This window comes from Muscardinus avellanarius, assembly GCF_963383645.1.
Source record: "Muscardinus avellanarius genome assembly, chromosome: 1".
Classification (NCBI taxonomy): Eukaryota; Metazoa; Chordata; class Mammalia; order Rodentia; family Gliridae; genus Muscardinus; species Muscardinus avellanarius.
Window position 1 is genome coordinate 222,684,065 of NC_137786.1, and position 72,089 is coordinate 222,756,153.

The 72,089-nt window shown below is 34.4% G+C and overlaps 2 protein-coding genes across 2 annotated transcripts; one reads left to right on the forward strand and one right to left on the reverse strand.

The window, feature by feature from the left end:
* Positions 1-10,680: 10,680 nt before the first annotated feature.
* Positions 10,681-39,085, forward strand: LOC308259896 (uncharacterized protein; the record flags this gene model as incomplete). The annotated part of the gene is made up of 8 exons (XM_080691219.1): positions 10,681-11,598; positions 19,931-20,004; positions 23,490-24,231; positions 24,342-24,462; positions 33,210-34,051; positions 34,886-34,981; positions 37,043-37,085; positions 38,127-39,085. The coding sequence occupies 8 exons, from the start codon at positions 10,681-10,683 to the stop codon at positions 39,083-39,085; spliced, it is 3,795 nt and encodes a 1,264-aa protein (XP_080547345.1).
* Positions 39,086-46,905: 7,820 nt separating this feature from the next.
* Positions 46,906-47,898, reverse strand: LOC308259903 (olfactory receptor 5T9-like; the record flags this gene model as incomplete). The annotated part of the gene is made up of 1 exon (XM_080691232.1): positions 46,906-47,898. The coding sequence occupies one exon, from the start codon at positions 47,896-47,898 to the stop codon at positions 46,906-46,908; it is 993 nt and encodes a 330-aa protein (XP_080547358.1).
* Between the last annotated feature and the right edge of the window lie 24,191 nt (positions 47,899-72,089).

Genomic DNA, 72,089 nt, shown 5'->3' on the forward strand with positions numbered 1-72,089 from the left:
TTTGTTTGATAGCTTAAGAGTTTCATTTTAACAGAAGCTGAAAAATTCTTGTTTCTAAAAATTTGGTATGTCAACATCTGAAACGCCTTGGTGTTTCAGAGAAAAATAAAATGTTTCCTTGGCACACATGTCTTAGATCATACCACTATTTTTATTCTAGAAACATCATTATTCAATTAAAAGTAAATATTTTCCTTTGTATTAATGACCAAAAGAAAAAGCTCTCATAATTTATCAATTTTGTAGTTAACATTTTTAGTATCTTTTCTGTGCAAGTTACTTTGTATGATAAAAGTCTAAAATAATTTGACCTACAGAACCAATGTATTTAGACAAACAAGGAATAGAAGAATCTGATAAATGGGGACAACTATTTAAAGATAAAGTATATACTCACAAAGATTTTTAAAGCATTAGAAAATATGGAGAGCTAGTTATATAAGGCCTTATTATCAAGTTCCTTTAATGCTGACATAACATGTTTTAAGACTCTCATTGGTTAATAAATAGAGCCCTTAAAATGAAATGAAATGCTATGCTTTAAGAAATTTTCCATAATGTCATTGCTATCAAGATATCAGAAGGTAGAACAGTAAAAAATTAAGAAGAAATGACTCTGAACTTGTTGAAAATTAAAATTACTCTGAGACACATAAGAGACTTTTAAGGTAATTATTAGAGGAAAAAATGATATACTTAAATATTTTGTGAAAAGCATACACGAGACTCCCATTCTATAGGCTTTCTCTTTAGACTCTTGATTTTTTTTGATGAGCAGAAACTTTTTAGTTTGATGCCATCTTATTTATTAATATTTGTTGAAATTTTCTGAGCTTTAATGCCCTTTTTGAGGAAATATCTACCTGTGCCTATATGTTGGGGTATTGAACCTATGCTCTCCTCTAATGGCTTCAATTTCTGGTCTAACTTCCATGTTTTTGATCAATCTTAAGTTGATTTCTGTGCAGGCTGAGAAGTAAGGACTTAGCTTCATTTTTCTACAAATAGATAGCCAGTTCTCTCAGCACCATTTGTTGAAAAGGCTATATTTTCTCCAGCATATGTATTTGTCCCCTTTGTCAAAGATCAATTAATTATAAATGTGTGGATTAGTTTTTGTATATCTATTTTTTGTTTATCTCTTCTGTTCCATTGGTCTATGTGCCTTTTTGTGCCAGTACCATACTGCTTTAATTACTATAGCTCTCTAGTATCATTTGAAGGCAGAAATTGTGATTTGTACTGCATGATTCTTATTGTTGAGAATTTCTTTTGCTATTCTGGGTTCAGTCTGGAGCCTTCTGAGCAATCTTTGTGTCTTTGAAAGAAAATTCCAACCCTCTGTAGCTGGCTTATAGCAGGACAAAACTCTGGCTACTATTTGAAGGGGAAGACCTTATTTAATTATTGCTGGCTCTTCTCTCCAGCAAACCTTTGTCTTCTAGACACAGGTGGAGTGCAGATTTCAGTCAACCTTTGTGGCCCAAATAAGCATCTCACACTCCTCCCTGAAGCCTCATGGGAAAAGCCAGCTATATGTGTAAGCACCTGTATTGTCAAAGCCATCAGCACCATTTACATATCTGCTTAAAACTCCACTGTTTTAGTTTGCACCAGTGTAGCACAAGAGGAATGATCAGAACTAGTAGTTCAACTTTTTAGTGGGTCCCAATTTTTATTATTTGTATTATTTGGAACACTACTGAAAGCTCTTCTCTGACTTTCTGAAATTCGCTTGACTGTTTTCCTCTCCTTCTCTCTCTTCTTCCTTCTCCTTCTTTCCTTCCTCATTTTCTTCCTCCTTTTATCCCTCCCTCTCTTTTTCCTCCTCTTCTTCCTCCTCCTCCTCTTCCTCTTCTTCTCCTCCTCCTCCTCCTCCTCCTCTTCCTCCTTCTCTTTCTCCTTCTCCTTCTCCTTCTTCTTGTCATATTATCTATCTACATCTTTTTCTATCATTCTAACTTTCTTCTCTTTATTTATTTATTATCTCTATTTGTCTATATCTCTATCTTTTTATTGATTTAGGCTCCAGGCCATTCAGGGACAGCTTTAGCTGATGTTTAAAGAGAAAATTAAACCATATCGGTTTCAAACCTACTAAGTTATCTCCCAAAAGCCCAACTGACTCCTCTGAACTGCAGAGACCTTCATGAATAGCATTATTCAGTTTATTCAGTCAGTGTGATAAAATGTGATAAAGGTCCCTACATTAGCTTACTATACCCCATGTAATCTGATCCACATTTTTAAAAATATTTTTCTTTAACATGATTCTATTTGCTACATTTTTGGCCTGTTTGCTGCTTCTTATTTTTAAATAAACCAATATACTTATCAACCTTTGAGCTTTGTTTGTTCTTGGCTATATTCTTTTCCAAAGACCTCATTTTTTAGAAATTCTAATGACTTTAAATTTTATATCTCATTTTTATCTCTAGAAAATTTTATTAATACAGTAACCAAAATTTTTAAAATTTTTTGTGTGTGATACTGGGGTTTCTGGAAACCCTTCTACCTCCAGGCTATACTCCCAGACCTATTTTATATTTTTATTTGAAACAGGGTCTCTTAAGCCAGCGAGGCTGACTTCAAACCAGTGTGATCCTCCTGTCTCAGCCTCCTAAGCATCTGCCAACATACCCAGCAAAATTATTAAACTTTTAAAAAACATTTTCTGTAATAACAAAAGCAAGCCCCACAAATCTTATCAGTCTTTACTTAGTATTCCTCTGACAAAGGACTAATGTCTAGAATATACAATAGATTAAAATACTTTACACTAAGAAAATAACGCAGTCAAGAAATTGGCTACTGAATTGAATAGACACTTCACAAAAGAAGAGATACAAATGGACAATATATACATGAAAAATAGTCAACAGGTTAGCAATCAGGGTAATGCAAAACAAAACTACACCAAGATACATCTAACCCCAATCAGATTAGCAATTATAAAGAAGTCAAATAACAATAAATGCAATTAATGTTGTGGAGGAAGCCAAGCATGGTGGTGCATGCTTGTAATGCCAGTACTTGGGAGGCTGTGACATGAAGATTTCAGGTTTATGGCCAACCTCAGCTACTTAGTGAGGCCCTCGGGAACTTAGTGGGACCCTGTTTCAAAAAAAAAGAATAAAAAATTGGGCTGGGATGTATCTCCTGAGTGGAATAGCTCTGGATTCAATCCCCAGTAACACAAACACACACACACACACACACACACACACACACACACACACACACGTTGGCCAGGATGTGGGGAAATAGGAATTCTTATATAGCATTGGTGGGATTGCCAACTAGTTCAAGCCACTATGGAGGTTAGCGTGGAGATTCCTTAGAAAACATGCGATGATCCACCATATTATCTGGGTATCTTTCCAAAAAAGTTGGAACCAGAGAATTACAGTAACATATGCATATCCATGTTCAGAGCAGACCAATTCACAATAGCCAAATTATTAAACCAACCTAGGTGTCCATCAACAGATGAATGGGTTACATAATTATGGGAAATAACACAATGGAATTCTACCCAGGATAAAGAAGAACAAAATTAAGTCATTTGCAAGATAATGGAATGACCTGGAGAATGTTAAGTGAGATTAGCCAATCACAGAGAGTGAAATGTTTCTCATATGTGCAGGAGAGTGAGTAACTGGGATACAAGACAGATTCCAGATAATGGAGGAGAAACATCAGTGGAGCCAGGGAGTAGATCTAAGGGTAGGGGAGGAGGAAGACTGAGGTCCATTAATGGAAATACTACCATAGACTATGAGTATACATGTGAATATACCAATGTCAATCTGTGTAGCCTATATTGGGAGGGAGGTAAGAGGGGGTACCAAGTGTTGTGTGCCTGTATGTAATTGTCAACATGATTTACATTATAATGTGAGACTTAATGTGCCAATAACAACACAAAAATAAATGAATAAATAACTGAAGACATTGTGTGCAGCAAAGGAAACTATCAAGAATTTTAAAAAAGAACCAACAGAATGGGAGATCTTTGTCAGCTACTCCTCTGAGAGAGGACTAATATCCAGAATATACAAAGAACTCAAGAACAAATGCCATAAAACCAGTAACTCAATAAAAAATGGGTTAAAGAGCTAAATAACAACTTTACAAGAAAGAAATGCAAATAGCCAATAAATATATGAAAGATATTCACTATCATTAGCATTCAGAGACATGCAATTCAAAACTTCTCTGAGAATATCCCTCTTCCCCCCTCATTACTCCCCTTTATTTTCTCTAGAGTTCCTCCTATGATGCTTTTTCTCCCTAGCCTCTACATGTGAGGGAGAGATTCTGATTTCTTGCTTTTTTGTGACTGACAAATCTCATTTAGCATAATGTTCTCTGGTTTCATCCATTTTCCTATAAATGACATAATTTTGTTTTTCTTTATGACTGAGTAAAATTCCATTGTGTATATACCCCATAGTTTTGTAATCCATTCATCTGTTGATGGACATCTTGGCTGGCTCTATAGTTTGGCAAGTGTGAATTGTGCAGCTCTGAACATATATACCCACACATTAATTTGAAGGGAAGAAGAATATTTTCTAATGTACATTATGTACATTCACAAACTTATCAAAGTCGATCACTAAGCCACATATGAGGAGGGGAGGAAAGGAATGAAGGGGGATTGGGGAAGGGCTAAATGAGTGATGTGTGCATGTTTGCCTCTACCATCTTGTACTCTATTAAGATGTATGACTACAATGCACCAATAAAAAAATAGAATGGTAGTTACCTCGAGCTGGAAGGAAGGAGAGAAAGAGTTATTGTTTTATGTGTTTACCATTTTATGGAAATAAATTATGGTGGACTATTTATGAGCACATTTAAATTTAAATTTAATTAAGTTGAATGCTACAAGTAATTGTGGTGGACTATTTATGAGCACATTCAATTTAAGTTAAATTAAATTGAATGCTACACTTAAAAATAATTAAGATGCAAATTTATGTAATGTTATTTTTTACAATAAAATAATGTTATAAAAAAAACTACTCTGAGATTTCACCTAATCCCAATTAGACTGACAATCATTTAAATACAGTAATAAATGCTGGTGAAGACTTAGAGAAGTAGGAACTTTGATACATTGCTAATTGAATTGAAAATCAGTACAACCAACTTGAAAAACAGTGTGAAGGGTCTACAGAAGAGTGGATATTAACCTATCATGTATCCAGTTATATCACTTCTGCATGTCTACCCCAAAGAACTGAAATTAGGCTGCCATTGCAATGAAGGCATATCTGTTTTTATAGCAGCACAATGCTATAAATAGGCACACTATGGAACCAGCCTGGGTGCTCAGCGACAAATGAATGGATTACAAAAATACGGGATATATACAAAATGGAATTCTACCCAAACATAAAGAAGAGCAAAATTATGTTTTTGCAGGGAAATGGATGAACCTGGAGAACATTATTTTAAGTGAAATTAGCCAGTCACAGAAAGTAAAGATTTATATGTTTTACTTTCATATGTGCAAGCTAGAGAGTTATTGGGATATGAGTGAGATTTCAGATAACCAAGGGGAACCTGCTGTGGAGTTCGGGAGGTGGTCTAAGGGAAGACAGGAAGGGAGAGAGAATTACTGAGGAAATTACATCTACTGGTAATATGTACATATGTGAAAGTATGGGGAAGTGAAGGAGTGTGGAGGGAGCTGGAAAAAAACAAGTGCGTGCATGTATGTCATTATAACTCCGAACTACATTATGATGTATGACAATAATGCACCAATAAAAGTATTAAATCATTAATGGGATCCAAAAGTAGACATGATGTGATAGAAAAAATAGTTGACTTGAAAGTATATCAATAAAGCCAGGCAGTGTTGCACACCTGTAATTCCAGTACTTGGTAGACTGAGACAGGAGAATTGCAAACTGGAGATGAGTGTCAGTAATTCAGCAAGACTTTGTTTCAAAATAAAAGATAGAGTAAGACTGGGTTTGTAGCTTGTAATAGAATGCCCTTGGGTTCAATCCCTATTGCTCCATCAACTCAAAGCATATTAATAGAAATTATTTCATATGAAAAACAAAAATAAAGAAAAAATATTAGAATCTAAGAGCATGGATTTATTATAAAGCATAAAGTAAATATCATAGGATAGATAAATTTTTTTATTTGAAATTAGCATGGATATAACTTTCTTCACCTTTTGGAAAATTCTATTCAACATTTTACTGGATATTATTCTAATACTACATAAGGGAAGAAAAATAATTTCCATCTATAAATAGGCCTAAATATGAAAGAATGATAAAAAACTTGAAGAAATAACCAGTAAATAAGTAAGTGATAAGAGTAGAAACTAGAGGCAAGACATACACACTGAAAAAAAGTGCAACTCATGATTTACAGTGAGAATTACTTTTTAAAAGTAATTCTAACCAATTTGTACAAAATCAATATATAAAATTTAATAACATAAAATGTTAATGGATAAGACTTAATTTTAGATGTTTATCTAAAAGAATTAAGCAGTTAAATTCATATGAATATTTATTATAATATTTACAGTAGCTTTATTCATGACACCTGAATATGGCAAACAACTATAGATAGCCAGGTGCAGTAGCACACACTCATAATCCCAGTATTTGGGAGACTGAGATAAGAAGATCACGGTTCAGATAGCCTCAGCTACTTAGTGAAGCCCTTTGCAACTAGTGAGACCCTATTTTAAAATAAAGAATAAAAAATAAGGCTGGGGGTGCAGCCCAGAGGTAGAATGTCCTTGAGTTCCATCCCTAGTACTGCAAAAAAAAAAAAAAAAAAAAAAAAAAAAAGAGAGACAGAGAGAGAAAAGAAAAAGAAAGAGAAAGTCAGGTGTGGCACTGCACACCTATAATTCTAGTACTTGGGAGGCTGAAATTGGAGGAGAGTGAGTATAAGGCCAGCCTCAGCAAGTTAGTGTGACCTTGTTTCCAAATAAAAAGTAAAAAAGTGCTGGGGAGTAGCTCAGAGGCCCTTGGGCTAAATTCCCAGTACCACAAATGAAATAAAATACAAAAGTCTAAACAAAAATAAAATAAAAAATAGATGACTGTGTTTCTACGAAACATGTATTATTTCTTGCCATCATTCTCTTAAGGATACAGTACAACAATGATTTGCATATAATTTGCATTTCATTACCTATCATTAGCAACCTATCCATGATTGGAAGTACATGAGAGGATGTGAACGCTTTATGCAAATGTCCTACTATTGTAAACAAGGGACTTGAGCATCCACAGACTTGGTATCTATGGGGGATCCAGGAGTCAATCCTCCATACATAATGAGGAATATCTGAATTATACAATTTTACAAAACTCTACAAAGGGGAACATAAAACAGTTTGGCAGTCCTTGATGTTGAAGGTAAAAGGTAGGGGTTTCTAAAAAAAAATAAAAATGGAGTGGGGGTAGGGCTTACGTAATTGATCTACATTTTGACTGTGGCAGATTTCCCTGAAGTACATATTTGTCATGACTCATTAAAATTACTGTTAAATGACTACAGTTTATTGTACCATATTTGCTCCTCAATCATTGCTTAAAATATTATTTTTAAATATAACAGTTTACTATGTGGACATGATATCTTAATAATTTTATACAGACTTCTTTCATGATTAAATATTTATAATTCTAAGCTAAATACGTTTTAAATACGTTTTAAGTGATGTTAAAATTAATTTCTACATACAAAATTCAGCTACAGCTCAATAAATGCTCTTAATACCTATATTTTCAAACTTAAAATCAACTTTTCTTGCTAAAGAAAGCCACTAGATATTTATTTCCACACCCTTTTAATTATTAATAATTGGTATAGGGCAATTTTCCAGTGATACATAATTTTTAAACATAACATCACATATAACTTCAAGGGATTAATAGAAGATGAGGTAGAGAAACTGACTTAGACACCTTGAATGTGATTTTGTTGTTGGTGTTGTTTTATTTGTCAACTGAATATGTACAAAAGAATCATTTGTAGTATCTTTTCAGAAGCTTTTATCTTTAATCTATAATATCCTATGAGAAGAGGTAATAAGATGTGATAAATTTAACCTATTCTAAACATATATTCTAAAAATGAATGATTCCTTATAACAATAAAAAGTCAGAATGCATCACTTACTGAAACACTCTTGTCCTCCTAAATTAGTAGATCCTCTTCTGTTCTAGCTCAGCCTCAGAAAATCACTTCATCTCCGTTCTGTTCCAACTGTTCGTGAGCTAGTCACTTAAGAAATCAAAGCTGGGTGTGATGGCTCACCCTTGTAATTTCAGTACTTGGAAAGCTGAGACAGAAGGATCGCAGGTTCATGGCCAGCCTCAGCTACTTAGTGAGGCCATCTGTAACTTAGTGAGACGCTGTTGTAAAATAAAGAATAAAAAATTGAGTCGGGGTGTAGCTTGGAGGTAGAATGCCCATGGCTTCAATTCTGAGTACTGAAAGTCAAGAAATTTGCACTTAAGAAGAGAATTATTTTTGTATAAAATGTAAATGTCAATTCTTATTTAAATTCACATGTAAGAGAATAGTGTAAACTAATGCGGCCAAAGTCCTTCATGATGTCTGCTTAAGCTGAGAGTATAAAGTTAAGGAATTGTCTTCAGAAACACATCTTAGGAACAATAAGCATTCAGATGGTGGATTGTGGGATTTCTTTCAAGGAAGACTTGAAAGATGCAGTAGTTTTAACTTTGATGAAAATCATGTCATCCAAAAGAACCAAGGGATGGGATGGTTTTTATGAAGTCTTATTTTACCATCTTAAAAATCTATTGATGTTGGGGATTTTTTTTCTTCTGATACTTAGGCCCAAGGACATTTAGACCCAGATAGAGTCCAACATAATAAAACTGGAAGACTTCACCACACCTCTCACACCACTAGATTGGTCTTTCAGGCAAAAAAAATATTGAAGACACTTCAGACCCAAAGAACCCTATAAACCAATTGGACCTAAAAGATGTTTCTAGACTATTCCACCCAACAACAGTTGAATTCACACACTTCAAACAAACATGTTCTGAGAAGTTTGTTAATATGATTTTCATAAACATAACATCAGTACAGGAGGAATTAATATTGATTCTATTGTATCCTTTTTTCAGAAATAATCTATGTTTTTCACACATGCTCTGCATTTCCTTTTATTCAGTATAAAATTCAGTACATAAAATGCCCTAGGGATGCCATTAAGATTCTGAGAGTTTTCCAAATCCCTCAAGAAACTCGGAGAAACTTTTAATAATGTATGTATTATATCATTTTAATCAGAAGCTGACTCCAGGGAGTAAATTCCCATTTGAACTAAGGTAAATATAAAACTGAATGTTTTGTTTAAACTTACCTTCTAACACGCTTGTCTTTTAACCATCTTGATCTTTTATAGCAAGTATGTTGTGCCTTTGATTCTCCTATATTAAAGGATAAGTTTGAATTCCAGTTCTGCTACCAGTTACAACTATTACTCAATTTTTGAATCACTTTTAAAGTAAGATATATTTAGTTAATTTCTTTTAATGTTATGTTTTTTTTTTATTTTGTCTGGGGAAAATCTAGATAAATATACCATGAAAGTGGAAGGTTAAAAATTTTAAATCAGCTGAGATTCTGATATTTTCATTCCACTTGTAATTTAAGTTTACTTATTAAAATCATGCATGCATACTTTCTATACATCAGTTAAAATTTTTAATGAAGAAGATAAGATGTTTAGGTTTTAATCGGATGATAAATTCAAATTACATACACAAGATAAAGAGTAATTCAGCTATCTATTCTCATACCTTATTCTACATTCTTCTCTCTCTCTCTCTCTCTCTCTCTCGATTGAACCCAGAGGCAATTTACCTCTAATGTAATGTAAACACCAGATTTTTAAATACTTTATTTTGAAGTATCTCACTGAATTGCTGAGGCTGGCCTCAAACCTGCAACACTCTTGTCTTATAAGGTTTGCTTGATTTTTTAAAATTTATGTTACTATCTCTCGGAAAAATGAAAGAATGGTTTCCAGAGACTCAGTTAAGTATTTCTGTTGGATTCCAAAGCCCAACTATACGGAGCTTTTTTATCATGCCTCGTAGTCTAGCTCCAGATGTCCACTCACCCTCCCTAGTAGGTGCACTTCTCAGAAGCCAGTGCCTCTTGCAATTATTTAAGAGTGACTTCAGAAGTTATGGATACTAGGTCCTGCCTTTTGTCACATCTTTCTTTAAAAAAATATCTGAAGGGTTGGCTGTAATAGAGCACTTGCCTAGCTTGTACAGGCCCTGACTTCAAACCCAAGCTCTAAAAAATTAAATTAAAACACAAATAAAAGAAGGGGAAAGAAGAAGGAAGGATGAAGAGAGAGAAAGAAGAAAGGGAGAGAGAGAAGGAAGAAAGGAAGGACTAATCACGCAGGCATAAGTGTAGTATTTCAGGTTAAGAGGCCATAATATAGTTTCTTCATCCTTTTTTTCTTAGTGTTGGATATTGAGCTCACAGCTTCACTCATGCTTAATGCACACTTAGCCACTGAAGCTCACATAGCTATCACTTATCAGCCTCAACTTGTACTGATGTTGTACCACTGTGCTGTTTACTTCCGTTTCTCCATCATCAACAGGGACCAAGAAGCTCCAATACATGGCGGATGTCAACTTTACACTGGTTACCGAGTTCATCCTTTTGGGACTGACAGACCGTGCTGAGCTGAAGGTGGTCCTCTTCGTCTTGTTCCTGCTCATCTATGCCATTTCCTTGGTGGGCAATTTAGGGATGCTCTTTCTAATCCAGATCACTCCCAAACTCCACACGCCCATGTACCATTTCCTTAGCTGTCTGTCCTTTGTCGATGCCTGCTATTCATCGGTTTTTGCACCCAAAATGCTACTGAACTTCTTTGCTAAACGGGAGACCATCTCCTTCTCTGCGTGCATCGTGCAGTATTTTTTCTTTGTATCCCTCCTTACCACTGAGGGGTTTTTGCTTGCAGTGATGGCTTATGATCGCTATGTGGCCATTGCCAACCCTTTACTTTACACAGTGGCTATGACTAAAATGGTTTGCGTTGTGCTCGTGTGTGGGTCGTTTGTGGGAGGTTTAATCAACTCCCTGACGCACACCATCGGCTTGGTGCAACTGTCTTTCTGTGGACCGAATGTCATCAGTCACTTCTTCTGCGACCTTCCCCCCCTGTTAAAGCTGTCGTGTTCCGACACCTCCATGAACGAGCTGCTGCTTTTAATCTTCTCGGGAGTCATTGCAATGATGACCTGTATGGCCGTAATGGTTTCCTACATCTTCATCGTCGCCGCGATCCTGAGGATCCGCTCTGCAGCAGGTAGAAAGAAAGCCTTCTCCACCTGTGCCTCGCATTTAACAGCTGTGACCTTATTTTATGGCTCCATAAGCTTCAGCTACATTCAGCCAAGTTCTCAGTACTCCCTGGAACAGGAGAAGGTGGTGTCTGTGTTTTACACCCTGGTAATTCCCATGCTAAACCCGCTGATTTACAGTTTGAGGAACCAGGAAGTGAAGGACGCTGTGAAAAGAGCCATGGATGTGAGACATGTCCCTTGTTGACTGCACACCCGTGCCCTACACTGTACACAGTGGGAGGGCACAAACCAGTGCTTTGTATAATGATGTAAACTTTTTCTTATTGCTGAATATTAATTTTACAGAGTGGTAAGTTTCATTCTGACCCATTCATGCATGCATTTAACTTTTTTTTTTTTTTTTTTTCTTTTTCTTGCAGGTCTGGGGATGAAACCCAGGGGCTTTTGACCTACGAGCTACACTCTGCAGTATTTTTTTTTTTTTTTATTCTTTCTTTTGAAACAGGGTCTCACTGAGTTGCAGAGGGCCTCACTAAGTAGCTGAGGCTGTCGTGAACCGCTGTCCTCCAGTCTCAGCCTCCTAAAGCTGGGATTACAAGCGTGCCCACCACGCCTGGCTCCATATAACATAATTTGACCAGCTTCACTGCAGAGCTCTTCAGTCCCTCTGGAACCTTATGGCTTGTTCAGTTGTAGCCGTGTGTTTTACAGCTATAATCTGGGTGTGGGGGTGCACAACTGTAACCTCAGTATTTAGGAGCCTGAGATGGGAGATTTGCAGGTTTGAGGCTAATTTGGACAATTTAGTAAAGTCTTTAGCGACTTTGTGAGACCCTGTTTTAAAATAAAAAAGAAAATAGAGCTGGGGATGTAGCTCAGATGTACAATGCAACTGGATTCAATTACCCCCCCCCAAAAAAAAAAGAAAAAAGAAAGGTCTTAAAGAATAATGTGCTACAGGGAATATGGCAAGTAATTGTGTTAACTAGCCTCAAAACTAGATCAGAGTTAGGATAGTTGTCTTAGACAATTGATGACATTTTTATCCCTTTATAAGAATAAAAGTGAATGTAAGTATATCTATTTATATCTACATATAAATACATTTAGAAATGTGTACATTCAAATACATTACTAAAATTTATGAATAATAAAATATCTTTTATATTGACCCCTCTGTTGAGCATAAAATTAAAATATGTTCAAAGCAAAAAAAAGTATTGATACCTGTTTTACTCAGAAGTTGGACAAATATATCTTTCAAAATGTAGCCTGAATTATTTACAAAGAGTTATAATTTAAAATAAATGCACACATTTAACTGAGCATGGTGGTATACTCTTGTAATCCCAGTACTTGGGAGGCTGAGACAGGAGTAGTACAGGTTTATCTCCAGCCTCAGCTACTTAGAGAAACTCTCCACAACTGAGTGAGATTCTTTTTCAAAGTAAAGAATAAAAAACAAAAGCAAAAACAAAAACAGGATTGGGGGGGGGGAGCTCAGAGGTAGAATGCCCTTAGTATCCATACTCAGTACTGCAAAATAAGTAAACAAATAAATAATAAATAAATGCACACATTTAAAATGCTCAGGGAAATAATTTGGGGATCTTTTAGTAACTTTCTATTCCCAGTGGTTAGAAATCTCTCCATTTCTTGACTCAATTTCCAGTTCTATACATGAAATCAAATAATACAAGATACTTTTACTTATTAATAAAACACAATGATTTATTATTACTTTACAAAGAAATATTATTGACCTAAAATAAGCTTACTCTGAAAAAGTTTTCTTTATGTTTAGAAAAAAATAACTCTAAGAGAGAATCATTTGTGATGAGATTTAATCCTCCTTTTTCTTTAAAAATCTCCCAGCATCATTTTTAGATATTAAGCAAATATTACCTGAAAAGTATTCCAAACAGTAGAAACTTGAAAATCCATTTTTTTCTTTTCTTTGTGTCTAATACAAGTGTATCATCATAAAATCAACCCCACGAATTTTGATTATTCCATGATACTTATTTCAAACTGCTGTAATCTATATGAAAAAATATAATATCCTAGATAATATGTTTACATTTAAATAAAATGATATTAAATTTTTCAAGTTTGTTTTAAATATTAAAATAATGAGAAACAAGTAGACTAAACACCACAAAACCATTAAAGGCTCAATAAATATTAATTCATATTTTTTGAGAGTTAGCAAGATTAGACATATTTTTCCTTCTCAAAAACAGCCACAATTATGTAAGCAAACTTCACCAATATGTACATAAACAGAAGTGAATGTAGCACATTATAATGAATATTATATTAAAAATAATTCATAGAAATTAATATGAAATGATAATAGTATCACTTAACAACAGCATACAACTTGCATGTAGGCCTAAACAAATTTCAAGGAAATTGAATATATGATTAGAATGTTGACCCTAAAGGCTCATACATATTTTACATTTATGTATACAAGAAATTCATACAGAAGCGTTTATAACAAAGTGTTATTTATATGAAGATAAAAATAAATAGTAACAATAATAAAAACCTAATTTAATGTTAGTTCTTTTATTACTTTAAGATGATTTACTACATTTTACCATAGAATATGAAAACGTGGAATATTATACAGTCAAGATAATAAAAATTAGCACCATAATTTGGATTACTTAAAATTCCATTTTGAAGCTCTGTGTGATGGTGCATGCTTGTAATCCCCACCCTTGGGAGGTGGAGACAGGAGAATCATAGAGGTTCAAAGCCAGCCTTGCTGGCTTAAGAGACCCTGTTTCCAAATAAAAAAATATAAAATAGGTTTGGGAGTATAGGCTGGAGATAGAAGGGTTTCCAGGAACCCCAATACCACCCCCCAAAATTTTTCATTACATCCTAAAAAAGAAGGAAATATCAATACAAGATTAATAAAATAGCACTTTTCTAAGTATATATGTGTGAGAAGATATAGTATTTTGTAAGAAAAAAATTTATTTTTTCTCTAGTATTAACCTTTAACTCATGCTAAAAAACAGATAAAATTTTATACTATAAAAACCTTCTGTGTTTTTATGAGAAAAAATGTTTCCCTAAAATGCTGATGACAACTGGAAAGACTGATGGCAGATTTTAAAAAAAAGGGGAATTAGCAAACAAGATATTGCTGTTTTCAAAATGAAGCCAGAGTTGCTGAGAACAACTTTGGCTAATCTTGTTTTTTTGTTGTTCAAAAGGAACTTAAAGACTGCTTTTTCTATGTTTGTGCAGAATGACCTTGGTAATTTAATGGGTATTGAGTTGAATCTGTAAATCACTTTTGGAAGTATGGTCATTTTGATATTTATTTCTGCCTATTGATTAACACGAAAGCTCTTTCCATCCACCAAGGTCCTCTTCAATTTCTTTTTCATTGTTTTATAATTTTCTTTGTAGAGGTCTTTTACCTCCTTGGTTAAGTTCATTCCTAAGTAATTGTTTTTTTTTGTGGGGGGGATATCCTGAATGGAAGTATTTTCTGATTTCTTTCTCAGTAGATTTATATTTGGTATACAGAAAAGCTTCTGATTTTTTTAAGATTGATTTTGTATCCAGACATTATGATGAATTTGTTGATCAGTTCCATAAGCCTTTTGGTTGAATTTGTTGGGTCCTCTAAGTAAGAATCAAGTTATCTGGAAATAGTGAAATTTTGATTTCTTCTTTTCCTATTTTTACTCCTTTGATTTTCTTTTCTTGCCTTATTGCTATGGCTAGAGTCGCTAGTGCTATATTGAAAAGAAGTGGTGATAATGAACATCCTTGTCTTTTTTCTGTTTTTAGGGCTAATTCTCCCAATTTTTCCCCATTTATTATTATGTTGGCTGTGGGCCTATTGTAGATTGCCTTTATGATGTTGAGGTATGTTCCTTCTATTCTGATTTTCTGCAGTGCTTTTAACATAAATGAATGTTGGATTTTGTTTAATGATTTTTCAGCATCTATTGAAATGATAATTGATTTTTGTCTTTGGTTCTGTTTATGTTATGAATTACATGGGTTGATTTTTTTATGTTGAGAGACTTGTATCCCTAGGATAAATCCTACTTGGTCATGGTGTATGATTTTCTTGATGTGGTTTTGAATGCCTCTTGCTAGTATTTTGCCTAGCAGTTTTCCATCCAAGTTCATCAGTCATACTGGCTTGTAGATTTCCTTCCTTGAGCTGTCTTTATTTGGCTTTGGTATTAATGTGATGTTGGCTTCATAGAATGTATTTGGGAGAGACCTGTTTCTATTTCATAAAATAGATTAAGGAGTATTGGAATTATCTCCTCTATAAAAGTTTTATAAAATTCATTGGGGAAACCATCTGGTCCTGGGCTTTGTTTTTTATAGTGGGCCCTTTATTGCTATTTCAATTTCTTTGATTACTATTGGTTGGTTTAAACTTTCTATATATTCTGGCTCAGCTTAGGAATGTTGTATTTATCTAAGAAGTTGTCATTTTCTTTCAGATTTTTCATTTTGTTGGAGTGAAGTTTTTCAAAGTAGTCTTTATAATCCTCTGAGTTTTTACACTGTCAGTGGTACTATCTCCTTCACAATACTTGATATTAAACTATATTACAAAGCCATAGTAATTAAAACAGCTTGGCACTGGCACAAAAACAGATACATAGACCAATGGAGCAGATTAGAAGACTCAAAAATAATGGGGCCCAAAACATACACTAGAAAAAAAGATAACCTGTTCAACAATGGTGCTGGCAAACTTTTTAACTGTATACAGAAAAATGGAAATAAACCTCACTTTCTCACCCTGCACTAGAGTCAATTCAAGATGGATCAAAGGCGTGGAAATTAACCCAGATATCGTGAGGATCTTTGTAAAGGGCATAGGTCCAACATTGCAATACATAAGCACAGATAAAAACTTTCTCAACAAGACCCCAAAGGCACAAAACTAAAAGGTGGATCAGTATGTGGGACTGCATTAAACAGAAGAACTTCTGTACAGCAAAGGGGACTGTCAAGAACCTCAATCGAGAGCAAACACAATGAGAGAAGATTTTTGCCACATACTCCTCCAATAGAAGACTAATATATAGAATATAAAGAACTCAAGAAACTCAGTACTAAAAAATTAAATAACCCAATCAAAAAATAGACCAGGTAACTAAATAGATACTTCATGAAAGAAGAAATTCAATTGGCCAAAGCATGCATGAAAAAATGCTCAACATCATTATCAGTCAGAGAATACAAATAAAAACTATTCTGAGATTTCTATTAATTTCAACTAGAATGACAATCATTCAAAACACATAAAACAACAAATGCTGGTGAGGATGTGGAGAAATAGGAACTCTAATACATTTTTGGTGGGACTACAAATTAGTGTAACCACTGGAAAATTGTATGGAGGATCCTCACAAGAATGGGAATGAATTTACCATATAATTCAGCAATAGCACTTCTGGGTAAGTACCCAAAAGAATGAAAACCAAACTACCAAACTAATGCATGTGTATCTATGCTCATAGCTGCAATTTCCAAACTATGGAACCAGCCAAGATGTGCATCAACAGATAAATGGATTACAAAACTATGGGATATGTACACAATGGAATTTTACTCATCTATAAAAGAACACAATTACATCATTTACAGGGAAACATTTGGAACTGTAGAAAATTATGCTAAGTGAGATTAGTCAGTCACACAAAAAATAAGAAATTGGATGTTCTCCCTAATATGCAAAAGCTAGGGAAAATATTGGTAATAGGAGGAACTCTATATGAAGAATGGAATACAATAGATGAGGAAATAAGGTGACGTAACTGAGGGGATGAGAGGAGGAAAGAGGGAAATTCTCTAATGCACACGATGTACATTCTCAGTCATATCAAAGTCAATCACTAAGCCAAACATGAGAAGGAGGGAGAGGGAGAGAGTAGGGTGGAAATTAGATAAGGGTTAATTGGGTGATGTGTGCACACATGCCTCCACCATCTTGTACTCCATTAAGACGTGTGACTACAATGCACCAATAAAAAGTTAAGAAAATAAAGCTGTAGTATCATTTATATGTAATATATAGTATAGTAACACTCTGAAATCGAATGAGTCTTAGTTAAGCATATCTTAAATGGTCTAAAATGTTTGATATTATTAATCAGTAGAAATAAATGAGAACTCCATCAATAAAGTATCTGATGCCAATTAATCTGCTAGCATATAAAATATCAGGAAAAATGATCTGAGAATAGACATTTGTAATTCTATTCCCATATCTAAAAATGGATATTGTTCAATATCTACATCTGGATGAATCAGAACCCAGCAGATAGATGTTTATGTCAGGGAATGTCTGCCAAATATGTCTTTGTAGCTGGACATGGTGGCACATTCCTTTAAACACTGATACCTGGGAGACTAAGACAGGATGATCACAAGTTCAAGACTCACCTCAGCAATCTATCAAGACTTTTCAAAATGAATTAATAAAATGACTGGGAGTGCAGCTCAGCAGTATAATACTCCTGGGTTCAATCACCAGTAAAAGAAAGAAAAAAAATGTGTGTTATTTGTTCATCCTATGTGTATGGCACTGCCTGGTTATGACTGCATTTGTACCTTGGTCATGTTTACTACTTATATAGGGACCCTAAATCATGCAAAAAATTCATGTCCCTAGGATTTGAGGTTTGTTCTCATTGATGCCAGCTATGATGGTAATTTTCAGTTGTCCTACGTCAAAGATGTCCTGTATTCAAATCCAAATTTCTTAAACCAGAGACACATATAGCCATCCCATCCAAATTCTAAAGTGATATAGAATGCACTCTTGAAATTCTCTAAATTAAATAACGACAATTTTTTTCAGTGTAAGAAAGATATATGCTCTCTATAAGAGCTTACACTGGTCTTAGATATATTTTATAAAGTCTGAGAATTCCTGTATTTTCAATCTTTGTTCTTATACATCTCTACTGTTCCATTTTTGCTAGATTACCCGAGTCTGAAGTTTTCTAGGTGCAAACTTGGAAGAGTTTCTTATACCCTGGCTACTTCATGTAAGGTGCACCATATGAATCACATAGTTTGATGCAAGCAGCCAAGATGTCCATCAACAGATGAATGGATTACAAAACTGTGGGATATGTACACAATGGAATTTTACTCAGCCATCAAAAAAAACCTCAATTACGTCATTTCCAGGGAAATGGATGGAACTGGAGGACATTATGCTAAGTGAAATTAGTCAGTCACAAAAAATAAGAAATCAGATGCTTTCCCTAATATGTGAGAGTTAGGGAGAAAAGAGGAGCAAACAAGACAACCTAAAGGAGGGGGGAAGAGAAAAATCTCTAAAGCACACAATGTACTTAAACATATCAAAGTCAATCACTAAGCCAAGCAAGGAAGGGAGGGACGGGGAGGGAATGGGGTGGGATTTGGGTAGGGGTTAAATCAGCGATGAGTACATGTTTGTACACACAAGTTTTTTTTTACCCCAATAAGTTGTATGAATATAATGCACCAATAAAAAAAATTAAAAAAAAAGATATTAACAGAACGATTAGAGACAATGGTGACAGAAGATCTGGAATACATCAGACATTTAAGAAGTCGTTTCTTCTAGAATCTTTCTTCACATTTACTCCCTCCAAAAGGAAACAATCATTGTAGCAAAATCAATTGCAGTATTTACTGTAAGTCTGCCTTCACAGCTATGCCATCTTAAAATCACTAGATATTTTCACCACCATATTTTTATGCAGTTGTGTTGGTTTGTTTGAATGCAATATATCATTGTGATTTAATAGTTCTTATTATTCTGTTTGTGTAACCTATAGCTCACTGTTTCACACTATAATAACCACTACCGATATTTTTATTCTATCCTTCAATTATTTGTCTACCTTTATTCCAAAAATTTCTTCCAGGTTCAACTAATATAATTACAAAAGTGATGATTCTATTATATATCTTAGTGTTCTAACTGGATAAATATCTTCTAATACTAAATCTAAGTATGTATGTTCTTTAAAACAGTTTAAATTCTACATATAGATTTCTTTCATTTATTCTTATTATTTAACATTGAAACATATATATATATATATATATATATATATATATATACACACACACATTTTTATAATTACTACCCAGTATAATAAATTTATAAAATCATATGATCCTGAACAAATAGAATTTAGGTCTTCTAAAATAATATATGTGGTATATTATATATATATATATATATATATATATATATATATATATATATATATATAAATGTGATAATATATGCATATAGTTAAATTATACACTATCCAAGCAGAATTAATTTTATCATTTCAGTTCTTTTTACTTTTTTTATTTTTGGTAGAGTTTCAAATAGGTAAGCCAAAACAACTGTGGTAATTTGTCTTTATATATGAGAAAACATTAAATATATGTATTAATACACTTTGTAAAGAGCGTTGAGACCCTAATCCCCATAGACCTATCTACAGTTGTTTGAGTAAAATCCAGTGTTCACCACGCACTGGGAATTCCTTCTCCAGAGGCCCAAACCCAAATATAAACCCAACAATCAGGAAATTAAAAGGAAAGCATCAGGAATTCCTCTCAACACCAGGTAAGTGTGCTGTTTTTTTGCTCTAACGGATAATTTATGCCTTTTCTGATTCACAAATAGAGAGACTCTCAGTAGAGGCAGTGAATATGAAGTGAGGGGAAGGCATCTGCTTGAAATGTCTTCCCTTTCCTAAATGAAACAGAAGTCAGCAGCTGCCTAAGGCAACTGGATTTCTTCAAATAGTGTGTGGGTTTTTTTCCACATTTTTTGAAGTCGCTACATTGAAAGTTTTTTACTTTAATTTTTATACGTTTTAAAAATGATTTATTTAAAGATATAACTTAAAATTAAGACCAACCACTACATACTATTGCATTTTGATAAATCTAAGGAAAAAATTTGGCAGTTACCAGAACTGAATTTTTGAATGATATTTATGTATTGCATTGGAATGAATTTTTATTGGTGCATTGTAACCATACATCTTGCTGAAGTTCAAGGTGATAGAGTCATATACACACATCACTTCCTGAGCCCTTTCCCAGTTCCCATCCCACTCCTTCTCCCTCCCCACCTTCTTGTGCTCAGCACAGTGACCCACTTTGATAAGTTTGTGGGCGTATATTATATCCATTGAGCTGTTTCTCTCTTCAAGTCTTCCCCCCTCTCCATCCCCCTCAGTTAGGTCTCCTCCATCAAACCATTACGGGTTCTCCTCCTTTGTCTGGAATCCCTCCTGTGTCCCAGTTTCTTCCTAGATTCCCCATATGAGGGATAACATCTGACCCTTCACTTTTTGTGACTGACTAATGTTGCTTAGCATAATCTTCAATTCAGTCCATTTCCCAGGGAGGGGGGGAACCCACTCACAACACAAAAGGTAATACAGATGAAAACTACTATTATTTTACTATACTATTATAAAAATTAAAGGAACAATTATGAAATTATTGAAATTAAAGGCACCAATAAGTAAAGTAACAAATTCACTTTATTTAAAAATAAATTTTATCATTTGCAAGAAGATGGAAAGCCCTGGAGAACATTATGTTAAGTGAGATCAGCCAAGCACAGACGGAGAAGGTACATATGTTTCCTCTAATATGCCCAAACTAGGAAACACAGAGGATACCAGTGGGACTCCAGATAATGGAGGGGAAATATCAGCAAAGTTTGAATGGAAAGACAGGAGAGGAGGAAGGCTGATCTTGATTAATGAGGGTCTACATCTGAACATGTGTAAAATTATGAATATGACATGGTTAACCTGGACAACCATTGGTGGGAGGGGGGAAGGGAAAAAAGGGGTGCGGGGGTAGAGGGCACCAAATATAGTTTAAATGTATACCATTTATGTTCAATAAAATATTTGTTTAAAAATAAAATAAAATAAAAAGAAAATCAAAGTTAAATAAATATTGCTAAACCCCAAACGATAATATATCTAAGAATTAGCTTACCCAAAATGTCACTTGTCAAGTTTATGAACAGATGCCCACTGTTTTCTCATTCTCTATTCTTTTGTTTTACTTTGAATAGAGAATCTGCTTTTGGAAAGTCCAATGTCATGCATAAAATTTTTCTCATATTATGCTAGGCGTGGTGGCACACGCTTGTAATCCCCGCGCTTGGGAGGATCGCGCAGGTTCAAAGCCAGCCGCACTGGCTTAAGAGACCCTGCTTCCAAAAATAAAAAAGTATAAAATAGGTCTGGGAGTGTATCCCGGAAGTAGAAAGGCTTCCGGGAACCCCAGTTTGACATAAAATATGAGCTACATTGGGTAAAAAAAGTAACCAGTCATTCTTTTTAAATTCTGGCTGTTTCAAGAAATTGCATTTGATCAAAACTGTTACAGCACTGTTTTCAATTTTTTGTTTTTGAATAGCTTATTTTACATATTTGTAGTAAGACTAGAAATATAAACACATCCTTATTACTCTTTAATCAGTGTAATAGAAACATTATCCTAAAATAAATTTAGATTATTTACTATTAAATATCATATTAATAAATGTTTAGTGAAAATATAGTTATCAAATTAATGTGAAAAATGTTCTATAGCTATTTCATTTACTAAAAACTCTCAAGAAGTAGTGGCATTTTATGTACTCCTAAATATAATGAAGTACAGAGAGTCCCCCTTAAACATTATTTCACTTAGTGCTTTACAGATATATTAAATAATAGAGCCATACATTTCATGTGTTTATGTTTGTATGATAAAGCATAAACTAGGATTAAACTAGAAGATGATATTTATATAAATTTTTCTGGATTAAAAAACATTTTTTCTGCATGTGGTCTAATGTGCAGCAAACATAGGCATTGTCTCTAATATAAGATTTGACTTTAGGAATCATAACATATAGAAGAAATTATCCACCAGGCGTGGTGGCACAAGCTTGTAATCCCCGTGCTTGGGAGGCAGAGACAGGAGGATCGCACAGGTTCGAAGCCAGCCGTGCTGCCTTAAGAGACACTTTTTCCAAATAAAAAAGTATAAAATTAAGTCTGGGATTATAGCCTGAGGTGGAAGGTTTTCCAGGAACCCCAGTACCACCAAAAAAAAAAAAAAATTATCCAGTTTTATAATTATAAAAAAATCAAAGTAGTATGAAAAATTTCTGGCACAGATACAAATAACTAGATAATCAACACTATAGCAAATCAGAAGATGTGATTATAACTATTGTTTGACAATGAAAGAATGACTTTCTGTAACAAGTTAGTTTTGAAAAATTATTTAGTACTTGGGAGGCTGAAAAAGGAGGATCACAGGTTTGTGGCCAGCCTCAGCTACTTATGAGGCCCTCTGCAAATTAGTTTCAAAATAAAAAATAAAAAAAAAAGAGAGCTGGGGATTTGGCTTGAAGGTAGAATGCCCCTGGTTTCAATCAATCACCAGTATCGAAAAAAAAGTAATAATATATTATTATGATAGAATGTTTGTTTTCATTTTATATTCCAGACAGTCCTGAATCTCATTCTTTTAATAGATACCCTATAAGAGTTGTTCGATTTCATGTACAAATGCATATGTATTCACCCATATAATACTCACATGCATATTGTTTTAATACTTAATATTTCTACGTATCTAAATGTCTCAAAAATCAATCCTTATATATGGAGGGCAATTTTGGTGTTCTCATATTGTTCTTTTTTAAAGGAGATTCTTCCTTAAAAGATGAAGTTCCTGCCTCATATTCTGAAATCTGGAATATTCTACAACCCAGCAACCATGTTATTAGGCCTCTCCAGGGGATTCAGTGTCTACAGGATTTCTCACCTGGTGGATAATACCAGTTTGCATCCAGTCACCAGAATCAACTAAAGCTGTTGATTCAACTAGCCTTTTACATTTGCAAGATTTGCTTTTGCTGTGGATTCTCATCATTAAGAGTTAAAGCCACACCCTTTTCCAAAGTTCCTCTTTTTTTGAATTCCTCTCTCCAAGCTGTGCTCTATTGTTATTTTCTTTCTCATCTTGTCCCCTGCAGGTCCCTCCAAGGGGAGCCACCTGAATGGCTGATAAAAACATCAGCTTGGTAACAGAATTCATCCTCCTGGGCCTGACCGATGACCCCGAACTAAACATAGCCCTCTTTGCTCTTCTCCTCTCAATCTACATCATCACCGTGGTGGGCAGTTTTTGGATCATCACAATAATTCTGGCAAGTGCCCAGCTTCATTCTCCCAAGTACTTCTTCCTTAGCCAGTTGGCTTTTCTGGATTTTTGCTATTCCTCAGTCTTTATTCCTAAAATGTTGCTGAACTACATAGTGGGGCAGAGAGTCATTTCTTTCCATGGCTGCCTCCTTCAGTATTCTTTTGTGAGCATGTTCCTGACTACAGAATGCTTCCTCTTGGCCACGATGGCATATGACCGATACCTGGCCATTTGCCGCCCGCTCCGCTACAAAGGTCTCATGAGCCCCAGGTTGTGTGTCTCCCTGGTGACAGCTTCTTATCTGCTGGGCGGTGCCAACTCACTCATTCACCTAAGCAGCTTGCTCAGGCTGACCTTCTGTGGGCCTAATGTCATCAACCATTACTTCTGTGATATCCCCTTGCTGTTTCAACTCTCCTGTTCCAACACCCATTACAGCGAGCTTTTATTCCTTGTCCTTTCCGGAGCAACATCAGTGACTACTTTTTTGATAGTAGCTAGTTCCTACCTGGGCATTCTTATCACTGTCCTGAAAATACACTCAACCAGAGGCAGATATAAAGCTTTATCCACATGTGCCTCCCACTTGGCGGTAGTTACTCTCTTCTATGGGACAGTGATATTTACTTATCTGGGAACCAGCTCTAGCTACTCACAGGATCGGGCTAAAATCCTCTCTGTGTTTTATACGCTTTTGCTACCAATTCTAAACCTTCTGATATACAGCATAAGAAACAGAGAGGCCAAAGACGTCATGAAAAGGATAATGAAGAGAAAAATATTTTCTCTGTGGATATGAATTTTTGGCAGAAAACAATTAAGGAATATTTATGGATACTTCAGTCAGGTACATTATTAAATGCCTATGAGACTTGTGGGGTGAAGAATGAAAGAATTTTGAAGGCAACTCGAGTTCAAAGACACATTCATTATTTTTTTAATAACATGCATGCACACATACTCACATGCATACGTGCGCACACACAAAGACACTCATTTAGATGGAAATATTGTCTTTTTTTACTAAAATGGAAAAAACCGATTAAAGGGAAAAAAAAGGAGGTCACTAATGTGCACTGTGGGAACACAGAAACGACCCAACTGGCTCAATAATTAGAGACAGAGGTTTATATACTCAGTCTACAAAGAAAAAGGGACCCAGGAGAAAAATCTCCTATCTGAAGAAACAATGGGACTTCAGTGGAACAAATTAGAGATAAGAAAATGATGACGGTGTTTGTTTTATGCAGATGCAAGTAAGCTTTTCTGTCTTCCAAGCAGAAACAAACAAACAAACAAAAAAACACCAAAAAGGAATTCATTATCGTTTCTTGCACTTTTCCTTCATGGAGTGAAGTGGTGTTATGAAAGAGGGTTGATAGCAACCACTCTCCTGGAAATTTCTGGTGAATTGAATGAGGAAAGCTTTGAAAAAAAAAAACTGTGTATACATCTGCTGTCTTGTATGTCTTCAGTCATAAATGAGTAGTTCACTGTGGTGAAGTTTATTTCCTTCAATTAACCAAATTATGCTTCTGAAAATCTAACTTCCTTTGTGACAAATTAACATCATTTTCTATGGATTACTTAATTATGAAGGAAGATTTTCAGTTTTCATTATGAATATAGAAGAACCAGCAGGTTTACCATTATATGCACAAACCTGGAAGGAACTGTTTTATGGAGAGTACACAGAATCTTCCTTCTTCTTTCAAGTCTCCAAGACTGGATCATTTTGCAAGCCAGAAAACCACGGTTCAAAGGACTTGAAAATTTACCAGAGATTAGACAGTACCAAAGTCTGTGGACTAGGATTAGAATCCACAGTACTATTCACATCTGTAGAGTCCTCCTCGACATTTACATTAATCAGTGAATGAGCTATATGTAGCATCTTTGTCTAGAACTTGGAAAGTTTTAATATTTTATTAAAATTATTTTGCAGGCACAGAAGTTTTTTTTTTTTTTTTTTTTTTTTTTACTAATGTTAACTCTATATCTGTTAGGTTTTGTTTTGTTTTGTTTTTGGTGGTACTGGGGTTCCTGGAAACCCTTCTACCTCCGGGCTACACTCCCACACCTATTTTTTATATTTTTATTTGGAAACAGAGTCTCTTAAACCACCGCGTCTGGCTTCAAACCTGTGCGATCCTCTTCTTTCCGACACCCAAGCGCGGGGATTACAAGCGTGGGCCACCACGCCGGGCTTACATCTGCTAGTTTTAAGAAATGAGAATAACATTGCAAAGGTATTCTGTTATTGTACACTGGAAGTTATAAAAGAATCAGGATTCAAAAAAATTCATAAAAAGTATAGTCATTTGAAAATGCTAAAAGTTTTAGTCTTTGGACAAAGTAGTGCTTAGAACCTCTTACTGCATACTTATATATTATTTCAAATTATATTTATCGTCCACTTATTTAGGCATTAAAAATTTTATTCTGGGTGAGGTAGTGCACACTTGTCATCCCAGTACATGGAAGACTGAGACAGAAGGATTGCAGGTTTGTGGCCACCCTCAGCAAGATAAAATTTGACCTGAGTTTGGGTCACAGATGTAGATTTTTTCTAGTTGATTGATTATCAGCAATTTGAGGCACCCTTCCATCTTCCTTTCCTTTCAGCTGTTATTTTATCTTTTCATAATTTAAAATTTTGTTTACCATGCTATGTTTAGAACTTTCATCCATAATATTTACATTCTTATAGAAAATTTGTCATAAAACACAAGCCTAATAGATTTGCCTGAGCCTTAAACCATGAGTATTTCTCCCTTTACACAATTGATTAAAGGGTAAAAAGTAAAAAGGGAGAAAAGCACAATACATAAAATGTACCCTTTCCTTTCCTTTTTTTCAAAAAATTTGACCCTCAAAATTCCAAATAAAGATTGATTACAATGTACCAGTAAAAATATTAAAAAAATTAATGATTAAAGTACACAGAGGATACACAGAAATTGGCCAAAGAATACAAACCTTCTTTGTTTGTTTTATAAATATGCATTTATTAGTGCACTTAGTTAAACTCTGTGAGTCTGTATACTTTTTCTAATAATTAAAATTAAATTTATGTAAATATGTAACAAAATATATTAGTGCAAATTTTATTTGTTTCTATCCAACTCAGTTTATCTGAATTAATCACTTTGTCAAATAATTTGATCAGTTATCATAACAGCACATTTATTTTCCAAAATATAAGTAATCATTGTTGATGTTATAACCAAGCTTTTACATGCAGAAGTAATTAACTAAGAGTAGAGTCATTGACTTTGACAAGTAGACTTCTGAATGACATAGTATAACCATTTCATTTAATTTTAATCTGCTTTGTGTATACCCAAATCTTCATGTCTTAGTGTTATATTTCTAGATTTTTTTATGCTATAAACTGACAAGGCAGTTATAAACCATATTATGGAACACTTTCTACCTTTAGTTTCTTGAGCCCCATAGCTGTTCAGATATTGTCCTTCAATGTGGTCATCTATACTTTAAACATTGTATTGTGATTATCACGATGTACATTCACAAACATATCAAAGTCAGTCACTAAGTCAAACATGAGAAGGAGGGAAGGAGAAGGGAATGGGGGAGAGGAGAGTTTAGCAGAAGGACTAAATAAGTGATTTGTTTCTGTATGCCTCCACTATCTTGTACCCCATTAAGATGTATGACTACAATTCATCAATTAAAAATACATAAAGGAGTGTGTAAATATGTTATTATTCTATACTTGAATTTACTAATTTATAAAATTATAAGTTTTCACTATTTGTTATTCTCAACTTGTTTGTCGTTAGAAGCATCTGGAAAACTGATGGAAAGAAATTATTTTGTGACCTTTTGGTCTACCTATATTAAATTTTTATATTTCAGACCTAGGAGTGTGTGTGTGTGTGTGTGTGTGTGTGTGTGTGTGTATGTGTGTAATGTTTTAGATGAGTAAATTATAGATGGGTATTGAAAATTTACTAAATTACATGATTTGTGAGGTCTTATAGAATTTTATACTTTTTTGCCTTCTACACATCTATTAAATATTTTTACATTTATAGAATTTTGGCTAATAATCCTTCAAGAAGCTATAAATGTAAACTTGATCCACTTCAAACATAGTGAGAAGAGAATAAAAGTATAATGTATTTAAGTGACTGTAAATCCATCTCTAGATTTTGCAAAAAAGCCCTGTAATTGTATGTTGTTATATTTTATCACAATTATTGGTTGTTCACATGTAAAATGACTTCTATTGCTAACATGAAGAAACTAGAGCAGAGGAAATAAATTACAATCCAGTATCTAAGCTATTCCATAAGACTGACTCATTTCTTAAGATTTCCTAATATTAAAATATTTTAAAAGATTTTTTTCTATTTTATCATTGTTAAACCAGAGGCTAAACAACTCTATTTATCATGTAACTCTCTTCATTAATGCCTTTCCCAGAGCCAGTTACATTAGTATTATTTAGCAAATTGTCACATTGCTTTCTGATCCAAAAGTAATTATGTTATGTTCCCACTGGAGCCTCTCCTGTGGGTTTCATCATCAGTGGAGTAAGTGGATATAAATCATCTTAGTGAACCATATTCATAATGTAATTAAACTTATACATGCTGTTCCACAGGTAAGCTTAATTTTCAGATCATTTGCAGAAAATTTTAGAAAATCACAAAATCAAGATTGAATACACATGATTTTGTACAAAATAGTTTAGCCATTAAATGCACAGTATAAAGCCCTTTAAATTTTGCCTTTTGCAGAGGTGAATAGAATCCATTCATCAAAATTTGAATTAATAGCCGGGCGCAGTGGCGCACGCTTGTAATCCCAGCATTCGGGAGGCTGAGACCGGAGGATCGCGGTTCGCAGCCAGCCTCAGCTACTTAGTGAGGTTCTCTGCAACTCAGTGAGACCCGGTTTCAAAATAAAGAATAAAAAATAGGGCAGGGGGGTAGCTCAGAGGTCGAATGCCCCTGGGTTCCATCCCCAGACACGAAAAAAAAATTTGAATTAATATAATTTTTGCCTAAGAATCAAAAAAGAACATGTACAAGAAAGCAATGAAGAGTATACTGAATTCATGTTTGTAGAGATAAAAGAATACATGCTTTTATGTTCAGAATGGAATAAGTCAGACCGTTCAACCTATGAACAATGAGAAATTTACCAAGAGGGCAAAACTACCTTTGCTCAAGTACTGAGGATCATCTATTTGATAGAATGAGAAAACCAATAAAAATTTCTGTTCAATGCCTTTCACTAGCTATATAATCTAGAAGCTGCTCAGGGCTACTATTGATTCTCAATGTTTCATCATCAAATATTTTTAAAATGAGAATACATCAAGAATCACGTTTTGTGTTACTTCTTTGGAGATGAGGAGCTGGTGATGTCACTGGCAGGAGAGAGCTGTGGCTTAGCAGGAGGTAGTGTGTAACTGTCAAAAATGCGTGCACTATGAATGAGACATGAGTTTGATGACTGCCTCTAAATCTTACCAGGGAGACTTACTACAAAAGTGAATAAATACTCATAAAAGTCCATTTTTGTAGCAAGTGTTCAAATATGGCTATTATTTTTCTTCTCCATTGCAAATGTAGTATGTCAACATCAAACAAAAATAGTCGGAACTTTCTGCCTTCTACTTAAGCTGTCTTTATAGGTCTTTGTAGATAGGGATTTTTAAAGAGTTTTATTGGTACCATATGATTATACATCATAGATTCAAAATGATCAACCGATTTTGTGCATAACATATCTTGGTTTGGTTCTCTTCTCACCCCATTCTCCAATACCCCCTTACATGGTTGTAAATATGCCAGTTAAACTTTCACATATGGGGATGATATTATTTGCTTTGTTTTCTTTTTGAAGCTTCTTTATATCTCTCCTCTCCTCCCTCACCCTTTCTGTCCCCCTTTACTATTCAACTGATTTTGCTCCTTATTACCATTATTGTGTTTTGCTTTTGCAGTACAAAGTATCAAACCCAGGGCCTTGCACATGCTAGGCAAGCATGTTATCACTGAGCCAGTTCTCTAGCTCCTTATTATCATGAGTGTCTTTTCCATCCTTCCGTCTCTCCAGATACCACATTTGGAAGAAAACATATTGCCGTTGACTTTCTAAGTCTGACTCATTTCATTTCACATGTTTTCTAATCCCTGGAACTATTGAACATTATTACTGTTAATTTTTTAAAGAATCAAAGTTATTTTCTCTTTGTAACACTGAGTTCTTTCAATATAGGTAAATATTTTCTTAGTCATACTTAATATAACTCCTCTTTGGCATCTAGTGGTGAGGAAGTTAAAAAACGACCTAAATATTTAAGAGTGATTATTAGAGTTTGATTAGGGAGGTGGAAAGTGGAGAAAGCAAGGCTGGGTTTTTCAGTGCACGATTTAAGTGTGCATTTAAATATCACATTGAACCTCATTAATATGTATCATTAATATATGTAAATCAACTCATTAAAATTGAAAACATGCCATTTAAGAGATATTTAGTGAAGGGACCTTAAAACATAATATTTTTTTGTTTTATTTACCAAAAGCACAATTAAGCCCACTGTTATGTAGCAAAAGTAATTGTAGTAATTTTAAAAATCAAATAATTTACAAAACTATATCTTCTAAATAATTCAAAACCTAAAAATGGAAAAAGGAAAAAGAATAATTTAAATTTTAAATTCAGACTTGATTATATTAAAGCCTAATAGAATAATGTATGTGTATATATTACAAAACAAATATATTGCCTATTGTAACAAATCAATGCCATGGTTCCAATCACATATTTTTCAATCATTTATATATAATGTTTTTGTTCTGCAAAATTTGCTCACTAAAACAAATGATTAAAAATGTCCAAATACATGGTCCTCATAAAATTATAATCCAAACTGGTATATAAAAGAAAATTGTTTTGTATATTTATTTCTTTATATGTATAATGTAATTGGCCATGCAACATCATGTTCCTTGACTATTCATATGTTTAGCTATTTTCAATCGACCTCCAAGCTACACCCCATGCCCTATTTTTTATTCTTTATTTTGAAACAGGGTCTCGCTAAGTTGCAGAGGACCTCACTAAGTAGCTGAGGCTGTCCGCAAACCGTGATCCTCTGGTCTCAGCCTTCCAAATGCTGGGATTACAAGCATGAACCACCATGCCTGGCATGTTGAGCTGTTTTAATGAGGAGAAAATCTTTGAAGAGAAACCCTGACATCACACGTGATTTTTACTCATGTAGAAGGATGATTACTTTCTTTTGGTTTTGAATTCCTTCATTTCTTATCTTAAATCAAATATATCATTAAACTGATGACAAGAATTAGAGTGATCTAGAACTTTCTCTTGTGAATTTTGATCCCTTTAAAAAATGGGAATACACCGAGTGGGATTTACATGTATGAATATATCACTTGAAATCTCACTGTGTTACACAAATAAAAGCCTAAAAATAACTTGGGCTAAAGTAAATTATAAATTGGGTATATATCATCATACTAAACATTACTTTTGATTTGACCAGTATCTCACTTGAATTTACGTACTTTAATCAAGCATTCAGTAGTCTCAATAGAAGGAGAATTACTGAACCGCAAAAAAGACACAAACACACAAATGTTTAAAAATATGTATATATGTGCATAAGCAGAAAATGACATAGAAGATACCATATTTCCATCACCTGCAATAAGCTATGAGTATATTATGTATGCTTCATTATTTTAAATAATATTTTATTTTATATAAAATTATTACTGATTCAACATCTTTGTTCTCATTTCCTCTACGCTATGTAGAGGCAACTAATACAATTAACACATTTTATGTTTTCTCAATAATAAATGCATTTGCTGTTATGATACTAGATACAAAGCAATCTATACATAGATACATATATACACATATGTACATAAGCACATATCATCAGACTTAGTGGCTTCAGTACTTTCATAATCTGATTCATTATATTCACAGAAGACTTTTGGTTAGTTCTTTTTTCCCAAGTAATCTTAAGTATTTACAATTTATTATCTTGATTGCTACAAATTTAGTTTATATATTTAAAATAATAATTTTTTTCTTCTGAATTTTATCCAGTACAAAAACCATTCATATATTTTTATTCTTCATTTTTCTAACATATAATCATGTAGCTGATTTGTATACTTGGTCACTTGTGGACATTATAGTGATGAGTCTAATTAATTTATAGGTTATCATTTGCAGGAAGGAGATTATACACCTTCGAGACTTAAATTTCCTGTAGTTCACAGGTATGTAAAATATATACATAATTAATGCATAACTAATAAAATATGTCCTCTAAGTAATGGTATATTATGGAATAATAATAGATACCATGAACTTTTCTACATGTAACTCTTCCACACTTCATTTGTTTAACTATTTATCTAACAAAGAAAGAATCCTTTTATCCTTTCTTTTTAAATTTTGTCCTTAAATTTTAATTTTAATATCTTGTTGCAAATATTTTTATTAGTTTAATTACAGTGATTTATATAATATTCTGTGACTTAATGAGTAGTTACATTGTTGTTATGTAATAAAATACACATTTCTAAATGACCATAAAATTTTTAAATCACATATTTTATATTTTTCAGAATAATTCTACTGATTTTCACCAGAGATTTGAAGTAATACAAAAAACAAAAAGCATATCAAGAATTTAGTTTGCCAAAAGGAATGAAAATGACCAACACTTTAGCTAAATCAATACAATGTCAACAATTTAAGAAAGACATTTGAATGAAACATATGCTGCAATTTAATTTTCTTAATTTGTCTTTCCCCTCAACTATTTATAAATCTATTCAGATTATCCCAGTAAGACTAATGGAAATAGATTTTTTTAGAAAGCTGCTATTGTGTAGAATCAACCTTATTTGGCATATTGTGTATTTAAGATTATTTTAAAGATTCAATTTTCTTAAAATGTTTTATGTTTCAGTATTTATATTTTAAAACAGGTAATGTTCTCATTCTAGACAGAATGTATTATAACAAATAATGGCATATAATTACTGAAATTGCTAGAATTCTGCTAATCTTTTTATATGAGCTTTCTACTGACATACCAGTTCATGGTTTGGGATGTTAGAAGGATTTTTTACTTGTTCATTTTCTGTTCTAATATTACCATATACAAAATATTAATAATTTATATCTTCATCGATAAATTTTTAACAGTAGAACCGATGGTTCTGAGAAAGGCCCTAACTTTAGCCCAGTGTGCACACTTATGTCTTACATTTGATGCAACATAAGTGGCTTCAAACTCTGACCCACAATCTCGCCACTCTCATGACCCACTGCTTGCAGGTTGTGTATTTATATGAACTTAGCATAAAGATAGAGTCAATATTGCCTTGATTTACACAATTGTACATTATTTTCATAGTGATATAAAATGTATTCCTTTGGGCCTCTTAGGAATTGCTCCATGAGATTTTAGCATGATGAATATCACTGAAGTTACTGTTTTTATACTTAAGGGCTTCACAGAAAACAACGAACTGAATATCACTCTCTTCTTCCTGTTTCTAGCAATTTACCTCTTTACTCTAATGGGAAACTTAGGTTTGATTATATCTGTCATCGGGGATTCCCGGCTCCACAACCCAATGTACTATTTTCTGAGTGTTTTATCATTTGTGGATGCCTGTTTTTCTACTGCTATTACTCCTAAAATGTTAGTAGATTTCATTACCGAGATGAAACTCATTTCATTTCTTGGATGCGCAGCACAGATGTTTTTCGCAGTTATGTTTGGGACCACAGAATGCTTCCTCTTGGCTGCAATGTCTTATGACCGCTACGTTGCCATCTACAACCCTCTTCTGTATTCAGTGAGCATGTCATCTAAGGTCTATGTGTCACTCATCGTGGCTTCCTATGTTGGTGGGATTCTGCATGCTGGTTTGCATACAGTGGCCACTTTTAGCCTATCTTTCTGTGGATCCAATGAAATTAGACATATATTTTGTGATATACCTCCTCTTCTCACCATTTCTTGTTCTGACACTCACATAAACCAGCTTCTTCTCTTCATTTTTGTGAGCTCTATTGAGATAGTAACTCTCATGATTGTCTTGATCTCCTATGGTTTCATCCTGTTGGCCATTCTGAAGATGCATTCTGCTGAAGGGAGAAAAAAGGTGTTCTCTACCTGTGGCTCTCACCTGACTGGAGTGTCCATTTATCATGGGACAATACTCTTCATGTACATGAGACCCAGTTCTAGCTATGCTTTGGAGCATGACATGATAGTGTCTATATTTTATAGTATTGTGATTCCTATGTTGAATCCCATCATCTATAGCTTGAGGAACAGGGATGTAAAAGAGGCTATGAAAAGACTGTTTAGAAAAAAACGGTGTAAGGATAAAGTAAATGTTTTGCATTAAACATTTAATAGAAAAACATTACAACTAATTATTAGTGTGTTTGTATCAACAGTTATGGGCCAAAATTCCTTGTTTTAGTTCAATAGTATTATGTGTTTAGTACATTTTAAAATAAAGACTATAACGCTCAGCAACTTTGTGAGAGCCTATTTAAAAAAAAAAAATGACTGAAGATGTAGCTCAACAGATAGAATGCCCTGGTATTTAATCCTCAGTGCTACAACCTCCACTACTACTACTACTACTACTACTACTAATAATAATAATAATAATAATAATAATAATTTAGGATAGAGAAATTATGGAGAGAAAGAAAGAAAGAAGAAAGAAAGAAAGGAAGAGAAAAGAAGGAAGGAAAAGGAAATAAGAAGGAAGAAAGGAAGGAAGAAAAGAAGGAAGAAAATGTAAAAAATGCAGTTTTAAAGTGTGATGCACTAGGCAGACATAGTGGTGGGCACCTGTAATTCTAGTTACTTGTTAGACTGAGACAAGAAGGATCATAGGTTCGTGGTCATCCTCAGAAACTTAGTGAAACCTTCTGTAACTTAGTTTGATCCGTTTTCAAACTGAGAAATAAAATAGGACCGGGGCTATAGTTCAGAGACAGAATGCCCCTGGATTCAGTCACCAATACCTTAAAAAGAGAGAGAAATATGTGACCAGCTAGGAATTAAGCTACATCATTATTTAAATTGCTGCAAGTGGCAGAAAATCCCTGCTCAGACCTAGGCTTCTGCTCTGACACATTACTGGCAAAAAAATTACTCTGTCATCATAAACAGCTCTTAACCTGACTGAAAAGAATCTCCGTTTTAGAAGAAAATTGGACGAGGAAACCTTGCTCATAGAGATTTTGCTATCACCATGCCGATTGCACTAACATGGATGTGGAATGTCGCCCTTTGCTTCACAGTTAGCTTAAAACACAAAATGACGTGTCTGTCACATGGTGATAAATTAGCCTGTATCTGCACCAAATAACACTTTAATGAATAAAAATTGCCCTTCCAAAAGTTCATTAAAGATATAATACATATACAAGTAGCTTCTTTATTCACCTCAACAACATTTCTAATAAAATTACAGAGCATGAAGAATACTTTTTAGAAAGAAACATTTTAATTTATTTAATTTATTAATTATTTATTTACTTATTTATTGTGGTACTGGGGATGGAACCCATGGGCTTTCTAACTCTGGGGTGCACTCCCAGACCTATTCTATATTTTATTTGGAAACATGGTCTCACGAAGTTGCTGAGAGCCTCACTAAATAAGTAGCTGAGGATAGCTTCAAATTTGTGCTATATTCCTGTCTCAGCCTCTCAAGTGCTGGAATTAAAAATATGCACCACCATCCCCAGCTAAGAAAACATTTTTGTATCTACAGGATAATTGATTTAATTATGTCAATGCAATATTTATGATATATTCTGATTTTGTGTACCTTTGTTTCCTTATCTTAGACAGTGCCCCCCAAAATATTTCAGCTTTATTCAAACAATTTAACGGCTAATGTTGAGCTAATTATGTACAAAAAGTCTGAGCTTTTGACTACTCTATCAATTGGAGAATGTTTACTAGCCTCAGGATTGATTTTTATCTTTCTCTCTTCATGTTCTATCAAATTTAAAAAATCAAGTACAATAAAATAGTAAAACACATTGCATTTGTTTTGTATATGGATTATATAGATGATACTATCACAATGGAGAGCTAAGCCTGCATCATTTCTAAGATGTCTCAAAGGGCCTAAGAGATGGTGAGTGCTCAGTTCAGTTAATGATTGGACACTAATCAATACATAATGCATGTGGGGCATATAAAAGCTTGATATAACATAGGCCAAGACATATTATACAATTGTAGCCGTAAAGTGAGGGTAAGATGCTGAATACTCAGTCTAATAATAATGAAAATATACACATACACAGCCAAATAAATACCACTATGCCACTAAGAGAAATAAGTGGGAGAAAGTACAGTTATGTGTACCAGTTTTAAATGTTTTTTTTTTTAATTTTGGTTTATCCCATTTATTTAAGCGAACATGTTTACTTCCATCATTGAATCCTGCTTTTAAATGTAAATTGATTTTTGGTGAAAACTTACGCTTTCATCCCTAATAGTGTCAGTTATAATGTATTTCCCTGTAAATTTCTTCTCCATACTTGTTATATTTTCCTGCTTTGATAACTATACAATGTCAACATTGTAACATAAATTTATATAATTTCTATGTGAACATGCAAAAATAAATGTATTTTTTATTAGAAGCTGGATGCGGTGGTCATATGTGTAATCTCAGTTATCAGGAGACTGAAACAGGAGGGTTGCAGGTTCAAGACCAGAAATTTGGGAAGACTCTATTTGAAATAAAAAAATAACATAAAATTTAAAAAGGGTCTAGAATATAGCTTTGAGTTAGAATGCTTCTAAGTTCAATCCCCTGTACCATAAATAAATAAATGAAAAAGTAAATAAATAAACATTAAATAAGTAAACAAAATACATTAGAGCATCAGATAAGAAGAGCAAGTGATCTTACTCCTCAGTGAGGGCTTTCTAAGGGAAAAGGCAAAACCTTTGCTATTTTCATTTTTAAACTTTTGTCCTTGGAATCATGCCAAGTCATTTTCCTTGGAAATTGATCCCTGAGGATGACCCAAAGTTGCATACCATGAATGCCCTGGAGTTATCCATGTGAGAGGCAAGGCACACACCACTCTTAAATTCACTATCGCTCCATGATATTCTCTTCACACAGAACTTCTTGATGAAGCTTCCATTTAACCAAAACCCGGATAATATTTCTTGGGTGATTTAATTTACTCCAGAATAACAAAAAAATGAATGCACAAAAATATAAAAACAAATTTTCTCAAGGAAACCAATGCCATATTACAGAAATAGTTATCTCAAATGTTTTTCATTTTGTATTTTTGTGAAAACTTTTAAATTGCCAAACTCCTAGATGTACAACACTGGAAGAAGTTTTCCACCAGCTTTGGGTCAGAGTAAGTATTCATTTCAAAAGTTGAGATTTTTTTTATTACTTAAAAATTAGAATAGGCCACTTTTAGAATATTTATACACAAATCCTTTGGATCTTGCTCTATGTAATGTTGGATTTTGTGAAAATAAAAATGTAGGGTTGATAAAAATGAATAAGCAATATGCCTATTTAAAAATGCAAATGAATTTTCTATGATCAAGTTAGGAAATTATTATATTATATATTCTGGAAATTGATACGATATGTAGTCAACAATCCTAAGGTACTTAAAGACACATGTGATATTTATTTGCAATTAAAGTTAAAATATATTGGAATCAAAAGGAGAGCAAATGATATATAAAAACTATTTCTTGTCATTGCTCAGGCTTGCTAAAATTAATTAAACTTTTTGCTGAAATTTGCTGTCAATGCTCGGGTTTGCTGAAATAAAAGCACTGTATTATGACCCTGAATTCAGATAAGTTACATAAAAAAAAAACTCTGTGCCCTTTTTCACTTAAAATATGTTGTTAATAAGCCGGGCGTGGTGGCACACGCTTGTAATCTCTGCGCTTGGGAGGCTGAGACAGGAGGATCACACAGGTTCGAAGCCAGCCTCAGCTACTTAGTGAGGCTCTCAGCAACTTAGTGAGACCATGTTTCCAAATAAAATATAAAATGGGTCTGGGAGTATAGCACGGAAGTAGAATGCCTCTGAGTTCCACCCCCAATACCACCACCAAAAAAAATGTTGTTAATAATGGTTGGTACCTATAGCATAACATTTTTCATGTGGGTTTAAGTGTGTTAATAAGGAAAGCATTTAAAAGAGTATCAGGTTCATTATAATTCTTTAATTATGATTACTTCATTGTATTATATCCAAATGACAATGTGTCTATTTCCATAATTGATCATTGATTCTTTCCAATGCTATTTTGTGATTGTTATGAATTTATGAAGGCACTAAATCAATTATATACAAGCTGAGCCAGTCACATAAATAAAACCTTTCCGATTGTTCTTGCTAAGGATCAACTTTGAATTCTCTCCCATTTAGAGCAACACACCATGAGTAGGTGGAACAGCACCAATGTGCCTGACTTCATCCTTACTGGGCTGACAGACTCTGAAACCATCCAACAGGTCCTCTTTCTGCTATTTCTCTTGATCTACCTGATCACTGTGTTGGGGAATGTAGGGATGATATTGATAATTCTCCTGGATCTCCAGCTTCACACGCCCATGTATTTCTTTCTCACTCAGCTGTCATTTCTTGACCTCAGTTACTCAACTGTCATTACACCTAAAACCTTACAGAACTTACTGGGTTCCGTCAAGAACATTTCCTTTGTGGGTTGCTTCGCTCAGATGTACTTTTTTGTGTTCTTGGGTGCTGCTGAATGCTTCCTTCTCTCCTCGATGGCCTATGATCGCTACGTAGCTATCTGTAACCCTCTACACTACTCAGTTATTATGTCCCCAAGACTCTGCTGTGCCCTTATCACTGTTTCATATATGATTGGCTTCATGGATTCCTCTGTCAATGTGCTTTGCATGAGCACATTGCATTTCTGTGGCTCCAACACAATCCATCACTTTTTCTGTGACACATCACCAATCTTAGCCTTGTCTTGCACTGACATATCTAATATCCAAATCGTGATATTTATTTTCGCTGGTTCCACCTTGATGGTGTCCCTTATCACAATATCTGCGTCCTATGCCTCCGTTCTCTCTACTATCCTGAAAATTAATTCCACTTTGGGAAAACAAAAAGCCTTCTCTACTTGCGCCTCCCATCTCCTGGGAGTCACCATCTTCTATGGCACTATGACATTTACTTACTTAAAACCAGTGACGTCCTATTCCTTGGGAAAGGACCAAGTGGCTTCCGTGTTTTACACTATTGTGATCCCCATGCTGAATCCACTCATTTATAGTCTTAGGAACAAAGAGGTGAAAAATGCTATCACTAAAATTATCCAAAAGAGAGAGGCTTCCAGGCAATCAACATAAGAGTGATGGATGTGAAGGATTTTAACTCTTATTTTCTCTCTTTCCTATTGGCTCTCTCTGGTCTCTCTACAAGCATTTGAAGCTTGGACATTCCCATCGATATGTTTTTAGGAATCCATATTATAACTGGAAATCATAAAATATGTGTTAAATCTATAACCTAAATAAGTGTGTTATAAGCGCCACTTGGGTACAAAATGAGAGAATATGGTTGTCATTTCTTAAACCTATATCACTCAATATTCGATGAAACATCCAATTTTAGATAATTTTATTATAAAAAGAGCTATCTGGGGACACAATGATAAGATCATTAATGGCCATTCCATTTATAATATGAAGAAATAGAGCAAGGTGGGCAGGAGCACTTGTTTCAGAATAAACCATTCCAGAATTGAGATTCCAGATCTGCTACTTCTGTGGTAGTGCAATCCTTAATAAATTACTAAAAGTTTCAGTCTCAGTTTTCCTAACTCCATAAGATACACAACATTTTAGAATCCATCTGAGCAGAGAATGGGTGTAAAATATGTAAAAGAGTAATAATACATACTGGCCTTCATCATTAGAATACTTCTATTTCTGTAATATTTTTAATGCACAGTGCCTATTTTAAAATATTTACTTGTGTTTTACATTTTACTTTTTTGTGGTACTGGGAATGAAATTCAGAGATATCCTACCTCCAAGCTATATCCCAATCCTATTTTTTATTCTTTACTTTGAAACAGGGTTTCACTGAGTTGCAAAGGGCCTCACTAAGTAGCTGAGACTAGCAGATTACTTTTAATGGAACATGGTATGTAGCTGAGTGGTTGAGAGTTTGCCTAGCAAGCACAAAAGGTACAAAGCCCTAGGTTTAATCCTCAGCACAGAAAAAATGGGAGGATAGAGAAAAAGTTAAATTTGATTAATTTATTGACAAACACACAAACAGCTAAAAAGAGGAGAAATCAATAGTTCCTGATCGGGATTTAAAATAAAGTAAATGTTAAAGTATGACTAATTTATAGGAAAACAGTATATGGTAATGTAAGAGACAATTTTGAAAATATAGAAAATTATTAAGGAAAATAGAAACACTCTAACAATTATTGACAGTTTTGTGCATGTTCTAGATCAATAACTGAGAATTTGACTTTATATATGAATAGTTCCACTTTGCAGTTTTCTGTATTCAGTTTATTCATATTTTATAATCTCTTTTTTATTTAAATCAATGTGTACATGAACAAAATCAGGACTCTCACGTTGCAATGTGTTGGACCTTGTTAAATTTACCATGCTAAAAAATTACATGTGAAATTTCCAATGTGTGCACCTGTGAAACATTTCTAAAATATACTTCTCTGTGACATGTCAAAAATCTTTAGCTAGCTGCTTCATTTTTTCTAATTCTTTAATAATGTTCTTTAAAAAAGTTTTAAATTTAATATTTGATTATTTTATTTTTATTGTATTTATTTATTTGGTACTGGGAATTGAACTCAGGGGTGTTTCTTTCTCTGAGTTAAACCCTGAGCCCTATTTTGTTTTTTATTTGAAACAGGGTCTCTCTAAATTTCTAAGGCTTGTCTTGAATCTATGATCCTCTTGTTTCAGCTTACCAGCAACTAGGAGCCACTGTGTCATGGTTTATATTCCTATATTCAATTTAAAAATTTGTAAAGAAAATAATTGACAATAAAATTATATTTTGTGATCAGGTGTAGTATTAAAATTGTCTTTAAGTATTTTAATCTATATTTTCTGGAATTGTAATGTGAATTTCTCTCTGCTATTTAAAAGTTATATTGGAAAGTATACTCCTGTTTCCTAAATATATATATTTTTTACATTTGTTTAAAATTATGATTTCATAAATTATTTTTAAATCTATTTTATAAAATAATATTTGTTTATTCTAAATGCTGAGAGTTTAAAGAGAAACCTCTTTTAAAAACTAATAACAATCTCCCATGAATTAAAAAATGCCACTGGGCGTGGTGACGACGGCTTTTAATCCCCGCACTTGGGAGGTGGAGACAGGAGGATCACAGGTTCTAAGAGACCCTGTTTCCAAATAAAAAAAGTATAAAAATGGGTCTTGGAGTGTAGCCCGAATGTAGAAGGGTTTCTAGGAACCCCAGTACCACCAAAAAAAAAAAAAATGCCAACTAACTTTTTTGAATCTTTAAAATATATATATTTCTTTTAATCTATTTGAGATTTTTCTTTTCCTATATAAAAGTCATATAAAATTATCATGATTTATGTTTGCTTTGATATAAATGATTATATAATCTGTATTTGTGGGAATTACTATTTGTTTTAGCTTGTAATTAGAATGTAATAAACATTATTTAATAAATATGGTGCTTGGCTCATGTTACCTTGCAGCCCTTGTGATAGAAAAGTATCTGGTCTAATTTCTAGGTCTGTGATCCATCTTGAGTTGAATTTTGTGCAGAGTGAGAAGAATCTAATTTCATTCTTATTCTATAGCAAAAAAATAGCTTGATATTGAAATAAATACAGACACACAGACCAACATAATGGAATGGAAAATAAAAGAAACAAATCCTCAGGTTTTTTACAAAGGTGCAGAAAATATATGCTGGAGAAAATAAAGCTTTTTCAACAAATGGTGCTGGAAAAATGGGTGGTCATATGTAGAAGAATAATATTAGATCCATATGCCTCACTCTGTACACATTTTAATTAATAAAACAGATTGTCAAATCCAGTGGAAACCACTTCTTCAGTACAATTAAATGTATTTTTTTTACTTTTTTTTATAAGGAAATAAATATTTTCAATACTTTCTAAAGTCTTATTTGGATACTGAATAATAAAATTGGTGATATAAAAAGTTTGGAAAAAGAGCAGGTGTGGTGCCACATGCTTGTAAAGGCTGAGACAGGATTGCACAGGTTTGAAGCCAGCCTCAGCTACTCAGTGAGGCTCTCTGCAACTTAGTGAGACCCTGTTTCCAAATAAAATATAAAAAATAGATCTGGGAGTGTAGAATGGATGTATAAAGGCCCCGGGTTCTATTCTTAGTACCTAAAAAATTGCTAAATTATTTCATTTCATATGTAGCAACCTTAAAAGCAGGAACTCCATAATTAGGAAACTTTGTTCTAAATCCTTACCTTACTTAAGAGGATTATGATACAGAAAAAATTACCTAAAGTTGTTATGCATGAAATCCTCATCTATGATAGAAGATAATACTGTAATCTGGTACAGCTATTACCACAGGAGGCCAAGAAGCTAGCTCTAGCTTTCCTGGTACTCTACAAGTACTCTGAATCAAAGTGTCAGGAAAATAAGTTTTACTCAGAGTTCAGGAGGAAGATAGAGGAAGCTTTCCTGAGTCAAGTTTAAATCTGTAGAGAACTCAAGGGTAAAGGAAACTTTTATAAGATTAGAGAGAGCAAAGTAGAACCAACCCAGATGTGTATAAATAGATGGACCAAAAAATTATGAGATATACAAACAGAGGTATTCTTGAAGAGCATAACATCATTTGCAGTAAAATTGATGGACCTGAAGAATATTGTGTTAAGTGAGATTAGTCAGTCACAAAAAGAGAAGGGTCGCATGTTTTGCATCCTATGTAGAATATTGAGAGCGCCAGAGAACCTATCGGTCTCAGCTTTCTAGATGTCTATCATGTCTGGGAGCCAACCCTTCTTAAGCCTTTATTCTTAGTTTGAGGAAATTGAGTATTCAGGAAAACAAGTTAGCAGGAAGCTTTCTTTATGTTAGAGGGGGTTATGTTTCAATAAAATAAACATTTATTAGAGTTATTATGAAGAACACAAGGATTAATATATGTATATATAATTGTCTAGTATCTAATAAGAAGCATTTGTGTGTAAATTACTAGTATTGTGAGAGTAAAATTACTTCATTACTCCTAGGATTTCTGGCTAGATGTAAAAATAAACTAGCTAAGATAGCTGAACTGGAGAAAGCATGCAAATCTACTTATTGAAAGTATTACATGAAAAAAGTAACTGCTGCAATAAAGACAAAAATATCAGTAGATTTATTTCCATCTTTATGTCTGATGATGAATGGACAGATGGACAGTTGTGTAGAAATGCTATTAAATAAAAGAATGTAACCTATGGAGAATAGATTGGGAGAAGGACCTAACAAGACTTGTCTCTTAACGATTTTCTTTGGCCTCTCTGTATAGCAATTTTTTTTTTCTTTGAGTCTAGGTTGAGAATGGGGTTTGGAGGTTATATGACATATGTTCATGAAAAGTAGGTCAAATAATTTTCTTTTTGGCTACTTGCACACAGAAACGTGGTAGAACGTCAAAGTCGTAATTTTAGGCTTTCAGAGGTGCTTTGGGGAAAAGAAGTTCAAGTTTCTATGACCTCTCCTCTTGGAGAAGAGTTTTAGTTTTTGTGGCCTGCCTGAAGGGGGAAAAGAAAACCAAAAGAACAAGAGCAAAGGGAGAAAGTTGGAGAGATTTCGCTTCTGAGGTCCTTTGGATTGCCTTCTTTTCAAAGTTCTCTGCATGCCAAGGTGCTATACTTTGATGTAGCATGTACTGGCTGAGTCCCTATTTTCCTGCATTCTGAAACTCCATCAGAGGTTTCAGAAAGGCTAGGCATAGTGGTACATCCCAATACTTGGGAGGCTCAGAGAAGAGCATAGGAGATTCAAGATCAGTCTCATCAATTTAGCTAGACTCTTAGCAATTTAGCAAGACAATAGATTGGAGGTGGAATGCCCTGGGTTCAATCCCCACTAGCACACAAAAACGCACACAAAAGAAAATTCAAAAGAAACAAAAGCTGAGCTGGTGGCTGTGGAAGTGAGAGTTGGGTTAATACATAGGTGGCAGATGATCTGCAAAAGAAAGAATATAGATAAATAAGTAGAAAAGAGTATATCTGAGTCCATTGAACAATCTAGGTGCAAATGAAAAATGCCATGCCTTATTGACTCACCATTATTTAGTAAATATTTTTTGTGTGGTACTAAAGATTGAACCGAGGTACTAAAGATTGAACCGAGGGGTGTTTTGCCTCTGAGGTACATCTCCAGCCTTATTTTATTTTTCATTTAAAACAGGGTCTAACTACGTTGCTGAGGCTGTTTTCTCAACAGATACTCCTGTATCTGCTTCCCAAGTACTGGGATTACAGACATTACACCACACCTGACTTTTGTAAACATTTTTAATAAATCTTATATTTCAGAAAAAAAAATATGCCTTGGAGATACAATTGTGAGATCTAGCAGACATAATACCTATCTTTATTTAAATTATATTGTAATATAATTACCATATTACATGAGTATATAATAATATATATATATATAATAATCAAATCTTTAAAAAAGAATATGCCAATGATTCTATTTTTTTATTCTTTATTTTGAAACCAGGTCTCACTGAGTTGCAAAGGGCCTCACTAAGTAACTGAGGTTGTCCGTGAACCGTGATCCTCCAGTCTCATCCTCCCAAATGCTGGGATTACAAGTGTATACCACCTAGCCTGGCAATATGGAATGTTAAAACAAAGAAACACTTAACTTCTCACAGTAGTTTAGATTAAAGTTTAAAGAACTCTATATTAATTATCAAGCACACAAAATATTTATATAGCCCAAAGCCTCCATACTCTAAAGACAAGTTTTCAACATAATAAATAATTTCTAGGAGATAGAGAGAGAAAAATGCTAAAAACTCCTTAAGGACAAGAAAGGATAGTACAATGTAAGCCCTGACCTTGCTAACCAAGTAACACATCTGAATCATAATTCTAACAAGGAAAACTTTCCCCACAGAGAGAATTGGAGGGCCTGTGCCTGCATTGGGTTGGGGGAAGTAGAAAGATTATTGGATAAGCAGGATGGGAGGAAGGAGATAACACATTCTTATAAAAACTGCTCAGTGATCAAAAGCTTTCAAGGCACTCCACTGCATCCCTCTGATACAGTGGTTTGATTATTCTGTCCCTTCTTTCCACCTGCGTAATAATAAAATTTACTTCAGCTTGCAGCAGTATAGTTCTGGCTATTTTTTCTAAACTAGCTTAAAACAAGAACCCATGTCTACATCTCAAACCTTTACACATATTAATTTTTAATATTCTAATAATGTTTCGGCACATTTTAATTGTACATTACAGGGGCTAATAGTGATAAATTTATATATGTAAGTAACATTATTTGGTCTGCTTCTTTGCCTGAACTTCCTCTCCTTCCTCCCCAATTTCATCCCATTACTCTACTAATCTACTTTATTTCATACAAGTGACCATAAATGATCATAAACTGAAAAATAATGTTAAGATGGCTTTGAATAGCTTGGTTTTTATAATTTAAAATTTTGTCTACAATGTAGCCAATATTGTGTCTCTAAAAATTGCACTTCTTTATTTTTCAGTGAAATTTGGAGTATGGATTCAGCCGCAAACATTTGCTTGTTCCACAAGAGATGCATGATTCTTTTATATACAATGAATCAGAAGAAATTGAGGGCATAGTACTGAACACTATCGTTTTGAATCTTGAAGGCACATTTAGAATAATCTCATAAGAGGTCCTTTGTTTTAATTACTAGGATTTGATGAAAAATTTCTATTAGAATCAAAGTACAGTCACCACTCAGAGTTTTATCAAAACAAAACTAAATGTCTGCTCATACTGCCTCATTATATAAACAAATCTTACCAAAATATAAAGAGAATAATAATAATGAAGAATGAGTGTGAGATTCAATAGAAGGGCAGTATTCCTATTTTCTGACCCTTGTGTCGAAACTTTGTGTAATGATAACAAATGTCAGATAATTCCTCACAGAAAAAGGACAAAGGCAAGACTAGGAACTGAGCAAGGAATTAGTTTATGTGCAACAGTACTCAGTACTTCGGATCAAGTATCATGGCATTTAAGAAAGCTAGCTTTCACCTGGGCCTTGTGGAGCATGCTTGTAATCCCTGCGCTTGAGAGGCAGAGACAGAAAGATTGCGCAGGTTGGAAGGCAGCCATGCTGGCTTTGAGACTTTGTTTTCAAATAAAAAAGTATAAAATAGATCTGGGAGTGTAACCTGGAGATAGAAGGGTTTCCAGGAACCCCAGTACTACAAAAAAAAAAAAAAAAGAAAGAAAGAAAGGAAAAGAAAGCGAGCTTTCAGATCTTGAAGTACCTAAATATAGTAGCCATGTGTAGGCTCTTCTTTATATTAGAAATACATATATATTTTAAATTCTTAGATATACTCTCAATAAGTATTACTTTCAATTTTTTAAGTTTCAGAAAGTACATACTCATGTATGTGTTTGGAAAGGGAAAAAGACTGAAGAGAAATAGAAGGACCTATGGTTTGGCATGTACATATGTCTGAGCATATGAGAAGTTGGACACTGCAATAACATTTAACAGAACATGGATTGAAGAATGAATACTTAAATTTATAATAAAGACTCATTATAGATGATATGAGGACATTTTAAACCATAGAATCCTGAGAAATATCATTTAAACAATTTAAATATAGCCATTGAAAATCAAATTATACAACGATTAAAAACAGCAATATATGCATACAATGAATGCTTAATACAGATAAGTTTGAACTTGGGTATCAGTATTGGTATTGATATTACTTTTGGAGCTCTATCTCAATATATAGATATCCAAATGGTACAATGTATTAACATTTCTGACTTGCTTGAGACTAATTCATTCGTTATTTGTAAATATTCTATACATATAACATGATTTAACTAATATCAAGCATTTTTCTTAAGTTTCAGATCATACAATATATATTTACAACCAAGATTTTATCCAGAATAATTACTCAATTTTTAAAATGCACTTTATTTAAGATCCAATTTTTTTCAAAGAATTTTTTCATTGCCTCTTTTACATCTTTGTTTCTCAAACTGTAGATGACAGGATTCAACATGGGAATCACAATGGTGTAAAAAATAGACACTATCATGTCATGCTCCAAGGTGTAGTTAGAACTTGGTCTCACATACATGAAGAGGATTGTCCCATGATAAATGGACACTCCGGTCAGGTGAGAGCCACAGGTAGAGAACACTTTTCTCCTCCCTTCAGCAGAACGCATCTTCAGAATGGCCATTAGGATGAAACCATAGGAGATGAGGACAATCAGGATGGTGACTATCTCAATAGATCCCACAAAGTAGAAGAGAAAAAGCTGGTTTGTGTGAGTATCAGAACAAGAAATAGCGAGGAGAGGAGGGATATCACAGAAAACATGCCTAATTTCATTGGATCCGCAAAAGGACAAGCTAAATGTAGCCACTGTATGCACTGTGGCATGGGCAATGCCTCCAGCATAGGAAGCGATGATAAGTGTCACATAGATCCTGGGAGACATGCTCACCAAATACAGAAGTGGGTTGTAGATGGCAACATAGCGATCGTAAGCCATTGCAGCCAAAAGAAAGCATTCTGTGGTGCCAAAAGTAACAAAGAGAAACATCTGTGTTGCACACCCAAGAAATGAAATGGATTTATTATTTGCCAGAAAATTGATCAACATTTTGGGAGTGATAACTGTAGAATAGCAAGCATCTAAGAATGATAAGACACTCAGAAAATAGTACATGGGGTTGTGGAGACGGGAATCCCCAATAACCAACAACACTAATCCAAAATTTCCTATCAGAGTGAAAACATATATTGCTAGAAATAGTAAAAATAAGAAGACTTGCAGGTCAAAATCATCTGTGAAACCCCTCAGTACAAACACAGTGACTTTGGTGACATTCTCCACCTCAATCCTGTGTAAATCCATATCTGATGATATCCCTGACATCTTGGTTAATATTTGGTTAAGTTCTAAAGGCAATATTCTACAAAAATAGTCAATCCAATTATGTCCTCATGTATGTATCTCAAAAAGGCATAATAAAATCTTTATCATTGAAAGTATAGAAAACGATGCAAAGGCTGGCTTCAAGTGGGTACATCACTCTGTAAATAAATTGAAGAAATCATTTTATTCTCTTGTTGGGTATATTGGTCATGTAAAAAAAATCATCCACTTAATTTGCTTTATTTTCTAACCTACATTCATACTACATTGCCTTAAAATCTACCAAAATTAAGCTTTCATCCTAGGTTCCTCATAGAGCCCAAGAAAAGACTTTCTTTAATATTTACATATTTTGAAATGGAAGCAACCACATTTCTGTCATTAGATTGATTGTAGTCTAAGAGAAAAAAGCAAGGTGAGAATTATTGAATCAATACTTTCACTTAACCAGAAAATTGGATAAATTAGGCTTATAATTCAATTTTTCACTACCATTCTGACCAAAGCATTTTAGGTTCTCTCTTTTCAAAATAATCCCATTTCATTAGTACCTAAGGGACAGTGATGGGAAGAGCAAAGGATGTGCCTTCTTCTGGAGGTAGGTATATCTGGTAGGCAAAGAAAAACTGAAAAATACAAGCAGTACAAAAATGCTGTGTGCCTATACAAAATTATTAACATTGATCTCCATAACATGTACTAAAATGTAAGAAGAAGGAGAGGGGACAGGTAGGATCTAAAGTGACGTTTCCATCACTCTGAACCTCATTATGGTGGATAATTCCAGTGTGCAAATAAACATTTCTTTTAATTTAATTTTTTCACTTTTTTAGTATAGAGAAAATTGCCATCTTTATAAATGTTAGTCCAGATTGATACAATATCTTTAGAGAATAATTTGACATTATCAAAGTCAAACGGTATTTGTACATCTCACAATTTTACTTCTAATGTTTGTCCCATAGAATTTTGGTGTTTAAGAATATACCCTTTAAAAGATTACTTATAGCATGATTTGAAATGTGCAAAAATTAAGAGTAACCTAAATATATATCAGCTGGAAATTACTTTATGAAAAGATGAGAATATTCTTTTTCTTTTAAAATTTTTTTATTGGTTCCTTGCACCAATATAACTTAGTGGAGTAAAAGATGTTACAAGCATACATGCACACACCACTCATTCAGCCCTTCCCCAATTCCACCCCTATCCCCTTCCCCTTCCCTCCTTCTCATATTTTTGCTTAGTGATTGACAATGATATGTTTGTAAATGAACATCATGTGCACTCCTTCTCCCCCCTCCCATCACCCTCCCATCAAGGTCTCTTTATTTGATCATCTATGGTTTCTACTCCTTTGTCTATTTGAACTTCTGATGTCTTTTTTGACATTATTATTATTATTATTATTATTATTATTATTATTATTATTATTATTTATTAGTTGCTTTTTTTTTTGCTGTACCGGGGATGGGACCCAGGGGTATTGTACCTCCAAGCTACACCCCCAATGCTTTTTTTTTTTTTTTTTTAGTCTTTTTAATTTTGAAACAGGGTCTCACTAAGTTGCAAAGGGCCTTGCTAAGTAGCTGAGGCTGTCCACAAACCGTGATCCTCGGTTCTCAACCTCCCAAATGCTGGGATTACAAGCCTGCGCCACCATGCCTGTTTTTTTTTTTTTTTTTTTTTAACAATTTTTTATATTATTCATGTTTGATGTCTCAATTCATGTACTTATTATACAGGCATAGTTGAGTACTTCTATCAAACAATTCATGTTCATTTATAAAATTAATAAAGTTCTTTTGGACTTTCTAAAATTACTATTCATTAGCCGGGTGTGGCAGCGCACGCTTGTAATCCCCGCGCTTGGGAGGCGGAGACAGGAGGATCGCGCTCGGAGCCAGCCTCGCTGGCTTAAGAGACCCTGTTTCCAAATAAAAAGTATAAAATAGGTCTGGGAGTGTAGCCCGGAGGTAGAAGGGCTTCCAGGAACACCAGTACCACCAAAAAATAAAAAATAAAAAATGAAAAAAATTTACTATTCATTAAATATCACCCGATAATAAGTAATAAAGTTGTCATAGATGCTATTGCTGAAGGAACAAAACCACAATATATGCCACAAGTGAATAAAAATGATGAAAAGACATCTGTATATGGACAGAATTCTTATGGTATTGACATATAAATATTAAATACACCATAATCTAGTGCAAAATTCAAGCATGAGGATTGGGTATATAGTTGAGTGGCTGCATGCTTGACTAGCATGCACAAGGCCTTGGGTTCTATACCTAGTAAAATACACACATACATAAACACACACACACACACACAGACACACACACACACACACACACACACAGACACACACACAGACACACACACACATCAGATTTCAGTATTTTTGCTTTAGTTTTTCCTTCAGCATATCATTCACCAAAGTGTATTCTAGATCTAATTTTAACAGGCAATTAAGCAGATCAATGTAAGTGAAAATAAAAATATATGAGCAATTTCCTGTAAAATATACTGATAGATATTTTACTAATGAAAATTTTCCCAAAATATATATGGACATGTTGAGTTACAACATGACAAAAATTCCATCTATATTTATAATATTTACTCTTGTGATATTTTTGAAAGAAGGCAACTGTGAAAAATAAACAGAATTATTTTAGACTCTAAAACCTATTACAAATCTCAAGTGAGAAGTGGTGACACATACCTGTAATTCTAGTACTTGGGAGGCTGGGATAGGAATATCATATGTTTGAGGCCAGCCTCCACAATTTAGCAAGACTCTCAGCCACCTAGTAAGATTATGTTTTACAGTAAAAAATGAAAAGAGCTGGGGTGGGGCTTAGAGGTAGAAGTCCCCTGAGTTTAATTCCCAGTAACCCCCTTCCACACACACAAATGTCAGATTGAGATTCGCCACTTAATGACAGAATGAGCTTGTCAGATTTACTCCTTCTCAACTAAAGAATAACCAAGATTGACCAAAATTTTCAGTGCCATCTTATTAAACTACATGAAAAATTTATTATGAAAATCATGTTTTGCAAAATTTTAAATGTATATTAAAGGTAAAATATATAATATATGACTTCCTAAGGTTAGTATACTATAACAAAACAAATAATTATTTATGAAATCTTTCCTCATGACATTGTGATTGACCACCTAATGGGCCTCAAATAGTAATCTAAAATTGTGTTATTTTAGTTAAAATGTCTTATATTACACATGATGTAAATATATCTATACATGTGTATGTATATTAAGATGCCATTCTAATGATTTATACATAATATCCCAATATTTTTTATTATCCTCGACCTTAAAATGCATCTTTGTCACTTCATTCTTCCCTGGGAAAACCATTAAATAATTTAAATAATTAGTATGTTTTTCTGGCCAGTGTGGTACATAAATGTTATTCTAGTATATTGGAGGCTGAGAGAGGAGAATCACAGGTTCAAGGCCAGTGTGTGGTAACTTAGCAAGACTGTTTCAAAATAAAAATAAAATAGAATTTGGGGTGTATCTCAGAGAATACTCTTGAATTCAAATTCAGTACCACACAATAATAATAATAATAATAATAATAATAATAATAATAAACAATAATTGTTAGCATGGTTAATTAATCCCTCCTGCGATTTGAATACTTCTGTCGAAAATATTTATTAAATTGATGTTTGACCTTGGTTGTAGAGAAATAAGGTGGCTTATAAATTAAAATGTTTTGTTTCAAATCATGTCTCATTAGAGCAATTATCTAATTCACTATAGAAAACTGCAAACATTATAAACAAAAATATAAGATTCAGATACCTTATATAAGATGCTTACAACACAGACAGTTCTCTTGACTAATTTGAGAATTTATCAGATCTGATAAATTTGTGTTTACTGATTTGTTTAAACTTTAATAGATGGAATTTAAAGATTGTGGACCTTGAAATTTTTAACAAAAAGCAATTAGTCCAAAAGACCAAATTTAAATCAGTTCCTCCATTCATAAAGTCGGAAAAACACAAGCCAAGTGTGGTGGTCCATTCCTGCAATCCCAGTGATTAGGAGACTAAGATAGGAGGATCACCTCAGCAACTTAGAGAGGTGTCCAAAGCCAACCTAAGCAACCTAGAAAGACCCTCCGCAACTCAGGAAAACATCAATAATAAAATACAGCCAGGGCTATAGATCAGAGAATACTCTGGTATCTAATCTTCAGTTACATACACACACACACACACACACACACACACACACACACACGACACACATATACCACACACACAAGAAAACAAAACTATTATATTTGAAGACAGATTATGTATTACAAACACTAAGCCTTCTCAAGAAGGAAAGATACAACAGCAGCTACCACATTATTAATATTCTACTATGGTTAGGATATACGCTCTATCTAGAAAATAACCTGTCAAATAGATAAGTCAGATGTTTTCATTGATGAGAAAACAGAGACACCTTGACTAAGTCACACACTAAGTATCAGAGCCAGGATTCAAATTCACATTTTCCTGATATTATGCCTAAGCATGTTCAAAAGGACTGTATTGCAGACTCATTGAGATATGCCATAAATTATTTCCTAGAAATGATATGTAATCATATATTCTCATATTTTAATTCCTTTGTAAAGCAATTGAGCTTAGGGAGACCAAGAAATTTTTTAAAAAATTAAAAACTAAAACCTCAGTGACATTTAGATCATTTTCATAACTAAAAATAAACTTTAAATTCATGTATATCTGGCCTCAGAAATTTAGTGAAGTGCTGTTTCAAAACTGTAAAAGTAAATTAGAAAAAGCTCTAGATGTGAATCTCAGAGATAGAATTCTTATTGATTCAATACTAAGTATCAAAAATAAGAAAAAAGTAGCCTCAAAATGGCAAGTAAACAAAGGCTGCTTGAAAGTTCATTTTTCTCCATTTCATCATTTTTCTAAATTATAAAATAATAATTCCTTTACTCTCCTCATTCAGTTATCTTTTCTGAAGTTAACTAAAGTAAATTTCTAACTTAAATCTCTATTGACTGAAATATAGAGGGATTCTCCTTATTTTCTTTGCTTCATTCCCTAGAATGCAGAAGATTCGACTTGTAGTTAAGTCTCCACTTATGTAAAATTCTCTCTTATATATCAATGCCAAGGCATATGCTCTAGTTTCAAGTTCAAGGTTATAGATTCTAAGTACATACTGGGGAGTATAAAATCTTTCTTCTCACCTTTGAATGTGAATGTATCACTAAATTTAAAAATGCTTTAAGTATTAAGTGCTTTCATTTTTATACCAGGTCTTTGAGCTCTTTTTGAATTCCACAGGGATGTCCCAAATAGAAAACACATGAATTCTCTTCAGGGACAGAGAAGTATCAGGATGAATTTACTTTTCCCCATGGTAAAAAAGTGAATGATTTTTTAACAAGGAATTATATGCTAAAACTTATTTCATTAAAAAAATCCAACAATCCAGGATATAGTGTCAGCTTTGGTACTATTTATTGGCCCTAGATTTCTCTGAAAGCTAGTTCTCCCTTCTTGGAAATCTAACCTGTTTAATTCTCCCAATATCCTATAAATATGTACATAATAAATAATTGGAAAGCATGTTTATGATAGAATATATAATTATTCAATAAATATGACTAAATATACGCATCTAAATTTTGAAATGCTATAATTTTAGGTATTAGAAAAGAGATTTCAGGTGATTGAAAGTTTAATGTAAGAGTTGAATAATAAAATTAAATTGTTATACCCTGAATAGAAAGTATTACTGGGAAAGTTAGGAAAATATGTAGATAACTGTAATACTTTATGTCATGAGACATTATGGTATTAGAGATCATTAAAGTTTTAGTTTCCTGACATTTTTTTTTTGTTCTTGGTAGCCTCATATACTAATGCATAGACTCGTAAATAGCTACCGACATTTTAAAAAATCCTTCAAAATATTGTGAAATAGATGTGGATGGTCAAATGGATAAAGGAACAATTCACAGACTGATGAGAATATTTGCAAAAGACGTAGCTGATAAGAACTTCTATCAAAAATATGCAAGGGACTGCTAAACTTAGCTATAAAATACAAAATTAAGTAAAAGTAAAGTGAGTGACCTTAACAAATGTCTCACAAAAGCAAATTGAAATATATCAGATGAGGATGTGCAATGCTTTACATTTTAGGTTCTCAAGAAAATGCAAATGAGAATCAAAGAGAGACCACTATATAACCATTAAAGTATGTAATATCCAGGACATAAGAACTCTCCATGTGGTGAGACTCTGAAAAAAAATGAGCTCTTTCATCTGGGGTGGAAAGGCAAAAGTTCACAGGCACTTTGAATACACTTTGAAGACTTCTTACTAAGTTGAATATGTTTTTTCTTAAAATCCAGCAATCACTCTTTTTTACATATATCCAAAGGAGTATGAAAACTAGCATCAAACATAATACTGCACGTAGATGTTTATAGCAGGGTTATTCATGATTGCCAAAACTTAGACACAACCAAGATACCGTTTAGAATGTAAATAGATTTAATAAACGGTGGTACATCCAGACAATGGAATATTATTCAGCACTAATTTTTTTCTCATTTTCTTCCTATTAACTTTTTATTTTTTATTTTATTGGTACACTATAGTCTCACATAATTATGTGGATCATGTTGACGAGGGCATCTATTCCCACAGTGCTTGGTACCCTCCCCCCTTCCCCTTTTCCTTTCCCCCAATACTGAGTGTCCAGGTTAACTATGTTATATTCACATGTATAAATATATTCAAATGTAGCTTTTCTAACAGTTAACCTCAGCCTTCTTCTCCTCTCTCCCTCCTTATGGCTTTACTGAGGTTTCCCCTCCATTATCTGGAGTCCCTCTGGTAACCCTAAAACACCCTAAATTGAGTTACTGCCTGTGCCTATATACTGGACGTTTGAGCCTATGCCCACCTCTAATAGCTTCACAGTCTCTGGTCTGATTTCCAGGTCTTTAATCCATTTCAAGTTGATTCCTATGCACCATGAGAGGTAAGGATTTAGTTCCATCTTTCTATGGATAGATAGCCAGTTCTCCCAGCACCATTTGTTGAAAAGGCTCTCTTTCTCCAGAGTATGAATTTGGCCCCTTTGTCAAAGATCAATTGACTATATTGTGTGGGTTTGTTTCTGTATCTTCTATTCTGTTCCATTGGTCTTTGTGCCTGTTTTTGTGCCAATACCATGCTGCTTGAACTACTATTGCTTTGTAGTATAATTTAAAATCAGGGATTGTGATGCCTCTTGCTTGGTTCCTATTGCTGAAAAGTGCTTCGGCTAGTCTGGCTCTATTCTTTTTCCATATAAAATTCATGACTGATTCTTCTAGGTCTACAAAGAATGTCGTTGGTATTTTGATATGAATTGCATTGGAGCTGTAAAGCACTTTTGGCAGAACGGCCATTTTGACGATATTTATTCTGCCTATCCATGAGCAACGGAGATCTTTCCTTCTTCCAAGGTCTTTAATTTGTTTCATTAATGTTTTATAGTTTTCATTGTAGAGGTCTTTTATGTGTTTGGTAAGGTACATTCCTAGGCATTTTGTTGGTTTTGAGGTTATTGTGAATGGATTTTTTTTTATTTCTTTCTTCATGAATTCATTGTTGGCATATAGAAAAGTAACTAATTTCTTTTGGTAGATGTTGTATCCTGCCACTTTTTTGAATTGGTTAATTTGCTCCAGTAGTCTTTTGGATGAGTTTTTGGGATCTTCTAGATATAGAATCAGATTGTCTGCAAACAAGGATAATTTTAATTCCTCTTTTCCTATTTGATTTCCTTTGATAACCTTGTTATTGCTCTGGCAAGTCTCGAGTCCTAAACAGACAATGAAGAAAACCCTAAAATGCATATGTATATTTATTTATATATACATAGGTGATTACATATATATATATATATATATATATATATGTATGTATGTATATATGTGTATATATATATATATATGGATTTGGTTTATTTCATGTATATGTGTTTGGTTTCATATATATATGTATATGTGTGTGTGTGTGTGTGTGTGTGTGTGTGTTTGGTTACATATATATATATATATATAGGAAGAAACCAAAGAACAGCAACTAGTGATGGTTACAGTACATTTATACCTGGAACAGTATTCAGAAATTAATAGTGATAAAATATTATAGACAAATATAAAGATGAATTTCAAGTATATCTCTCCAAGTCAAAGAAATGGAACAGAAAATATTACATGCAGCTATACGACATTCTTGAAAAGGCAAAATTGTAGCAATGGAAAACACTTGCAATTGCCAGAACTGTAAGGTAATGGGAAGAGATCAAATGGGAACTGGTAAGAAGAGGCGTTTGAGGTGATACAACTATGCCATAACATTATTTAATTACATAACTCTATTTTTCTAAAACATTAATATGACTGACACATAACTGGTATTTTTTCCCTGAATTACTGTGAAAACTCAAAATGCTGACATTAAAAACCTACACCTACATTTATCACTGCCTTGGTAGAAGAGCTATTTCTGCAAGAACAGTAATGACTAGAAGATAGAATAAGGAAAACTGCTGAGAATGTCGGTAATGTTCTTAGTCTTAGCCCCTTTATGGGGTTATGTTCAGCTCGTAAAAATTCATGACACTACATTAAGACTGTATCTAGTTTTCTCTACATATTTTATTTAATATAATGAAAGGGAAACAAACTCTCATCGTGTTATAACTTTCCTAATAAACTCTATAGATCTCTTATTTTTTTTTTTTTTTGGTGTGTGTGTGTGTGTGTGTGTGTGTGTGTGTGTGTGTGGTACTGGGTTTCCTGGAAACCTTTCTACCTCTGGGATACACTCTGAGACACCAATTTTTTTTTATATTTTTATTTGGAAACAGGGTCTCTTAAGCCAGGGAGGCTGGCTTCAAACCTGTGTGATCCTCCTGTCTCTGCCTCCCAAGTGCGAGAATTACAAGCATGCACCACCACACCAGGCTTAGATAGATCTCTATTTAAATGTTCCTTGAATCAGTTTTATATCTTACTGATTTTGTTATTTACTACAAACTTTATAAGTCCTTGCAATATTTATTGTATAATTGAAAATCAGAAAATCAGGCTTTTTTTTGTTGTTGCAGTACTGGGGATAGAACCCAGAGGCATTCTACCTCAGGGCTACACCCTCAGCCGTATTTTATAATTTATTTGGAAACAGGGTCTCACTAAGTTGCTGAGAGCCTCACTAAGTAGCCGAGTCTGGCTTCAAACCTGTGCGAACCTCCTGTCTCAGCCTCCCAAGCACTGGGATTACAAGTGTGCACGACCACGCCTGGCTGTAAAAATCAGGCATTTTTAACATTTTGAAAATTACAGTTCATTGTCTGTATTCCCTCAGTTTATCTTATTTTATTATTAATGCATTGTAATCATACATTTTTATAATGTTCTGGGTGATAGAGGCATACATGCACACAGTCCCATTGAGCCCTCTTGAGTTTCCACTCATTCCCTCTCCATCCTCGCCTTCCAGTGCTCAGCGCAGTGATTGGCTTTGATAGTTTCTGTGTGAACATCATGTCCATTGAGGTGTTTCCCTCTTCATGTTTTCTCTCCCCTCCCATCTCCCTAGCTAGGTCTCCTCCTTCACTCCACTAAGATTTCTCCTCCATTGTCTGGAGTCCCTCTTGTGTCCCAATTTCTCTCTAGCTTCCACATATTAAAAAAAAAAAAAATCTAACCTTTGCCTGTGACTAATTAATCTCAATTAGCATAATATTCTCCAGCTCCACGTTTCTCTGCAAATAACATAATTTAATGTTGTTCATCTTTATAGCTGAGTAGAATTTCATTGTGTATATATCCCATAGTTTTTTTTTAATTTATTCATCTGTTGATGGACATTTCTACTGATTCCATAATTTGGCAATTGTGAATTGTGTAGCTATAAACATAGATATGAATACATTATAAAAAATTTAATCCCAATTCTCTTCAATATATTTCATGAAATATAAGGAAACAGGACTCTCCCATATATAGTCTTTGAAACCAGCATCTCATTAATACGAAAACTAAATAAATACAGTTTAAGAAAATAAGACTACAGACCAATATCAAACAAAACTTCAGAACAAGATACCAATGTGCATTAAAAATCACATCAAGCCGGGCGTGGTGGCGCAGGCTTGTAATCCCCACGCTTGGGAGGCGGAGACAGGAGGATCGCGCAGGTTCGAAGCCACCCACACGCGCTGGCTTAGGAGATCCTGTTCCCAAATAAAAAAGTATAAAAAATAGGTCTGGGAGTGTAGCCCGGAGGTAGAAGGGCTTCCAGGAACCCCAGTACCATCAAAAAAAAAAAAAATCACATCAAAAAATTATATACCACAACCAAGTCTGATTTATCCTAGGGATGAAAGTATAGTCCAGCATATAAAAAAAAATGTAAAAATTCATCACACAAACAGAATTAAGGACAAAAATAACATGATCATTTCAAGGAACCATAGAAAAACATTTTTAAAAAATCCAACACTCACTCATGCTTAAAGCACTGCAGAGAACTGGGATAGAAGGAACTTACCTCAACATCATAAATACAATATACAAGAGACCCACAGCCAACATCATATTAAATGGAGAAATCTATATGAATTTTTCCTAAAAACAGGTACAAGACAAGGGTGCCCACTATCACCACTCCTTTTCAACATAATACTTGATACTCTAGCCAGAGCAAAATGCAAGACAAGAAAATCATAGGAATACAAATAGGAAAAGAAGAACTAAAACTATATTTCTAAATGACATGATCCTATACTTAGAAGACCCAAAAAACTCAGCCAAAAGGCTTTTAGAACCGACCATCAGTTTATCTTAGTTTTATCTTTCTTGTGACTTGATTTTATTTTAAAAACTAATTTTTAGATTCCCTTTTTCTTAATTGTGTCTCTTATTATATTTAAAAATATTTAATGTATACTTTTTCATTGTTTATAGTTTTAGTTTTCTGGATTATTTCTCTCTTTTTTGTTTTTTATCTTTTGTTTTGGTACTAGGGATTGAACTCAGGGGCATTTGCCTCTGATGTTTGCTTCAGCCCCGCCCCTTTTTAACTTTTTTAAAAAATAGGATCTCACTCAGTTGTTGAGGGGACCTCACTAAACTGCTGAGGCTGGATTGAAACTGGCAATATGCCACATGTGGTGGCACATGCTTGTAATCCCTGCGCTTGGGTGGTGGAGACAGGAGGATCACGCAGGTTCAAAGCCAGACTCTCTGGTTTAAGAGACCCTATTTCCAAATAAAAATATAAAAAATAGGTCTGGGAGTGTAGCCCGGAGGTAGAAGGATTTTCAGAAAACCCAGTACCATAAAAAAAAAAAGAAAAAGAAAGAAAGAAACTGGCAATAATCCTGTCTAAACCTCCTAGGTACTGGGATTACAAGCATGTTATAACATGTTCAGCCTGGATTATCTTTTTATACTATTCAAATGTCAAGATGTCATATTTCTAATACATTTTATTTTCAAGTTTTATTAATAATTTTTGCTTAAGTTATATTTAATGCATTAGTCATCTATTTTCTTTGTGGCTTTATTTTTTATTCTGACTTTAGTAAGTTTTAAATAATTATTGGTTATTTTCATTCTTCTGCACTTTAAATATCATTATGTGATATTTGGGTATGAATCCCTTATTATCTCCATTATTTTATTTTATTTATTTCATTTGTTGGACTTGAAATTAGCCCAAGTACATTTTACATCTGAACTATACCCTCAGACCTTTTTTTTTAAAAAAACAATTTTAATACAGGGTATTGCTAAATTGGCATGTGGTGGTCTCAACCCTGTGATCCTCCCATCTCAGCCATTCAAGTATTAAAGGTGGCTTATTATTTCTAGGTTTTGTCTGTGTATTTGCTTTTTGTGTGTGTGTGTGTAGCTTTAAGTGTTACTGCTTTCTTGAATTCTATTTCTAAAGTAACTCACTATTGGCATATAGTAATATTATTGAATTTTGTGTGTTGGATTTTTATACTAAAATGTTACTAAATTAATTTATTACTTATAGCTCTTGTTAAAATTTTGGGGATTACCTGCATGTAAGATCTTGTCTTCTGTAAACAGTAGGAGTTTGACACATACTTTTCCAATTTGGAAGCCTTTTATTTCTTTATCATGCTTGATTTCTGTGACTTCTTCTAGTACCCTGTTGAAAAAAAATGCTGAAAGTGTTTCCAGGTGTGGTGGCACACACTTGTAATCTCAGTATTTGGGAGGCTTAGACCAGAGGATCCTGGCTGGAAGACAGCCTCGGCTACTTAGTGAGGCCCTTTGCAACTCAATGAGACCCTGTTTCAAAGTAAAGAATAAAAAATAGGGCAGGGGGTGTAGCATGGAGGTAGAATGCCCCTGGGTTTCATCCACAATACTAAAAGAAAAAAAAAAAAAAAAAGCTGAAAGTGAGCATTCTTGTCTTGTTTCAAAGGTAAGAAATCTTTCAGCTTTTCCTACTTGACATGTTAGCTGTTGGCTTATTAACAATGGCTCTTATTATGTTGAAGTTCAGTTATTTTACACATACCTTGTTCAGTATTTTTAATCATAAAGGACTATTTGATTTTGTCAAATGTCTTTGCTGCATTTATTTAGATGACCCTAGAGTGTTTGTCCTTTCTTCTTTTGATGATTTATCTTACTTGATCTTAGTAAATAAACATTTTAATGTATTTTTTCATTTATCTTACTAGTATGTTGTTGAATATTTTATAGTTTTCTATTATTTTTAACAGATATTCTGAGATTATAAATACAGTTTTAAAAAATCAGCTATCTTGTTTCAATTTCATTCAATTTTCATTATTTAATTTCTCATTTTTAATAGCAGCATGATTATTCATGGATCAGGCAATATTGTTTGTTCATTTTTAAATATGGTTCACTTTTTAAGAATTTTCATTTTTAGCTGGGCACGTTGGTGGATCTCTGTAATCCCAGTACGTGGGAGGCTAAGACAGGATCACACATTCAAGAATAGCCTCAGCAACATAAGATTTTCTGCAATATAGCAAGACCCTGTTTCAAAACAAAATAAACAAAATTAAAAAAGCTAGAAATGTATCTCAGGGTTAGATTTTCCCTGGGTTTAATCACCAATATAATACACACACACACTTAGTTTCATATTTTATCACTTCATTAGGAATTGGACTGGTATAACACTTCTTTATGGAAGGAAACCCTACATTCTCTATGGTCAATCTAAATCCCACCCCAACATTACACTTTATTATGTTCTCATGTTCGAGTCTCTAGATGGTCTTTATAGGTCTGATATTATTTTTAAATTGTCGTCATAGTCAACATTTCTATATATTTATGTTTATTAATATATGCATAATTATGCAAATCATTTCACTCACTACTCTTTGGTGCATCCTCTTCCTCTGCATCTGAGCCCATGAGCTTGCGCACATGACTTGGCTATGCTTAAAGTAAGCGCCCAGAGGGAGCTTTGTTCCTGGCCAGAGTACCCTTTGCTTTTAGATATTTTTTATATATGCTATTGTTCTTTTGGTAATGATTCTATACTCATGGCTCCAATGGCACAAAACGAGCTCAAAAACCATAACTTTGGGGTAAATTTTCTGGTAAAAAATGTCTGAGCCCTCAGACTTTCTCTGCCTTACTCTAAGTTATAATCGAGGTGCTGTGAAAGAATTTAGGTAGGGGAGGGGATGCGAAGTTACTCCCTATCTTTGACCTTCATTCTAATCATTAAAATAGAGCTGAGGGCTAGGAGGAATCTTGACCTTTGCACCTAGTAATAGCACTGCCTGGAGACAAGGCACCACCTGGTTAAAATAGTTATTTTAAATATTAAAAACAGGGAGCGGAGCGGCCTGAGCAGTCGGAGCAGCCAGAGCCGCGGCGCAGAACGGTTGGAGCAGCCAGAGTGGCCAGACCCGCGGTACAGAGCAGCTGGAGTCGCGGTTCCGAGCAGCTGAGCAGAGCGGCCAGAGCAGCCAAGCGGAGCGGCCAGAACAGCCGGAGCAGTCAGAGCTGCAGCGCGGATTGGCTGGAGCGGCAGCGCGGAGTGGCCGGAGCTGCGGAGTGGAGCGGCCGGAGCAGCCGGAGCAGAGTGGCCAGAACAGCTGAGCGGAGTGGCCAGAGCAGCCGGAGCGGAGCGGCCAGAACAGCCGGAGCAGCCAGAGCCGCATCGCGGAATGGCAGCAGCGGCCGGAGTGGCCAGACCCACGGTGCAGAGCAGCCAGAGCCGCGGTGCAGAGCAGCCGGAGCAGCCGGAGCAGCCAGAACCGTGGTGCGGAGCAGCCAGAGCCGTGGCGCAGAGCGGCTGGAGCGGCGCGGCCTACATCTCCCCTAGCAACACCAGGCTCCAGAGAGGAGGGAGACTCAAAACAGAGCTCAAATCCAGAGAGGAGGTACTCTGGCCTCGCGGCCTAGGATGCAGAAGCAGCGTCTTACTGCTGGCGGCAGCGGCGAGTTCACCAGACGGCCCTAGACCAACCCACTCAACCAGCCACCAGGAGCCTGAGAGGAGGGGTGGACAGCGAGCCGAGGTGAGCAGGTGCTGAACAGCCGGGTGGCAGTCAGCAGTTTTGTTGGTTCAGGGAACATCTAAAGCTCCCAAGGGCTGGGCGCAGCACAACTGGCAAGGACTCAGAGCAGAGTTCAAAACCAGAGAAGAAATACGCCGCATCACGGCTGAGGGTGTGGCAGTGGTGCCATATTGCCAGTGGCGGCAGCAGTGAATCCACAGAGTTCACTACAGCTCCATCAGCGCACTCAACAACCGTGAGTCAAATTGCGGCCCCTAGGGGAGAAATCCCAGTACTGCACTCCCAGGGACTTGCGCAGATAGTCTCCCTGGGTCGGAGATTTTAGCAGTGCAGCCCAGTGGGGGAGTGGCAGTGGCAGAGATATCATACCATAGTCACAACTCCCCACTGGAGAACGCCCAACTTGGCACCCCCCACGGTCTAAGCAGCCTTGATTGACTCCCTGGGTCTGAGACTTTGTGATACAACACAGTAAAGGAGTAGTGGTGACTGAGATACCATAGACTAGAGATCCAGAGCATCTTAAGTGAACTCGTAGTGACTCAGGGAAGAACCCAGAGAAGGCACAAACTTCCAAAATCATGGGAAAGAGAAATAACAATGGAGCAGTGAATGCCAACAACACCACAACATCAGAACCTGATAACACAGAAACCCAAAGATCTCTAGAAGATCAAATTAGGAAAATAACTTTAGAAATAATAGAGGACTTTCGAAAAGAATTTAGAGAGAGTCAAAAAGAGATAAAGGATGCAATTAATGAAGTAAAGGCCTCAATTCAAATTATAAACAACAGATTAGACCACATGGAGAATAGAATCTCGCTTCTTGAAGATGATCATTCTAAAAATGAACGCATAGTTTCTAATTTAGAAAAAAAAAAACCGACAGCAGGAATCTGACATTGAAGAAATATGGGCCCATTTCAAGAGAGCTAACCTAAGAATAATTGGAATAGAGGAGGGAAAAGAAGGTGAAACCAAAGGGATCAACAATCTCTTCAAGGAAGTAATAGCAGAAAATTTTCCAAACATAGAGCAAGAGGTCGATACACAGGTCCAGGAAACTTATAGAACTCCCTTTAGACAGGATCAGAGAAGAGGATCCCCACGCCACATAATTGTCAAAATTACTAATGTGGAATCCAAGGAGAGAATCTTAAAGGCAACAAAAACAAAAGGCCATGTGACATACAGAGGCAAACCAATTAGAATCACTCCAGACTTCCCAAACCAAGTTATGAAAGCCAGAAGGGCTTGGAGTAACATATTCCAAACTCTGAAAGAAAACAACTTCCAGCCAAAAATTTCCTACCCAGCAAAACTATCCATCAAATTAGATGGGGAAATAAGAAGCTTCCATGACAAACAGCAACTGAAGGAATTTATGTCTTCAAAATCAGTGCTAGAGAAAATACTCAAGGAGATTAACTGCAAAGAGGAAATGGGTAATTCACGCCAGAACCCAAGAAACAAGAATTCCCATCCAGCAGACAACTAAGCAAAGAAGAATAAACAGTATCTCAAACAGAAATAAGATCTTAACATGTTGGGAATTAAAAATTATCTCTCTATAATCACACTGAATGTAAACGGCCTCAACTCCCCAATAAAAAGACATAAAGTGGCAAAATGGATTAAAAGCCAGAATCCATCCATCTGCTGCTTACAAGAAACACACCTCACAAGTAAAGATAGGAACAAACTCAAGGTAAAGGGCTGGAGCAAGGTAATCCATGCTAATGGTACTCAAAGACAAGCAGGAGTAGCAACTATGATATCAGACAAGTTAGGCTTCAAACCCAAACTTATTAGAAGAGACAAAGAAGGTCACATTTTACTGGTAAAAGGAATAGTCCAGCAAGAGGAAATAACAATAATCAACATCTATGCCCCAAACATAGGGGCAGCTACTTTCATAAATCAAACTCTTTGTGACATGAAGCCACACATAAATCCCAACACAATAATACTGGGAGACTTCAACACACCTCTCACAATACTAGACCGATCTTCCAAACAAAGGGTCAGTAAAGATGTCTCAGAACTAAAGAACACCATTAACCAAATGGACCTTTTGGACACATATAGAATATTTCACCCAACTACAGCAGAGTTTACATTTTTCTCAGCTGCTCATGGAACCTTCTCCAAAATAGATCACATCCTGGGACACAAAATGAGCACTAGCAAATTTAAAAAATGTTACATACTTCCCTGTGTCATTTCAGATCATAATGGAATGAAACTAGAAATCAACTATAAGAAGACCCAGAGAAACAACATAAACATGTGGAGACTGAACACCACACTTCTGAATGAAGAATGGGTCATAGAAGATGTAAGAGGTGAAATCAAGAAATTTCTAGAAACAAATGAAAATAAAGAAACAACATATCAAAACCTCTGGGACACTTTGAAGGCAGTATTAAGAGGAAAATTTATAGCACTGAGTGCTCACATAAGAAAAACAGAAAATCTTCAAATAAATAGTCTTATGACACACCTCAAAGCCCTTGAAAAGCAGGAACAATTGAACCCCAAAGCCAGCAGAAGACGGGAAATTATTAAAATTAGAGCAGAAATTAACGAAATAGAGAATAAAAAAACAATACAGAAAATCAACAAAACTAAAAGCTGGTTTCTTGAAAAAATTAACAAGATTGATAAACCACTAGCCAACCTAACTAAAAAAAAGAGAGAATCAACCCAAATTATGAAGATAAGGGATGAAAAAGGAGACATTACTACTGACAGCGTAGAAATCCAGATGATTATCAGAAACTACTTTGAAAAAATATACTCCAACAAAATGGAAAATCTGGAGGAAATCAACAACTTCCTAGATAAATACAACCTTCCTAAACTGAGTCAAGAAGATATAGAACATTTAAAACAACCAATAACAATCAAAGAGATTGAAATAGCAATAAAGAGCTTACCATCAAAGAAAAGCCCAGGACCAGATGGTTTCCCAAGTGAATTCTATAAAACCTTTATAGGAGAACTAATCCCAATACTACTCAAACTATTTCGGGAAATAGAAAAAACTGGGACTCTCCCAAATACATTCTATGAAGCCAACATCACACTAATACCCAGACCGAATAAAGACAGTTCAAGGAAGGAAAACTACAGGCCTATATCTCTGATGAACTTGGATGCAAAACTATTAAACAAAATACTAGCAACACGCATTCAAAACCACATCAAGAAAATCATTCACCATGACCAGGTAGGGTTCATCCCAGGGATGCAAGGCTGGTTCAATATACGAAAAACAATCCATGTAATTCATCATATAAACAGAATCAAAGACAAAAACCACATGATCATCTCAATAGATGCTGAAAAAGCATTTGATAAAATTCAACATCCATTTATGATAAAAACACTGCAGAGAATTGGAATAGAAGGAACATATCTCAACATTATTAAGGCAATCTACAATAAGCCCACTGCCAACATCATATTAAATGGGGAAAAACTTCAAGAATTTCCCCTAAAAACTGGAACGAGACAAGGATGTCCACTATCACCACTTCTCTTCAATATAGTACTAGAGACTCTAGCCAGAGCAATAAGGCAAGAAAAGGAAATCAAAGGAGTACAAATAGGAAAAGAAGAACTTAAGCTTTCACTATTTGCAGATGACATGATACTATATTTAGAAAACCCAACAAACTCAACCAAAAGGCTTATAGAACTGATCAACAAATTCAGCAAGGTATCTGGATACAAAATCAATCTTAAAAAATCAGAAGCTTTCCTGTACACCAACCATAAATCCACTGAAAAAGAAATTCAGAAAACACTTCCACTCAGGATCTCCCACAAAAAAATAAAATACCTAGGAATAAACTTGACCAAGGAAGTAAAAGATCTCTACAAAGAAAATTATAAAACACTGAAAAAAGAAATCGAAGAAGATCTTAGAAGATGGAAAGACCTTCCATGTTCATGGATTGGCAGAATTAATATCATTAAAATGGCCATCCTCCCAAAAGTGATCTAAAGATTTAATGCAATGCCCATTAAACTACCAAGATCATTCCTCACAGACATAGAAAAATCAGTCCTTAAATTTATCTGGAATAACAAAAAGCCCAGAATAGCCAAGGTAGTTCTCAGCAACAAAAACCACGCAGGAGGAATCACAATATCTGACTTTAAACTATACTACAAAGCCATTGTAATAAAAACAGCATGGTACTGGCAAAAGAACAGATATATAGACCAATGGAGCAGAATAGAAGACCCAGAAACAAGTCCACACACTTTCAGCCAATTGATTTTTGACAAAGGGGCCAAAAACATACACTGGAAAAAAGATAGCCTCTTCAACAAATGGTGTTGGCAAAACTGGTTAACCATATGCAGAAAATTGGATGTTAATCCCACTTTTTCACCCTGTACAAAAGTCAACTCACGATGGATCAAAGACTTGGAAATCAAACCAGAGACCTTGAAGCTCCTTGAAGAGGGCATAGGTCCAACACTACAACACATAGGCACAGACAAACATTTCCTCAACAAGACCCCAAAGGCACAACAAATTAAAAGGAGAATCAATACATGGGATTGCATGAAACTGAAGAGCTTCTGTTCAGCAAAGGAAACTATCAAGAACCTCAATCGAGAGCCAACAGAATGGGAGAAGATTTTTGCCACCTACACCACTGATAGAGGACTAATATCTAGAATATACAGAGAACTCAAGAAACTCAACACTAAGAAAACAAAGCATCCAATAACAAAATGGGCAAATGAACTAAATAGACACTTCACAAAAGAAGAAATTCAAATGGCCAATAAATGCATGAAAAAATGCTCAACATCACTGGCAATCAGAGAGATGCAAATCAAAACTACCCTGAGATTTCACCTAACTCCAACTAGAATGGCCATCATTCAAAACACAAACAACAACAGATGCTGGCGAGGATGTGGAGAAGTGGGAACTCTAAGACATTGTTGGTAGGATTGCAAATTAGTGCAACCACTTTGGAAAACAGTATGGAGAATCCTCAGAAGAATGGGAACAAATCTTCCATTTGATCCAGCAATACCACTGTTGGGTATCTACCCAAAAGAAAAGAAACCAAACTACCAAACTAATGCATGTGTATCTATGTTCATAGCTGCACAATTCACCATAGCCAAACTATGGAACCAGCCAAGATGTCCATCAACAGATGAATGGATTACAAAACTATGGGATATGTACACAATGGAATTTTACTCAGCCATCAAAAAAAACTCAATTACATCATTTTCAGGGAAATGGATGGAACTGGAGGACATTATGCTAAGTGAGATTAGTCAGGCACAAAAAATAAGAAATCAGATGCTTTCCCTAATATGTGAGTTAGGGAGAAATGGGTCATAGGAGGAACTCTTGGAAGAGGATCAGTAACTTTTAACTCTGTTTACATTGTCTTTGGATATACAATATTTTTTTTTTTACTTTTTAGGGAGTTTATTTACTCTTTTGTTGCCTGTGCCATTGAAATCATATCCAAGAAATCACTTCCAATTTCAATGTTGTGAGGTTTTATGACCCAGATTTTCTTCTAAAAGCTTATAGTATTAAGATTTATATTTAGGTCTTTTATCTATTTTGAGTTAATATTTGTATATGTGTTAGGTAAGGGTCCAATTTTATTCTTTTTCATTTATTATTATTTTTCAACAATATTTAGTTAAAAGACTAGTATTTCCTCCACCAAAAGTTCATGGAAACCTTGTCAAAAATAACTTGACAATGTATGGAAGAATTTATCTCTAGGCTTTTATTTAGCTCCAATGGTTTATATATCTGCCTTTAGAACAGTACTACACTGTTTCAATTATTGTAGCTTTATATGGTTTGAAATCAGAAAATATACATCTTCTAGCTTTGTTCTTCTTTGAGACTGTTTTGGGTATCTAGAGTCCATATTCCATATCAGGATAGATTTTTTCTGAAAAATAAATAAATAAATTTATGATAGTTTCACCTAAAAAAAAAAAAGAAAAAAATATTCTCTGGTAAGAAAGAAAGCAAAAAGAAATATTGAAATGTTATCTTTAAGTCATCAAAAGTTTGGTACCAGACAAATGAAACTGTTATGTGAGATTATCAATGTTAATATTGTATAAATTGCTATAATACTAGATGTCAACCAGTAAGCCAAGCGTGGGAAGGAGGGATGGGGAGGGAATGGGGTGGGGATCGTTATAGGGGCTAACTGGGCGAGATGTGCATGTATGTCTACAAAAGTATTTTCTTTATACCACTATGATGTATGAATACATTGCACCAATAAAAAATAAATTAAAAAAAATAAAAAATAAATAAATAAATATTAAAAACAAAAGACAGATATAATAAATATGCAGGTATGTTTTGGTGGTTAAAAGAGGATGATAGAGGCTAAAGGAGTACACCTGACAGTTAAATCTAAAAGCTTCATGTTGTTTTTTGGGCCCTGTCTGCTAAAATACATTTTAAGTGTTTAATAGGGTGACACATTCAGATACCAGATGGTATTGCAGACAAAATCCGGCAGACATTCATCGCAATCCTCTAAAATCATCATAGATGTACACAACACGGATTTCTCTATGCCAACTACATGTATGAAAGCTGGAACCTCCGACTTCATCCCCATCCAGCTCAAAGGAGGTTGCTAGAGAAGGACATTGGACTAAGCCCTAGGAATAGAAGATTCCTAAAGGGTTAAAGAAAACTCTAAAAACCGAATTTTTCAAGTGATTTTAGGTGTGACTTTTTTTCTTCTGGAATAAAAGCCTCTAAAAGCCTGGCAGCTACAAGGTCAAGGGAAGGCCAAAGGGGCTGACTTGAATCATAAGACCCACCTGCAGGGTCATGGGACTGATTTCAATCACAAAAGACCTGTGATGTCACAGGCCTTACTTTTGTCTTGTTTAGGGTTGGTGATTTACATGTATATTTCACTATTGTTTTTTGGTGTTTACACTTTTCTACTAGGGAATCATTGGGAAATAGGGATATATAAAAAAATCTTGTTTCTAAAATAAAGTGGTCAGTTGCACGCGAGAGGAGGCAATTGTCCATGTCAGTCATTTCAGATTTTTCCCGGAGAGGAAATCTCCGCTTTTAGCGTTGTAAACAGAAACTTAAAGGAGTTTATTTCATAAAAAGGGAAAAATCGCTGTAGAGAAGTCTCTGCAGAACTACAACCGAAGCCTTGCCCACCTTTCGAGAAATCAGTCCCAACACCCTGGCAGAGTCCCTAAGTGCTCCGACCAAGCCGGTCTATTGCACTCTTCAAATTGGTGATCTACAAAATTAAAAATTATCACTATCTGTAAACTTCAAGCTTTCTATTATCAAAAATATTCAAGCCGGGTGTGGTGGCGCACGCTTGTAATCTCTGCGCTTGGGAGGCAGAGACAGAAGGATCGTGCAGTTTCGAAGCTAGCCTCTCTGGCTTAAGAGACTCTGTTTCAAAATATAAAATAGGTCTGTGAGTGTAGCCCGGAGGTAGAAGGGCTTCCAGGAACCCCAGTACCACACACACACACAAAATATATATATATATATAAATATATATATATTCAAATTTTTTTTCTTTTGTGCCTTCCTGATCTATCAATATTAAATTTCTCTATTATAATCTTTCGCACCTGTTTTTATGCTTGTGTGTGTTTATTGGATGCATTGTGTGTATACATTATATATAATTTCATATAAATAGGCTTCATACCTGATGTATGAAGCCTAAATTTTAAGATTTTACTTCTTCCACACTTATGTTATTTTTGTATTTGTCTGTTTACTTTGGATAATAAAGCATTAAGCTTTATTTATCTATTAAGCTTAAAAATTACACTGTATTAAGTCCTAACACACTAGTTTATAATTTCAACAAAGTAAAAATGTGAGATATCAGAATCACTGATAACTCATCCTCTAGGTACTGCAAAAAATATTTTACATTATTATCATATTCAATCATTTTTTACTTAAAATACAAAATAGTTTATATTGTAAGTGTAAGAAAACTAGGCTTCAGAAAAGTGATATTATAATTTTATTCAAGCCATGCTACAAAGTTTTATATCTTTAGATTTCATCGCTCACATGAAGATGTTTAGATCTATATATATTGTAATCCATCATTTTAATCAGACACCAAATAATCTCATTTGTTTCATGAATATCAACATGCAGTGTTTTTTTTAAAGAATCATTATCTCTTTTATTATGAAGTAAATAATTATGATTGCATTTCATACCACAAAATAATTGGGTAAAATTCCCCTAGGGGCATATCCTGTGGGTTCTATCAGCAAACAAGTATATGGATATAAACATTCTAAATGAGACATATTTATAGCTTAATTCAATCTGAATTTGCTGTTTCAATGGTAAGAAATATTTTTGGGTGATTTGAAGACTATCATAGGAGATCTAAAAAATCAGCATCAATTCTTTCTCTAAATAATTGAGCTTTTACACAAACAGTATAAAACTCTTTAATTCTTATCAATTGAATAGGTAATAAAAATATTATTCAATATCTGATTTATATAAAGTTGTGCCAAAGTATTGAAAAACCAATACTTCCTAGAAAACAAAATAAAAAGTATTGGTATTATACAAGTAGTAATAAATAAAACTACCTCAAATAGAGTGTATGTTTTTATTTCCCATGGAAGAAATCATCATTTTAATTTGTGAAAAATCAGGGACCTACAAATTGAAAGAATACATATTAAGCCTATTCAGCTGTCAGGTAGCTTCTAATTTTCTTTTGTTAAATAAGAAATGGTTTAATATAAAATACAAATTTTTCCACCGGGCATGGTGGCACACGCTTGTAATCCCAGCGCTTGGGAAGCGGAGACAGGAGGATCACGCAGGTTCGAAGCCAGCCATGCTGGCTTAAGAGACCCTGTTTCCAAATAAAAGTATATAAAAAATAGGTCTGGGAGTGTAGACCGGAGGTAGAAGGGCTTCCAGGAACACTAGTACCACCAAAAAAATAAATAAATAAATAAATTAAATACAAAATTTTCAGTATGAGAACTTACACAGCATGGGAAGACAGGAACGATAATTGAGTGTTTTTAAAAATAGCTATTTTAATATACTACCCATGTAACCTAAAAGCCACTTCGGGTTATTATTTAGTCCTAATATTTCTATAGTCTCAGCAGTTTCTAGAACATAAACATATCAATAATTATGTTTCATTTTCTTCCAACATTTTATTTCATGGTTGGGATGTGTGGATTTAACTTGCAATATGAAGCTAGGATCTAACAAAAAACAGTGTAAGACACTGAGCATTACCTGCACTGTAAGAGAAATTTGAGATGGAATCTTGCCTCTGGCTTAGAAGCTATGAGAATTGCCACAGTGGTAAAATAATAGTGTGAATTTCTTCAACAAGTGTTGAAAAATGGCTTTATTTTCTTTTTCTTCACTGTTGTGAACTTAGTGCTGCAAATTTGAACCCAAGTTAATTGGAATTTTCTACCTTTTTGGTAAAGTTGTGCTTATAGATGTAGTTTTAC